This window comes from Acanthochromis polyacanthus, chromosome 16 (assembly GCF_021347895.1).
Source record: "Acanthochromis polyacanthus isolate Apoly-LR-REF ecotype Palm Island chromosome 16, KAUST_Apoly_ChrSc, whole genome shotgun sequence".
NCBI classification, from domain to species: Eukaryota; Metazoa; Chordata; class Actinopteri; family Pomacentridae; genus Acanthochromis; species Acanthochromis polyacanthus.
In genome coordinates, this window is record NC_067128.1 from 17084234 (window position 1) to 17156322 (window position 72089).

Sequence of the window (72089 nt, forward strand, 5' to 3'; positions counted from 1 at the left end):
GATTGACACGTCGAAACTTTGTTCGGGAAGATTTCTCAGTAGCTCAGAGGACAGGCTGCTTTTTACACAACCTCGTAAGAGAATGTGTGTCAGTGCTTTCAGCAGAATTTAGAAGCAGCTGTGAGGTTGAACATTTCAGAGTCTATCAGTGTGTTTGCTTGTGGTCTTTCTGTTTCTAGGTGGAAGCTGAATTAGTGAGGATGACTCCTGCTCCTGTCATCTCTAAGCTCCTCACACATCTTTACCTGCACGTGAGGAAAATCCCTCCTGTAGAATGCAGGTATGTTTGTCATTATTATAAAAAGATGTTGACTGGTGACCTGTCAGAAACCCATCATACAGAGTCGGTCAAAATAATGTTTAGACATATCAGGAAAAGTAAAACTTGCATAAATATTTCAATACCAAATTAATTCAGACATCTCAAGATTAATAAAGGTTATCTTTGGCCTCTACAATTACAAGAGGTGCTCAAAGTGGAGGCCACTGGCTTCCAGACATTTCTGTTGTGTTGTAGACCAGTGGTTCTCAACCTTGTTCCTCAGGACCCACTGTCCTGCATGTTTTAGATGCTTCCCTGCTCCAACACACCTGATTCAAATGATCAGCTCGTCATCAAGCCTCTGCAGAAGCCTGATGACGAGCTGATCATTTGAATCAGGTGTGTTGGAGCAGGGAAGCACCTAAAACATGCAGGACAGTGGGTCCTGAGGAACAGGGTTGAGAACCACTGTAGACGTCACCCGCTGATGCTCCATTCATGAGGGTAATGCCATCTGTTGGGAAAACATGGTACAACAGGACACAGAGTTATGGTGATTTGATGAAAGTACTGATACAAATGAAATATTTATTTAAAAAAAATCTTTTACTGGTGTGTGCATGCATTATTTTGGCTGACTGAAATTAATGAGAACAAAACTTTCATTTAATTGTTGCTCTGAAAGCTTCTTCAGTGAAAACCGGCTGGCGTTCTGCTTTGAAACAAACTGCTGTTGAGGTCTGTGTTTTGAGGTTTAACTATGGAGGTATTTCAGGTGCAAAATGTTTGAACACCTGCAACATCGAATTTGTAGTTGTGTACATTGAATTTGTATGTGTATCAGCAAATATGATTTCCCACACTATGAGTTGTGTACTTAAATAAAAATAATTTCTTGTATGTGTCGATTTTTTTTTTCTTCCCACAAACACAACACAAAAATACACATTCACAAAATCGTAATTACAGGTGCACAAATCCTTGTCTCCAAGTCGCATATTTCAACACTGACACGCTCACATTTTGCACCTATGCAGCACACTAAGTGCAAAACATACTTGTGCACCTGTATTGTACGAAGTGAAGCTGAGGTGAGAATTTGAATATGTGCAAATCTGAATGTGAACTTGTGCAATAGGTATGTGACATAATTTACCACGAAAATAGCTGTGTCCTCTAACACACGAACACACATTGCTACTTCCAACCACTCGAATCCTCCCCACGAGTCACACATTCGGTTTTCTACAGGTGCAAATCAGAAATCGTACTTCCGGTCCCGCTGAAATATTTGGTGCAAAGCTACAAAACGATCCGATCTGTGTATAAATTCTATGCTCTGAGATCGACAGACTTTTCGGCCAGTCAGAGAGACGCTTTGCCCGCCCAGCCAATCGGAGGTTTTTATTCCATCCGAGGTCGCTTTACCGACTTCCGGGTGTGGAATTTCACGATGGAGAGAGTGTCGGCTTTGATTTCAATGTACTAAGAGGAATGGATAAGTTGTTTGAGTCATTGGGAAATGCGCATTATAGAGATTAGAGCAGACCAGCCGTCCAAAACAAGAACTGCACACTCTCTCCATCGTGAAATTCCACACCGGGAAGTCGGTAAAGCGACCTCGGATTGAATAAAAACCTCTGATTGGCTGGGCGGGCAAAGCGTCTCTCTGACTGGCCGAAAAGTCTGTCGATCTCAGAGCGTAGAATTTATACACACATTTGCACATATTCAAATTCTCACTTCAACTTCACTTTGTACAATACAGGTGCACAAGTATGTTTTGCACTTAGTGTACTGCAACAATAGGTGCAAAATGTGAGCGTGTCAGTGTTGAAATATGTGACTTGTAGAGGAGGATTTGTGCACCTGTAAATATGATTTGTGCACCTGTAATTACGGTTTTGTGAATGTGTATTTTTGTGTTGTATTTGTGGGAAGAAAAAAATCGACACATACAAGAAATTATTTTACAAGTACACAACTCATAGAGTGTGGGAAATCATATTTGCTGATACACATACAAATTCAATGTACACAACTACAAATTCGATGTTACAGGTGCTCAAACACAGTGTTTCCCCTCCTATATGACCGACGAGGCGGGCCGCCTCGCTGGTGTAGGCCACCGCCTCATTACAATTTTGCCGACATTGCCGCCTCACTGGTCCGCACCAAAAAAAAAGTAATGCCAAATATTAGAAAGCATTGACACATGAGTCCGGTATATTCGCCGCTGAAATCAACAAGTCAGAATGGCAGCCTTTTCTCGCCGTGAGTGAAGACAGCAAGGCACATCCCCATTGGTCGGTAACACTCAGTTCTCGTATGACATCCCGCGAGTTCGTGTTTCAAATGTCGGTCGTTCCGATTGGCGAACAACGAGCATGGCCGTCAAGAAGCGGCAGCGCTCCATCGTTTCGTTTCTCGGGGCTAAAAGCAGGTGTGTATCACAGACATATGTCAAATTAAGTATCAAAACTATCGCATGTCATCAAAATAAAGTGAGCAACGCAGTGTAGGCATCGATCTCGCTTCCTTTACCGAGTTTGCTTACTGTTTTGTTGTCCGCGGCGATACGAATTGACAGTGACTGCAAAAATGGCTCCCGTTAAAACATTTAGGCACGACAAAACCAGTTCTCACGAACGAGACAAATGATTTCAACGGAATATAAAGTTCCTAGTTTCTTTTGATAAAATGATTTATAGAGTGCCCGAAATTATATCATTCAATGGCAAAACAAATTCTGTGTTCAAATTCTAGTTCTGTGTTCAAAAAGGTAACAGTTTTGAAAACAGACCTAACTCCTTCAGAAAACCAGTTGTTAACCCAGAGTTGAAGTTTTCTTTCACATTTTTAAGTAAAATGAAGGTCATGACAACCTTTTTATTATAAATAAAAATGAAGTGGGAATTTGGTACCTAACATGTAGTTGCTTTTAGAAAAAAAGTAAAAGTCACCACTTGATTCCAGATTCAAGTCCTTTGTCGTCTTTTTCAAATTTGTAATAAGAACTGATGTGGCATTTTGGAATGGCTTGTGGAAATCTGACCAGAATATAATAGACTGGACTAGTTGACATGTTTTGATCGCAAGGACAGGTGAGTTTATATTTGTCTATTTGTCTGTTTATATTTTCTCCCTATCACTAATTTTTAGAAAAGAAACATGAAAATTTTATTTAATTTAGTTTTTGGAAATGGCTACAGATGCAACAAAATGTGCTCCAAATTGTGCCAGAATGCCCCATTTTGCATCTTGATTTTCAAAATTTTGCCCCCGGACCCCCCCAGTTGCTTCGCGCCTCTGGCGCGACCCACCACCTCACAGGCGTTTCAACCCAGGGGAAACACTGAAACATTTTGCACCTGAAATACCTCCATATTTTACCCCACAGTTTCTGAGTGAACTGATAGTTTTTTGTTTGTTTTTTTCCTGATCAATGTGGCCCCGTGACCCTAGTGAGGATAAAGCGGTGTATAGAGGATGGATGGATGGATTGATGATCAATGTGAACGTTATAATTGATGGTAACGTTTACCGATCATATAATCTGCATGACAATATAACAGTATAACATTATGACCGCCTGTCTAATACTGTGTTGTTCCCTTTATGCTGCTAAAACTCCTCTGACCCAGTGGTTCATCAGGACCTCTGAGGATGTCCTGTGGGTTGCAGAGCGGGTCCTACCTAGATCAGGCTGATCCTGGACCATCTCATAGATGCTCAATCAGACTGAGGGGTTGTGTGTCCTGCAGTGTTTCGGTGGTGGTACGTGTCAAACATCCACATGAACGTCAAGGTTTCCCAGCAGAACGTTTCATTAGAACAAGATGATGGATGCTGTTGTCTTCAGCTGTCAATGGTCAGAATGTTGTGGCTGATCGGTGGATCTGTCTGCCTTTACTCTGACATCCAGAGTTACACAAAAGTGTAGTATGTGTGCAATGCAGAAGAGATTTACTTTACTGTATGCAGTTTTCGTGGTCCCATCGGAGAAAATCATATCCATGTACAGATTTGTATTAATTCCCAACACGGTCTCACAAGGATTCGTGAAACTGTCACGTAAATTAATCTATGGTTACGTGCGCACCAACACGGTTTCTCATATTTTACGTGTTGCTCACAACGAAATTCAAACCAATGTATTTCAAGCGGAGGACTTTTCATGCCACTCAGAACGTATTTCAAACGAATATTTTTTATGTAAAAGCGTTGCGAATCCAACGCTATATTTTGCATTACATCGTCCCATATATATAATGTGATGCCTTTATTTTTGCTGCAGGATTTGGGTATTTGAGATTAAAAAACGTTAGTGTTTGTTTGTTTGCAAAGGGGTTTGATTTTGTTTTCATATCTGAATCTTAATCACACCTGAATAGAACGTTTAATTAATCAAATATTCCTCGTGTGTCATGTTTCTCCTCGGTCAGATTTAAGCGAGTTACGTAGGGCATTTTGAATCGGTATATTATATTTTTAATGTAAAAGCATTGCGAATCCAACGCTATATTTTGCATTCGCAGGGGCCGGCAATTAGATGTGGCTTCGGGCCAAAATTTGTGTAAACATTATTCGGTCGTTTGACCGACGGGCCGGTGCGCTGGTATTTATTAAATAATTTTGATGAGTGGGTATCCGATACCTTTATAGCTCAGCACGTTAAGCAGGTGACTCATGTACAAGAGCTGGTCTCGGACGCGGGTTGATTCTGGTCTGCTTTATTATAATATTTTGGAAGTTTTTCATACACAAATGCAGATTTCTAAACGGACTGCTGTAAAACTTTTTAACATGATTGAAGATATCAAACTCATGGACAACTCCTAACCCATTGGACATTCATGCGGACAGACTTCTGTTTCAATTTAAAAAAACAAAACAAAACGTGCAGCACTTCAGCACCTTTCTTCTTCGGTGGTGTCTGTGTAAAACAATGTCCAACATGCAAACAGCACACCTAGCGCCATGAAGCACAAAATGCAGGTGTAAATCAATGGGGTGCTGAACATAGTAATATTCATAGCGGAAATAATAGATAATAATAATAATGATAGGTAATAGAATATTCTGAAATTAAGCTCGACTGTAGACAGGTATTTTGCAAACGCTGTAAACACACACACACACACACACACACACACACACTAATATATGTTAGAGAAGCAGATAATGGCAGTAAAGTCAATTATTTTAATAATTTGAAGAGACAATATATGATTACGCTATATATACATATATAAACAAAATACTGACTAATGAACACATATTTCTGTATAAAACTATATATATATATATATACATAATATCATTTTCTGACATATCTTTTTTAATATATATGTATGAATTATATTGATAGTCTATATGTGATTTATATAATAATTTTCTCTGATATATAACTTATCTATTACATATATATATATATATATATATATATATATGTATGTGTGTGTGTGTGTGTGAATGATGTTGATACTCCATCTATGATTTATATGTATTCATTTTCTCTGATATATAACTTCTATCTATTATTTTATAGAGAAATATGTGTTCATTAGTCAGTATTTTGTTTATATATGTGTATATAGCGTAATCATATTGTCTCTTCAAATTATTAAAATAATTGATTTTGCTGCCATTATCTGCTTCTCTAACATATATTAGTGTGTGTGTGTTTACAGTGTTTGCAAAATACCTGTCTACAGTCGAGCTTAATATCAGAATATTCTATTACTGTTAATCCCACTATGAATATTAAAATACGCCGAACCATTTGTCCTGTATCATAGCTACATGTATGACGTTTGCAGCAAAAAAAATTAAAAAACGCATGAAAATCAGTTTAATATTCAGAGTTAAGATGGATTAAATGCGCTGTCAAACAGCGCTGAGTGGAGCGGATGACCGGACCAAGATGGCGGCCCCACCACTCATCAGCCCCAATAGGCAGTAGCGGTGGATGCGGCGTCTACTCTTTATTATGTCTATGGTGCTGAATGCTCTGGGAGCAAGTCTGCAGTGAAAACACTTTTGAAGGGGTCAAGGGTCACTAAATCAAGGTTCAAAGGTTCAAGGGTTCACTTTATTGTCGTATCATTCCACATTCCACACCTGAAAAGGTATCTTAAATCTAGGCTCAACACTGACCAGCTGCTCTTTAAAAGCCTACGAAACAAAGTCACAGGACAGCTGAGAAAAGCACAAGCTGACTTTTTTCTAGAAATGATACAGCAGGCCAAAGGGAACAGTAAACTGATATGGAGATGTATTGATAAACTATCTGGGAAAGAGCAGACTAGAAAAGGAACCATTGAACTTGATGTAAACTCTCAAAATAGTGGAGCATCTGCTCCTGCTATACAAACAACTGTAAAGGACAGCTTGAAGGTTGCAAATATGTTTAATGAGTATTTTATCACCTCCATCTCAGAGCTATGTGATCCCTCTAACATCGAGGCACCAACAACATCACTATCAGCCTCTGTAGGGTCTGTAGCTTGTGGTTTTACTAGAGGGTCACTTCCCTCTCTGTTGGATGTTCTAAATTTAGAATATGTGAATGAAGAAAAGGTCAGCAAAGTTATTTTGTCACTCTCTAATTCCAGAGTTAAGGATTCATGGGGACTTGACCCGTTGTTTGTAAAGAAATATAAAGATGTTTTAGCAGCACCACTTGTGCATATAACAAATCAGTCTTTCAGCGAAGGTGTTTTTCCCTCCTCTCTTAAAACAGCAATTGTAACACCTATTTTCAAGTCAGGTAGCAGAAAGGATATTAAGAACTACAGACCCATTAGTATACTGCCTGCGGTCTCTAAAGTTATTGAAAAAATTGTTGCAGAACAGCTGATTGAGCACCTTGATAATAGCAATATTTTACGTCCCATGCAATTTGGTTTTCGTTCAAAACACTCTACCGACACCGCATGTTGTTATTTCCTCGAGGTGATCAAATCCAGTCTTGATAAGGGAGGGGTAGTTGGGGCCATTTTCCTGGATCTTCGTAAGGCATTCGATACAGTGAACCACTCTGTGCTGCTGAAAAAACTGCAAAATTTTAACCTTTCCGCAAACACTATCAGTTGGTTTCAGTCATATCTAGCAAATCGCCAACAGTGCGTAAGAATAAATGACAAAACTTCGCCGTTCACAACCTGTTTTACAGGTGTGCCCCAAGGGTCTATTCTGGGGCCGTTACTCTTCAGTCTGTACATCAATGACCTACCTTCCATCTGTGATGATGTGGAGGTCTTGATGTATGCTGATGACACGGTTTTCTTTGCACACGGCTCTGATGCAAATTCTGTCGCATCTAAGCTTTCAGTGACAATGGGAAAAGCACTTGAATGGCTTAACAAGTCATGCCTTACGTTGAACATAGATAAAACCGTTACAATGTATTTCTCCAACAAGCAAAATCTAAATGTCCCCCCAAATATCTATGCCGGTAGTCACATGATCAAAAACGTAGAGGAAGTAAAATACTTAGGTGTTATATTGGATCGTACGATTAATTTTAAAAAGCACGTCAAAAAGATCTGTCAGGTTCTAAAATTTAACATTGTGAACTTCCAGCACATTAGGAGCTCTTTGTCGCTGGAAGCTGCAAAAACTTATTTCAATGCTATAATTATATCCCATATGTTGTATTGTATGTCATCATGGTCTCAAGCTAAATTGACAGTTCTAAACCCTCTTAGGGCACTACATAATCAGGCCTTGAAAATTCTAGATAAATAGCCCCGGCGGTACCACCATTGCAACATATTGGAAAAATATAAAATTTTAAGCTTTGACAACCTGATCAGGTATATATCCGCCTGGTACATAAAATCTTGCATGACGCAGCACCACCCCCTCTAAAGACCTATGTACAGCTACGCTCTCAACTAACCAGTAGAGTGCTTAGGTCGGCGTCCAGGGGTGACTGCCACATTCCCAAAAGAAAGTCTGCCTTCTCTCAGTCAGCCTTTTCTTACAAAGCCATCAAGGAATGGAATGGGCTGCCTGATAATTTTAAGAACATGGCAGATTTCCACAGCTTTTCTCGGGCTGTTAAAAACTGGCTGTTTGATCATCAGTCCTGTTCGCATTAATAATACCAGACGGGTATTTGGCCATCAGATGATACCCTCGTGGATACCATCTGATGGCTGCCAGACTACCAGACTATCAGTGTAAAAATAGTACAGTGTGTATTTACAGTACCAATCTGGTATAGAGCTATCAGATGCTACCCTCGTCGGTACCATCTGATAGCTACCACTTTTAGGATCTACGAAACTATTGTTTCGCATACAACTCTGCACTTTAACTTTGTACTTTTGCACTCTGTTTTTGTCATTTAAATGCACTTTAAATATATTGTAATTGGTTTGAAAACAGTCTTCCTCGTTATACTTTTGCATTTTGATAATTGTTCTATAAACCAACAACGTTGCATACATATTTGTAAATATTTTAAGATTGATTTTGATTTTGTTTTGCATTAAGGTAATGCGTTTTATATGCGTTGTTTTAAATAATGAATGTTTTTTATTGACCAAGGACTACAGATGGAAATTAGCTTGAAGCTAAATCTGGTGCAACCATCTTTTTAATGTAACTGCACGCTGTCCTTTTACAAATAAACTTGAAACTAACTATTTGCACATGAAACAATATGAAATTTGACCCTGGTCCCAGTATCAGCCATCAAAAAAATATAAAAACACTCTCCTAAAGACAATATAAGTATAAAGAGACACACTAATATATACAAATCTGCAACATAGATATATGTGCAGTGAACCAACAGTTTGTGCAATATTTAGTAGGTAAATGAATAAAGAGCCTAGTCCAGTAGTGCAGTGTGTGTATGAATGTGTGTATGCTTGTGTGTGTATGTGGGGATGTGTGCATGCATGTGTATTTGCGGGGGAGAGGTGGTGGTGATATGAAAACAGAGTCTACACGGACCTGTTCAGTAGCCCGACAGCTTCGCGGAAGAAGACTTCAAATGAAGGAGACATTTTGTGCAACAAGTATCATAAAAGTCATTCCCAGTGGAATTCAAGTCTGATATTGTGTGGGACTGTTCAGAGCAGTCACATGAAGCACTGTATCTGTTTTCAAGGGTCTAGCCCCACGGGAACCCGCGTTTTTCAGCAGTGAGGCCTGCTAGCAGTGATGCAGCCTGAGGCCTTCAGACATGTAAAAAAAATTCCTGCTCGGTCATTTTTGGGTCTAGTGACACCAAATCGTACACGCTCCTAGTAGACCACCTCCTGACCTTGCATATTTTTTTTTCAGAGAGTTTACTCAAAAGGGGCTCGATCATGGCCCTGTTTCTTACTCTACGGTTAACCCTTTAATGTCCAAATGCTTCAAAATGGGCTAAAAAGGTCAAAATCTCGCACAATCCTAAACCAATTTGGACCAAACTGCACAGGTTCTATATACAGAGGCTAATGTGAACGCTCATGCACGTTTCAGACCTCCAGGGGCCCTGAAGAAGGAATGAGGGCCCAAAAAAACACGTTTTTTCATAAATGTCCCTCTTTTGCTCTCATTTCACTTCTGTTACACTCAGAGAGCTGAAACCTGGGATCTGGTACCTCTGAAACATCTAAAATCTAAATCCACTGGAACTGTTTTGCTAGCCCCTCCCAAACCGGAAGTAGCTCCAGGAACGACCTAGAGACTTGTGCTTCAAATCAATTGTTCACCAAGGTCACCTGAATCACCCCTAAAAGTTTCAGCTCATTTGATGCAAAAATGACCGATTTGTGGGGCTTCATAGTCCAAAAATGTCAAACTTTGACCCTGCGCCAGGGGTCACAGGAAGGTCACAGAGACACCAAACCAGCACAGTTCAGCTCCAAATATAGCCTAGTATAACATACTAAAAGATCAGCCCCAGGGTCCCAGTAGAAAAATCTGACCAAGTGTTCATGTTGGAAAATCAGGTCTTGTCAGATTTTTAAACCCTGAGAGCCTTCTGCCAGTGGAATTAGACCCTCACCCTCATTTTTTACCCAAACGGGACGAAATCTTAACCACAAGTACTAGGGCCCCCGGTGAGTCGGTATGTACAATTTCAGCCTCCTAGGTCAACAGGGGGCCAGATGGTACCATGTTGAAGTTTGGAGAATGGAGAACACACCTACTCAGTCAAATATTAGGTACCATCTGGCCCCCTGTTGACCTAGGAGGCTGAAATTGTACATACTGACTCACCGGGGGTGAGTGGTCCGCTCCACTCAGCGCTGTTTGACAGCGCATTTAATCCATCTTAACTCTGAATATTAAACTGATTTTCACGCGTTTTTTAATTTTTTTTGCTGCAAGCGTCATACATGTAGCTATGATACAGGACAAATGGTTCGGCGTATTTTAATATTCATAGTGGGATTAACAGTAATAGAATATTCTGATATTAAGCTCGACTGTAGACAGGTATTTTGCAAACACTGTAAACACACACACACTAATATATGTTAGAGAAGCGGATAATGGCAGCAAAATCAATTATTTTAATAATTTGAAGAGACAATATGATTACGCTATATACACATATATAAACAAAATACTGACTAATGAACACATATTTTTCTATAAAACAATAGATAGAAGTTGTATATCAGAGAAAATGAATATATATAAATCATAGATGGAGTATCAACATCATTCACACACACACACACACACACACACACACACACACACACATATATATATACACACGTGGACAAAATTGTTGGTACCCCTCAGTTAAAGAAGGAAAAACCCACAATTCTCACTGAAATCACTTGAAACTCACAAAAGTAACAATAAATAAAAATTTATTGAAAATTAAATAATCAAAATCAGCCATCACTTTTGAATTGTTGATTAACATAATTATTTAAAAAAACAAACTAATGAAATAGGGCTGGACAAAAATGATGGTACCCATAACTTAATATTTTGTTGCACAACCTTTTGAGACAATCACTGTAATTAAACGATTTCTGTATTTGTCAATGAGCGTTCTGCAGCTGTCAACAGGTATTTTGGCCCACTCCTCATGAGCAAACAGCTCCAGTTGTCTCAGGTTTGATGGGTGTCTTCTCCAAATGGCATGTTTCAGCTCCTTCCACATATGTTCAATGGGATTCAGATCTGGGCTCATAGAAGGCCACTTTAGAATAGTCCAACGCTTTTCTCTCAGCCATTCTTGGGTGTTTTTGGCTGTGTGTTTTGGATGGTTGTCCTGTTGGAAGACCCATGACCTGCGACTGAGACCAAGCTTTCTGACACTAGGCAGCACATTTCTCTCCAGAATGCCTTGATAGTCTTCAGATTTCATCGTACCTTGCACACTTTCAAGACACCCTGTGCCAGATGCAGCAAAGCAGCCCCAAAACATTACTGAGCCTCCTCCATGTTTCACCGTAGGGACAGTGTTCTTTTCTTCGTATGCTTGGTTTTTGAGTCTATGAACATAGAGTTGATGTGCCTTACCAAAAAGCTCCAGTTTGGTCTCATCTGTCCAAAGGACATTCTCCCAGAAGCTTTGTGGCTTGTCAACATGCATTTTTGCAAATTCCAGTCTGGCTTTTTTATGAGTTTTTTTCAGCAGTGGTGTCCTCCTTGGTCGTCTCCCATGAAGTCCACTTTGGCTCAAACAACGACGAATGGTGCGATCTGACACTGATGTACCTTGGCCTTGGAGTTCACCTTTAATTTCTTTGGAGGTTGCTCTGGGCTCTTTGGATACAATTCCAACGATCCGTCTCTTCAATTTGTCATCAATTTTCCTCTTGCGGCCACGTCCAGGGAGGTTGGCGACTGTCCCGTGGGTCTTGAACTTCTGAATAATATGAGCCACTGTTGTCACAGGAACTTCAAGCTGTTTAGAGATGGTCTTATAGCCTTTACCTTTAAGATGTTTGTCTATAATTTTTTTTCGGATGTCCTGGGACAATTCTCTCCTTCGCTTTCTGTTGTCCATGTTCAGTGTGGTACACACCTTTTCACCAAACAGCAGGGTGACTACTTGTCTCCCTTTAAATAGGCAGACTGACTGATTATGAGTTTGGAAACACCTGTGATGTCAATTAAATGACACACCTGAGTTAATCATGTCACTCTGGTCAAATAGTTTTCAATCTTTTATAGAGGTACCATCATTTTTGTCCAGGCCTGTTTCATTAGTTTGTTTTTTTAAATAATTATGTTAATCAACAATTCAAAAGTAATGGCTGTTTTTGATTATTTAATTTTCAGTAAATTTTTATTTATTGTTACTTTTGTGAGTTTCAAGTGATTTAAGTGAGAATTGTGGGTTTTTCCTTCTTTAACTGAGGGGTACCAACAATTTTGTCCACGTGTGTATATATATATATATGTAATAGATAAGTTATATATCAGAGAAAATTATTATATAAATCACATATAGACTATCAATATAATTCATACATATATATTAAAAAAGATATGTCAGAAAATGATATTATATATATATATATATATATATAGTTTTATACAGAAATGTGTGTTCATTAGTCAGTATTTTGTTTATATATGTATATATAGCGTAATCATATATTGTCTCTTCAAATTATTAAAATAATTGACTCTACTGCCATTATCTGCTTCTCTAACATATATTAGTGTGTGTGTGTGTGTTTACAGTGTTTGCAAAATACCTGTCTACAGTCGAGCTTAATTTCAGAATATTCTATTACCTATCATTATTATTATTATCTATTATTTCCGCTATGAATATTACTATGTTCAGCACCCCATTGATTTACACCTGCATTTTGTGCTTCATGGCGCTAGGTGTGCTGTTTGCATGTTGGACATTGTTTTACACAGACACCACCGAAGAAGAAAGGTGCCGAAGTGCTGCACGTTTTGTTTTGTTTTGTTTTTTTAAATTGAAACAGAAGTCTGTCCGCATGAATGTCCAATGGGTTAGGAGTTGTCCATGAGTTTGATATCTTCAATCATGTTAAAAAGTTTTACAGCAGTCCGTTTAAAAATCTGCATTTGTGTATGAAAAACTTCAAAATATTATAATAAAGCAGACTGTAATCGAACCCGCGTCCGAGACCAGCTCTTGTACATGAATCACCTGCTTAACGTGCTGAGCTATACAGGTATCGGATACCCACTCATCAAAATTATTTAATAAATACCAGCGCACCGGCCCGTCGGTCAAACGACCGAATAATGTTTACACAAATTTTGGCCCGAAGCCACATCTAATTGCCGGCCCCTGCGAATGCAAAATATAGCGTTGGATTCGCAATGCTTTTACATTAAAAATATAATATACCGATTCAAAATGCCCTACGTAACTCGCTTAAATCTGACCGAGGAGAAACATGACACACGAGGAATATTTGATTAATTAAACGTTCTATTCAGGTGTGATTAAGATTCAGATATGAAAACAAAATCAAACCCGTTTGCAAACAAACAAACACTAACGTTTTTTAATCTCAAATACCCAAATCCTGCAGCAAAAATAAAGGCATCACATTATATATATGGGACGATGTAATGCAAAATATAGCGTTGGATTCGCAACGCTTTTACATAAAAAATATTCGTTTGAAATACGTTCTGAGTGGCATGAAAAGTCCTCCGCTTGAAAAACATTGGTTTGAATTTCGTTGTGAGCAACACGTAAAATATGAGAAACCGTGTTGGTGCGCACGTAACCATAGATTAATTTATGTGACAGTTTCACGAATCCTTGTGAGACCGGGTTGCAATTCCAGGTCTGGTTCAGTAAAGATTCTAATAATGACTACATCAGATAATTCTTTGTCGCAGCTGGAATTTTGCAGACTGAGAGATGATTGAGAAGGTTTGCAGTTTTTTTAGCAAAATATGTTAGAATAGAAGATCTTGATTGTTATTGTACATGAAATTATCTGCAAACCAGCAAAGTGCATCAATCTGAGGTATCTAAAAATAAATAAGTCAAGAAAAATGCTTCTGAAGCCAATAACAAACAGAATATTTTGAGGGAATATTCTAAAAAGGAAAGAAAAGCTCCATTCTCACTCCTCTCAGGATGAACTGTCATTAAAATTGACTTTAAATTTCACTTCAACACGAGATAAAAACATTTACTGATGTTGTCCAGCTTTAATAAAGTTCATGCTACTTTTATAAAATGATGAAAGTGAATAAATTGTATTTCCGTGATCTGTGTTTGATTTCTGTCGTTTCTCCTGTCGTCCAGATGTTCAGAGGGAGATGATGCCACATCTGGTCCAGCCGATGGAAGGTCTTGAAGTTCTCTGTGGATGGTCCTCTCACTGGATTTAAGGTTCAGATGCTCAGGAACAAACTGAGCCGATTATTAAATGTTGCTACGAAGGTATCGCTGTTTTTCTTTGTGAATGCAAAGTGCTCCAACTGAAACTCGAATTAGAACTTAGAAGTAAATCCTTCCATCTGAAAGGATCTAGTTGCATTAATAACCTCAGAACGTTCTAATTTTTATTCCAGTCCTGGTTGGAAATAGAATCTCTGTATTGATTCAGGTAAAAACTGAACTTCACAGCATGTTGGAGCAAAACAAGCAGATGAAAAGTGTGATGGTGTTGGATTGTCAGACCGTAATGTTGCAGCTCAAAGCAGCTTTTCTATCTCACTTCATTCTGACATTCAGCTCTGAATCAACAGCAGATCCAGTTGATGGTGATCCATGCTGTGGAAGTCTCACGTCTCCTCATTTAAATACACTGTTTATTCACCAACACTTTATTTAATTAAAGTCCCATTTAGTTTTTTTGAGGAATGTGATGTTTTAATTTCTCTGTGAATAACTGCAGTCTGGTGGAACAGCTGGAGTTGTAACATCTGTCCTGATATTGATCATGAAGTATTGATCAGAATACTTGTGGTTAGCCGTCATCCCCGAAGTTTTACATTAAAAAATCTTTACTTGTGTTGTGAACTTTGGTAAGAAGCAGAAACTTTAGTGTTGCCAAGGATATGAGTGTTAAATTCTGTCCATGTTTCCATTTTGGAATGCAGTCCAGCAGATGAATTTGTTTTTACTGACAGCTACCATTCAGTCTGAGATATTAAGAATAAATAAATGGGCATGATGTGGAAATGAACAGATTTTATTTTTATTTATTCCTACAGCTGCTGCAGGTAAAGTTCCAGAATGTGAAGGAACTTAGTCTCACAATCAGAGACAATAAATATTATGTGAAAGTCGGGTACAATATGATGTTTTTTGGACGACATTCTAAACTATGACAATTTTTGGGCGACATGCTATACTATGACGTTTTTAGAGCGACATGCTATGCTATGATGTTTTTTGGGCGACATGCTAGTCTATCATCTTTTTTTGGACGGCATCCTAAACTATGACGATTTTTGGGCCACATGCTATACCATGATGTTTTTGGATGACATGCTAAACTATGATGTTTTTTGGGAGACATGCTATATTATGTTTTTTTAGACGACGTGCTATACTATGACTTTTTTTAGCGACATGCTATACTATGATGTTTTTCGGATAACTTTCTAAACTGACGTTTTTTGGATGACTTGCTAAATTATGACATTTTTTGGACGACATGCTATACTAGTTTTGGACGGCATGCTATACTATGACGTTTTTAGGATGACCTGCTGTGCTATGACAATTTTTGGACGACATGCAATCATCCTCATGCGCTGCTGTGCATGATTGTGAGTGTGGGCGGGAGTGGTAATCAAGAAACGGGGAGTGGACGGGTCCTGGAAAAGGACAAACTAGTGGGTTTCACTTTGTTGTGGAGAGCTGGGAGAGTATCGGGAGGAGTTCATGCAGACAGCAAAGCAAGCCCAAATACGTGACTACACTTTAGAAAACAAGCCCAAAAACTCACGACCATGAAAACCGCCGAAAAAAAATTCTGTACAGTCTACGCATCGTACTCTGAACGGCTCAACACTTGCTGATGACCACTTCTGGTCTCAGAAAATGAAAAAAACGGACGTTTTTTCGTTTCTGTGTCTTACTGATTTGATCTTTTTCTTATTCTGAATATAAAATGAAAATCAAAGCATTTTTAAAATTTCGTATATCCCTGTTTGATCATGAAAAGGAAAAACGCCTTGTATTTTAATTTGTGTATTCTAAAATGAAAATAAAAAAAAACACTCTTTTTGTTTTTCAATACCCGTTTCAGAACGGAAAATCCTGCAACTATATATATATATATATATATATATATATATATATATATATATGTCAGGGTAGAGACTGCGATTTGGTAGAATTGGAGTTTCTACCAGTGGAGATTGCGATTGTAATCTCTACCAGTAGAGCTGGAACTTTAAATCTGACCCCTAACCCTAACCTTAAAAGTCTAACCTTAACCCTGACAAATCTCTACTGGTAGAGACTCCAATCGCAATCTCTACTGGTAGAAACTCCAATTGTACCAAATCGCAGTCTCTACCATGATATATATATATATATATATATATATATATATATATTTTCACACAGGTGCACTTGATTTATTGCACTGGGACATTTCCAACAACTAGTCAATAGACGTCAACCAGCGCCGCTTGCGCTGGGACTGGGTGAGCAATAAATTACACCTGAAATTCCACACGTTCTTGTGATTGGCTGAAAAACTTTAAACTGGATTTACAGTGGTTACCATTGACACATACAGATTTTAAATAAAAACGGGGAGAAGTACTACAAAACAATCAATTTTTTGTCAAAGTAATAATGCAAGGAAAACAACCTCTTTGATTAAAGGAGACAGGGACACTGAAGAAGGGTTACCACAGAAAATCAGAAACTAACTAATACTACTATAACTATTTTAGGCCTCTGTGGGAAAATCTTTTAGGTGATGTGTTTTGATGTTGAGTTCCATTCGGAGTGTTTGCTCGTGACCTCCTGTCTGTTCTTAGAGCTTTGTATTCTGGATGTTTCAGTGTTTCAATTAAAGTAAAAAGTTTACCATATTTTCAAGTGTTATTAATTCCTACTCATTCCACTTGCCTACAGTAAAACATTCATATGTTTTTATTTGTTTGTGTTTTAACTTTGCTATTTAAAAATGCATGAAGTTAGAGCGAGACGAGGGTTTTGGTAATAGTACCGGCAAGAATTTAAAACTACTTTTACCCCTGACTAGAAGTAACCCTGCAGTCTGAGAATGAAGTGTTTTATTGGGACAATGTACTCCAATAAGGTCCGTAAGGTAGAGTTTTGGTCATTGAGATCTTTTTATCTAAACTGAGACACAAGTTTCTCCCAAAAAGTGTTTGCAACACTTGGAGCTCCAGTTGTGTTAAAAGAGAACTCTTTAATAATTTAATAATGCAATTCCATAACGGGAAACATATCAAGTTAATCGAAACAGAAAATTCTTCAAGAAAAGGCTCTTAGACAAACATAGAAAACTTTTGATACAGCTGGCTACGCAGTCAAAAACTAAAATTATGGATTTAATTAATATATATGCAAAAGCAACACTGTTCAACACCATAAATAAATAATTTCTTCTCTGAGGGAGATTACACAGTTGCTGGATCTTTGTTGGACGAAACGTCGTCGTTGAGCAGCAGGTTGGTCAACTGCTGGTTCTTCAGTGCAGCTTTCTCCTTCACTCTGAACACACAAAGAGTTACATTATTTACATGAAACTTGAGTTTAATACACAGCTGCAGCAATTAACCACCAACTATTCTGATACCTGATTATTAGTTTCAGTCATTTTGTGGTCAAATGCAACACTTTTGGTCATATATAGTAGTAAACTTTATATCTTTGGTTGGTCAAAGAAGATACTGAAAACATTATTCTGGGCTATGAGAAACTTTATTATGAGCTTGCATTTGCAATACGATATTTTAAAGACTAAGACGAAAAATCTGATTGCTGATTATTTGATTAAAAAAAAGCTTTGCTGCATCATTAAGGTAAATATAGCAGGATCTGCAAACAAAAACTGCATAAAACATGTACAGTACTCAGAGTAGGTGCAAATACACACATGCCTCATGCTCTCTGTTCTCACTGCATGGACTCCTCAGTGAATACTCACTTTTCTGGGAACTCGATGTCGTCGATGGTGTCAGGCAGCGGCACTCCTCTGGTCTCAGGGAGCAGCAGCACCAAACCACCAGCCAGGAAAGCCAGAGACCCTGCAGAGCATCATGGTCTTAACTTAAATGCTTTTTAACGACTGCTGTTGATTTTTACCTGACGTCATCATATCTCACAGCGAAATTTGAATTCTTTTCTCGATTGCTGTTCCCCTCTGATCCATATGATAAGTGTTTTTTATGAAGCATGTAGTATTAAATGAAAATGGATGAGCGCAATTACATGCAGCAAACGGACAATTTTTATAACTTGTCACTTTTAGAATGTGGCTAAACTGGCACATAAGGACCACTCCATGATATTATAAAACCCACCGAAGATGATGAGTGGCAGCTCCAGCCAGATGACAGCCAGTCTGTAGAGCAGGAAAGGAGCCACGATGCCTCCAACATCACACAGAGTGGAACACACCGCCACTTCCAGGTTCCTACACACACAACAACTTGAGTTAGCTTCTGTAATTAGATATGTGACGATCGGCATACATTTGTCCTTTCGTCTGTTAATCTGTCCGTCCATCTGTGCGCAACGTTATTTAAAAATCAGATACCAAATTGTGTGGTCTATATATGTAGCGGGCAGTGGGAATTGATGGGACTCGGATCCGGATGAAATTTTCAGGGAAGGTCAGAAATGACACAAGGACCAAAGGTTAGATTTTAGCAGTGCTACAGCTTCTAGTCCGGATCCACGGATTTGTGAAAGATTTCTGTATCATTGTGAGACAGCAGCATGGCGTCACTGTTACCATGACAACAAGTGAACGCTACATCAGCTGCCTGCTGTTGATCACATGGTTACGATCCTACTACAAATTGACCACTGCAGGCTTATCAGGACTTATCCATCAGAAATGATACGACTGAGCAGCCTCGATGGAGTACTGCGCTCTCCGAGTGCTTTTCTTGTTTAATATAATGCAGAGTTTAATTATTCAAACACTGTCAGACATCTTTTCGGACACAAAAAGTTATATATTTTTTAAAAAAGATAAACATGTCTGAAGGTATTGCGTCAAAACCTCAGGCAGCAGGAAGTTGCTGTCTGGTGGCACAGACTGGTTGTAAGAACACACGTCTAATTGTAGTATTTCTGGACTTGGAGAAGGTTTCCTTCTAATTTGTTCATTCTGTCTTCTTCGTACTTTTCTTCGTGTTGTAATATAAATAATAGATTTGTTATTATTATTACTATTGTTATTATCATTATATATATTCTGTTATTATTTATATATTATTATTACAGTATTATTATTATTAATGTTACCATATTAATACTATTGCTTTCAATATAATTATATTAACATATTTGATTATTTATCAACCTAATCATTACCATTATTATTTTAATTGATGTTATTATTATTATTACTATTATTATTATTATTATTATTGATATGATTACTAGTGCTACTGTTCTCATTAAGATCAGATCACACTCAAGAGCATTTTGTTCAACCGATGTGTGTAGACACAGTGCAAAGGCTGAAAATAAAATGAAATAAAGTGCAAGACAAAAACCAAACTGAACAAAACAAAAATAATGAAACAAAGCACTATTAGGACACCCTACCACCATTGTAACTCTGCACACGTGAAATAAAATATAGCCAAACAAAAAACACAAACTCAAGAGGTAAGAGCGTTGGCTCAAAAATAATATGCATAATAAATAATGATAAATAATAATACATACACACAATAAAACTACAAAAGAAAACCTTTAGGGAGATGGAGGATTGTCATTCCCCGTCTTTTTTCTCCCATAACCACGAGCCTCCAACACAGCCCTCCATTCTGCATACGACTGGCTCTCAGACTCCTCGCAGTACCAGTTCCCGAAGTACTGCAGGTGGGATGGTGGCTTACTCTCTTCGTTGCACTTTTTACAAAGGATCACATCTGTCTTCTTGACATATTTCCTTGTGACAATGCCAGTGCGCTCCCTTTCCAGTTTCCTCTTTCTATATTGCTGAGTGGTGGAACTGGAGTTGATGGTGGAAAAGCTGGAGGTAGGAAAATCGCCTGTGAGGTTCCAGGCACAGTCATCATCTGTGAGGATCCAGACACTGTAGGATGCTGCAGAGATGGTACAGTGAAGGGGAGAGTGGTGGAAGGTGCCGGTGCAATCATAGGAAGTGCCTGCTGTAGTGGAGGAGCCTGGGAGATGGCCTGAGGCTGGAATCTCCCCTTGAGCTTAGCCTCCCCAGCCGTGTTTGGAGGCAGAATGAAGAGGAGAGGCTGAGCTGAACTGCCAGGATACAGAGCTGGGCTTTTCTACATCGCTGCAGGAAGCCTCTCGGGTCCTGCCATGGGTGCGTCTGGAGCTTTGATACCCTGTTTTAAAATTGCTTGCTCGTGTGACCGGGAACGCCCGCTGAACCTGGGACAACAAATAATAACCAACATTAACACACTTTTACTTCAGCAATTGTATACAAAAGGACTGATTATATGCTATTTGATGATAACTACGATGGAGCTGCATGACACAGTAATGGTCAAACAGCGATTTAGTATACCCTCTCATGCATTATTTCTTTTGTAAAATGGCTCTTTAAAATTGACATTACATTTGCACAGCCAGCTGTCGTGTTATGAAAACTGATTGGAGCTGGAATGCGGTGCTGACTGATAGAGACCATACGTACAACTAAAATATCATGTAAAGCATGTGCAGATATACAGAAAGCATACTAATTCACTCACCATCGTGTGATGGTCGCAGCATTCACTTGTGGAAGCTGTAATGTGGTCTCATTCATCACCTTTGCATTGGCGAAGATGCACTCACGGATATGCAGGCCAGCTGAGGTCAGACGACCACTGCAGTTTGAATGAGGACATGTCAGTTGCACCTGCCGCAGCTTGCGTGGCATCCAGAGCAGCAGGGGGTGGCCAAAGTAGTTCTCCAGTGGTGGAAGAGTACCGGTCCGCAGCGGCACCTGTGGTGGATACCACCAAAGCCCGTTAACTCTGCTGAAGTCCAGCTCCGGGTGCCCCTGTGCTGTCAACCTGAACAGCGCTTTGGAAATCCACTTCTGGTTTAAATCAATGTGAACATACGTGCCAACTGTGCCTCCTCAAACTTCATTGCCTCTGAACAATGTGCTGTCATCCAGCTCAGTGGACACAGAGGGTTGAGTGGATGAGCACGAGGGTTCTGGAGCCTCAGTGGTGGACTGCCGTGCACGTGCCTGGGTCAAAGCTAAAAAACAACAAAAAGCAGGACAAACATAGATGAGTACTGAACAACAGTAAATACTAAACATAGAAAATGCATAATATAAATACATGCTTGCTTACAAGGTTTGGCTTTGACAGGGGAAACCAGCCTTTTAATAGCTTTGGACAAACTTTGCTGGTTCGGCAGCTTTCCGACCAACAAGGAGCAGAGACAGGAGGTGGCAACGTTCTGGGTGGAAGTGGCAACATGCTGGAGGGTGGTGGTGGTGGTGGCAGCGGGCTGAGAGGAGGTGGCAGCGGGCTGCCGTGTTTTTCCAGCATACTGCTCTTCCTTCACGGCAATAGCAATTCTGCCAGAAGGAAACAACTCAATGTAGTCCCTAAAAAACACCTCGTTCTGGGCATGCTCTCGGGAGTCTTTGCTGCCTCCTGTGGGGTCCCTCTTCATAGCTGCCACCAGGTAAGCAGCATACCCCAGCGCGTTTTCAGCCACCCACCTAAATGACTGGCCACGAAACACACCAAACTGAATTTCAAGGAAACCCAGGAGGCGTACTCGATTTTGTGTGTCTCCGCGGGCCTGGACCAATTCTTTTTTGGCCCTCTCCAGCACTGCTTCTCGGGACAAGGGGCGCTGCCGTGGCTTGTCTCGGTTTTGCGCTTTAACTTTGGCTGCTTCAGGTGAGTCTGAGAGGTTGAGACTGCCGGCAGCTCGCCTCCGGAAGCGAGGTTCCATCTAGGTTTTAAGAAAATAAAATATAAGGAAACTGAAAAAATGTAAATATCACAGCAAGGAAAGATGATATTGACAAGACATTTGGTAACACATTGCTTAACCCTCAAGCGACCAAGCTATTTTAGCGACTAAAATGACCGACTGGGGTCATTTATGACCCCGCTATATTTTACACAGGAATGTCTACTTTAGTGCCTCTTTTTGTGCTTTCTTACCTATTCCACTCCACTGCCTTTTAAGATGGATATTCTAAAGTAACCTTCTGTAATTATTCATGTATTTTAATCATTTTTGACTCAGAGATAAAGTAAAACCATATGAACAATATGATGCATTGTAAGAACGCAATAAGATTTATTTAGACACGCTTTGTCTGCCACTTCTTTTAAAAGTTTATTCCTTTTGTTTCCTCAATAGTAAATCAAAAGTACATAAAAACAAAATCCACACAAACATCTTGTCTGTATGTGTGCAATGTAACATGCAGAGAAGTATTTAGATTGGGGGCGGCCGTGGCTCAGGTGGCAGAGCCGTTCGTCCAATGTAAGACACTTTACCCACCTTAGCTCCAGTGCTGCCACTTACACTGGTGTATGAATGTGTGTGCTGTGTAATGTTGGTGGTGGTCAGAGGGGTTGTAGGAGTGGATCTGCAGCCAGTCAGTCTGCCCCAGGGCAGCTGTGGCTAAAAATGTAGGTCTGCCAGCTACAGTGCACTGCAAAACACTGAAATATAGCGATTAGAGGTAAAAATAAATAAATAAAACTAAGGCCTACAATAGTGGAAAAACCTATACATCTTTCTGGGGTCATACGTGACCCCAGACAAGTTTCCATTGTCCTTGTCACACCGGTTGGCCGATCTCTACAAAAAACTATGAGCAGCTGTAGGACAAGTAGATTGACAAATTCATGGTAGGAAACATTTTTTGGATAAAAGATATAAAAACGGCAAATATAATTATATGGCTGGGGTCATAAATGACCCCACTGGGTCGCTTGAGGGTTAAGGCAGCTGTGTACATTATCTTACTCCCCGTTTTATTCAGTCAAGAATCATCTCTTAAGCTTTGTCTGACAGTATATTATGCTCAGTCTATGTATGCTACTGTAACATTCACATCAATCTGCAGAGTAACTGCCAACACTAACTAAAGCTACTAAGTCAATGTAGCTGAGGAAAAAAAGGTTTTCCCTCTAAAGCACAACACTGATATCGCAAAATGCAATAAATGCGTGCCTAATATGTACTTTCCACTAATCCGATATCTTATTTGCTCACTCACTCCTTCGTAATAAACTCAGTAACCGTAGCGTTATTAGGCAGTCACCGATGTCACATCGGCCACAAGCTGTTCATTCCAAACACGTGAAGGTTAAATAGACTGTACATCAGCAACAATGTGACAAACCGTGCATTATCCAAAACGCCTTACAAGACCAGACCCGACAGGTAACAGGACGAAGTAAACCTAGCGTTATAAAGCCGTCGGTAACGTCACACCGGCCACCAAAAGTGTCAGGTTAAATTGACTTTTCAGCAAGACCACTGTGACAAACGTTCATATTCGCACGGAGTATCCAAAACGATAAAAAAGAAAATCCGAAGTTTATACGGCGACGACGGAACCTGACAAAAACACGTACCCGCACACATCACATCGCTAGCTCTTTTAATTCTGTAGTTTAATATCACATTTTTAAAACAACAACTTACTTAGCTAATGAGCTCGACCCTCGGGCGGCAGGGAGAGCCGAGCCTCGCAGCAGGTCACAGACTACAGTCGTCTCTATCTAAAACTGAACGCGACGGGATTCGATCGGCCGACCTTAAAGTCTTAAGCGGGCAGTTTTAAACACTCGGCCACCGACAAGATGAAGTTGTGAGTGGACACAAATGGACTGCGTGAGCGATTACGTCACAGTCTGTGTCTGTCACTTGACTTCATGTTTCCACGTTTCGACCTGCATTTATTCCACAGGTTTACTTTTGTTCCAGTGAAAATTATCCATCAGCAGATAATTTGCACTGTAACAAAAGTAAGTCTGCACCCAGTTAATGGCAAACGTGAGTGGAGCTGTTGAAGGCAGGACAAGTGACTGTGACTGTGGAAGATGCTGGACGCTGGTTTCAGGTGGAGCTGAAGTGTCAGTGTGTGATCCACCGTCACCTAGAGAATCAGCAAAATTCATGTGCTTCCAAAAGCGTGATTAGTTTACGTGACTGATGTGTGATGAGATCCATAAAAGTGTAGAAATAGAAAAAGCTCTTATTGTGGTAATAGCTGCAATCGTGATTTCATGAAGCATTTTCAACAAGTGATTGAGCTCCATTTCAGAAACAGTCAGAACCGCTGGATGTTTCCGGATAAGTAAATATTGATTTTAAAAAAGAATAAATAAAATAAAGAACAAATAAAATGATTAATTAAAAAAAAAAAAAAAAAGATGTTTAGAGGGGGTGAGGGGGGAGGTGCCTCTACCTCACAGGTGTGATCTATTACAACTGAAAGTTCCCCGTTTCCACCAGCCACCTACTCCTCCCTACGGCCGGGGATTCGCCAATCCACCTTCGGTCCGCCGTCGGTCCACCTTCCTCTCCCTGCGAGCGGGAGTTCGCTTGACATCTTCAATCCGCCGTCCACTCCCTGCGACCGGGAGTTCGCCAATCCGCCTTCTTTTCCCTGCGGCCGGGAGTTGGCCAGTTTTCATCCACTTCAAGCGAGAAGTGTCCCTCTGGCACTTTATTTCAGTGATAATGTATGCTGGTGTGGTACAGAACTTCACTTGCTATAGGTCACACCAACCTCTAAATTCTCATAAAACAGTCCAGTGGTATATATAGTCAACTGACCGGATGTTCATCTCACTCATGGTTTTCACCAATTTTATGGAGGCATTTCCATGTGTGACACAATCTCCCAGGGAAACCTGACCACCCCACGGTGGTTTGACATTTTTATTTGCTTTAGTTTTCGTGTGAGCGGCTGGATTAGTTTAGTCTGAGGCTGCCCCTTGGAATTGTGGGTAACGCATATCTAATCTTCTGTATATATCTATGGTCAGCTTGTCTGGTAGCATCTCTGGCTGCTGTTGACCTTGTTTTTGGAGTAAGACACGGTAAGAAGATAAATACTTGTAACCAGTAGCGTTTTTGTTGTACGTTAAGTCAGCGACTTGTGAAGAGTTGTGTTTTGTCTTGTTTGAGCAGGTGATCCAGACGCGTTAGCTCGCTAAGCGGCTAAGTTAGCTAGCGGGCTAATTTACACTGGTGGCTAACTTACCGTTGAACACCCGTGTAAGTTGCTGCCTCAGCTCTCTCTCATGATTAGAATGAACTTCTCAATCTGTATTTCTCTGCTGTGTATTTTAGCTTTGAAAAAAGTTATTTCACTTTAAGGTTAGCTAAAACCCGTTCAGCTGCACTGAAGTTTAACATTCAGCTGGTTTGAATTAAACTGCCCTGAACTTAACATTGTGCAACATTACCTCTCTGAATCTCCATAATTTCATTTCAGCCATTGTATTTAATAATTATTGCATATATTTGTAGTAAAACATGAGTTAAATCATCTTACTTTTGGATCTGGAACTGCACACGCCGTTCATATTCAGGCACCTAACGAGTTCAACTTCCCTTTTTATGTGAGGATGAAGCAAAAATCTGAGTTCACAAAGAAAATTGTTTATAATTTGCGATACCTGTTATCTCTGACTGAGGCTTTAGTTTTCGTTGAGCCGATTGACACGTCGAAACTTTGTTCGGGAAGATTTCTCAGTAGCTCAGAGGACAGGCTGCTTTTTACACAACCTCGTAAGAGAATGTGTGTCAGTGCTTTCAGCAGAATTTAGAAGCAGCTGTGAGGTTGAACATTTCAGAGTCTATCAGTGTGTTTGTTTGTGGTCTTTCTGTTTCTAGGTGGAAGCTGAATTAGTGAGGATGACTCCTGCTCCTGCCATCTCTAAGCTCCTCACACATCTTTACCTGCACGTGAGGAAAATCCCGCCTGTAGAATGCAGGTATGTTTGTCATTATTATAAAAAGATGTTGACTGGTGACCTGTCAGAAACCCATCATACAGAGTCGGTCAAAATAATGTTTACACATGTCAGGAAAAGTAAAACTTGCATAAATATTTCAATACCAAATTAATTCAGACATCTCAAGATTAATAAAGGTTATCTTTGGCCTCTACAATTACAAGAGGTGCTCAAAGTGGAGGCCACCGGCTTCCAGACATTTCTGTTGTGTTGTAGACCAGTGGTTCTCAACCTTGTTCCTCAGGACCCACTGTCCTGCATGTTTTAGATGCTTCCCTGCTCCAACACACCTGATTCAAATGATCAGCTCGTCATCAAGCCTCTGCAGAAGCCTGATGACGAGATGATCATTTGAATCAGGTGTGTTGGAGCAGGGAAGCATCTAAAACATGCAGGACAGTGGGTCCTGAGGAACAGGGTTGAGAACCACTGTTGTAGACGTCACCCGCTGATGCTCCATTCATGAAGGTAATGCCATCTGTTGGGAAAACATGGTACAACAGGACACAGAGTTATGGTGATTTGATGAAAGTACCGATACAAATGAAATATTTATTTTAAAAAAATCTTTTACTGGTGTGTGCATGCATTATTTTGGCTGACTGAAATTAATGAGAACAAAACTTTCATTTAATTGTTGCTCTGAAAGCTTCTTCAGTGAAAACCGGCTGGCGTTCTGCTTTGAAACAAACTGCTGTTGAGGTCTGTGTTTTGAGGTTTAACTATGGAGGTATTTCAGGTGCAAAATGTTTGAACACCTGCAACATCGAATTTGTAGTTGTGTACATTGAATTTGTATGTGTATCAGCAAATATGATTTCCCACACTATGAGTTGTGTACTTGTAAAATAATTTCTTGTCGATTTTTTTTCTTCCCACAAACACAACACAAAAATACACATTCACAAAATCGTAATTACAGGTGCACAAATCCTTCTCTCCAAGTCACATATTTCAACACTGACATGCTCACATTTTGCACCTATTGTTGCAGCACACTAAGTGCAAAACATACTTGTGCACCTGTATTGTACGAAGTGACGTTGAGGTGAGAATTTGAATATGTGCAAATCTGAATGTGAACTTATGCAATAAGTATGTGAAATAATTTACCACGAAAATAGCTGTGTCCTCTAACACACGAACACACATTGCTACTTGCAACCACTCGAATCCTCCCCACGAGTCACACATTCTCTGTTTTCTACAGGTGCAAATCAGAAATCGTACTTCCGGTCCTGCTGAGATATTTGGTGCAAAGCTACAAAACGATCCGATCTGTGTATAAATTCTATGCTCTGAGATCGACAGACTTTTCGGCCAGTCAGAGAGACGCTTTGCCCGCCCAGCCAATCAGAGGTTTTTATTCCATCTGAGGTCGCTTTACCGACTTCCGGGTGTGGAATTTTACGATGGAGAGAGTGTCGGCTTTGATTTCAATGTACTAAGAGGAATGGATAAGTTGTTTGAGTCATTGGGAAATGCGCATTATAGAGATTAGAGCAGACCAGCCGTCCAAAACAAGAACTGCCTACACTCTCTCGTGTTCCAGGGCGGTGGTGACTCCGATGACCACTTCCGGTCTCAGAAAATGAAAAAACGGACCTTTTTTCATTTCTGTCTCTTACTGATTTTATTTTTTGTTTTTCTAAATATAAAATAAAAATCAAAGCTTTTTAAAACATTTCGTATATCCCTTTTTGATCATGAAAATGAAAAACACCTGGTATTTCAATTTTTTTGAAATCACGACTCATTTTTTGTTTTTCAGTTTCAGAGCAGAAAAATCCAATTGCCAAAAAATATGCACAGACCGACCTCCTATCATACTGTTGAACTAGTAAAGAAATTTGCATGTTTTTTTCTCAAGAAATATAACAGAAGGAAATTTACAGCAGAGATTTAAAAAAAGAAAAGAAAGCCTTCAGCATGACAGGTTCCTCTCACTAAATCTTTCATTTGCTGAGATAGTCAATGTCATGCCCCGGCCTCTCATTGGGAACGACTCAGATCAAAACATCAGTATTGTTGTTACCATTGGAGTTAATTACAAACCACTTTCATGAACAAATTTACTTTCTTGCGTACGTCTGCAACAGCTTAAATTTACTTCTGTGGCAGGCCTCAATTGAGAATTAAACTCTGGTGCTAGTCAGAAAAAGCTTATTTGAAAAAAAGAAATCCTGGTGCACTGTAGCTTATCACAGTGATTGTTTTGCACAGAAAGCATTGTAGCATTATTTAGACTACCATTCAAAACTTTGTGGTCACTCAGGCAATTCCATGTTTTCCATGAAAATGTATTCATGTGCTAACATAACCACACAGGGAGTTTCTAATCATCAATGAGCCTTTCAACACCATTAGCTAACACAATGCAGCATTAGAACACAGGAGTGATGGTTGCTGGAAATGTTCCTCTGTACCCCCATGGAGATATTCTATTAAATATCTGCCGTTTCCAGCTAGAAAAGTCATTTACCACATTAACAATGTCTAGACTGTATTTCTGACTAATTTATCGTTATCTTCACTGAAAAAAAGCTTTTTCTTCAAAAATAATGACATTTCTAGGCGACTCCAAATTTTAGAACAGTAGTGTGTTTGTGATTATTAATTCTAAAAAGTTGAAGACTATCAGTGATTTGATGAACACCTTTGCTACAGACACCTTCTAGTGTCATTCCTTCATTCCATTACCCACTATTGTTCACAGTTCTTTCATCTTTCGTTATTTGCGACTGCCCGTCGATTCAGTCACCTTTTATTCTTTGTTGTCCTCCTCTCGATCACTGATTAGCAACTAGGCACAAGTTAACCACTATTCACCCTTGTATTTACATACAGCCCCGTCCTTACCCTCTGATCCATTCTCTGATCATCGCTGTTGGGTCACTTTAAGCAGTTTGTTTAGGTTTATTCAGTGATTGCATAATACCTCTATCTGACTCCATTAAACAGTAACATGCTTTTGCCTCTGGTGCAGCTTTAAGCTTTATTTTCGCCAGGGCCCTTTTGGACTTTAGCTCTTGATCGACCTGGCTAGTGAGGCAACACATAAAAACTCTAAATATCTGGAAGCGGACTGACATTTTGCACTAATCAATGGTGTGCTGAACAGTGCAACACTTGGCTCATTTTGATAACTTAAGCTTCACTGTGGTGATGGCTAGCTTTGATGACATTCTGGAGGAGGCCGGGGCTTTTGGCCGCTGCCAGAAGCGTATCTTCGCTCTGCTCTGCCTCTTGTCATTGCCTTTTGCAGGGGTATATGTTGGCATCGTGTTCCAGGGCTTCACCCCCGATCACTGGTGTCGGGACTCTGCGGTGGTGGAGAGGAGGCAGGCGTGTGGATGGGGTCTGGCAGAGAGTCGAATGCTGATGGTGCCTGTGGTCAACAGCTCTGGAGTCCTGCAGCCGAGCACCTGTGAGCAGTTCCAGGTGGACTGGAACACCACAGATCTCACCTGTGACTCCAAGGAGCTGAACCTGAGTGGAGTTCCATTTACAACATGCAAGGTCAGTTCTCCAGGACTGTCTTTAGTTCTTACTGAAGCTTCATTTGGGTGAGTGGATTTTTAGTTGAACACACTTTTTTTTTTTTTTTTTTTTCATTTTTGTGAATTAAGGGACAAATGCAGTGCTGGGATTAAAGACACTGACAGTAAAGTTGGAGTGTTTTTTTTTTTAAAGCATTTGTTCATAACTAACCCATTACAAAGAGCAGTAAAAAATAAATAAAAACACTTAAATCAATATTTTACATAATCCCCCCTCCCCCGTACCATAAAAAAACAGTTCTCTCTGGTACACTTGCACACAGTGTTCCCTAGGCACTTCACATTCAGGCATGTAGTTTTTCAGTGGATTCAGTTGCTTCATTTAATCAGTGACCAACTCCTTGATGTTGACGTCAGGGTTCTGCCTCAAGGTTACCTGTTGCTGAACACAATTTTATTAAGGCTCTGAGTGTACATTTGGACTCGTTATTCTTCTGCAGAATGATTTTGGGAACAGTCAGACGCCTCCACAATGGATAACAATCTGAACATCTAAAGTGCATGACACCTTTGAACAGTACTAGTATCACAATTTGCATTTCCTGTGTTACTTTGGATGTGATTGCAGCTTCCAGAATTGTCCTGAAGTCTCTGAAAACCTGACTGTGCTTTGTGCCGGCTCTTTCTCTGTGTTACCTTACAGGACTGTGGCCGGTAGAGTTTTATGAGAAGCATTTTGTTTCGGTCTGCTGCCTCTCTCCATTCTTCTGGCTACATATCCTTATTTGTTTTGCCTTCAGCCTCTTTAATTTAGGTTTTACATTATACTACACCTTCCACTCGTCATTCAAACATTCATCCATCTGCTGACACTGACTAAGCCTGCAGTGAGGAGATTTTATCTCTGTCCTCTTTGCCAAAACTGGGCCTATGTATGGTCTTCCGGGTCTTTGGCATTGCTGAGCTCACCAGTGTGTTCTTTAATTTTAAGAATGTACCAGTTATAACAGTTGTTGCCACACCTAATGTTTTTGCGATTGCTCTGACGGGTTTGTTTTGATTTTTCAGCCAGTTGACGATTTGCTTCACTGATAGTGATGCTCTTTGGAATTCGTACTGACAGTTGACCTCACCAGATTCCAAACACAAATCCCACCCTTGTAATGAACTCTAGACCTTTTATCTGCTCTTTGTAAATGAAATAATGAGGGGATAACACACACCTGGCCATGGAAGAGCTGAGCAGCCAATTGTCTAATTACTTTGGGTCTGTTAAAAAGTTTATAAAATGTGTTGTAATTGCTATAGCGTTCACCTGATTTGGGTGTAAATGCCTTTCAAATTAAAGCTGAAAGTCTGCACTCAAAGCGCACCATGATTGTGTCATTTCAGATCCATTGTGGTGGTGTACAGAGCCGAAATGCTGAAAACTTGTCAGTTTCCAAATATTTATGGACCTGACTGTACTATTATAGGTGATGCCAACCTTGCATCCTCCACCTCTATTGTAGAGAAAATGAGTCACAAAAACATTGAAGCAAGAAAGCATGAGCTCCCTGCAACTCTCCAAAATGAAAGGCATTTTACTTGGATCCTTGTGTATTTGAGTGTGACCACAGGAAAACAGAAATTAACTGCCTTGAGCAGACAGGTTATCATCATTAGGGATCTCCATGAAGGTACATTTGCCAGCTCAATTAATTACCCGTATATTAATCTGTGCTGTGTTCATGGACTTATGTTGTGTTTGCCACCTCAGGCAGGTGACTATTTAATCAATGTTGTATTTTTGTCTTTAAGGACGGCTGGGAGTATGACTATGAAGGCAGGAAGTCCTTTGTCACAGAGGTGAGACTGTTTCTCAGTTAAATCAATGATAAAATTGTGCAGATGTGTAGGTGAAATCACAGTTTAGCAGTCTGTAGTTGCTAATATTTCACTGTACAAATGTGGAGGTTTCATACAGAAATGTCCTCTTTTCTGGTTCTCAGTTCGACCTGGTGTGTTCAGATGGATGGCTTGTGGACATGTATCAGGCCACGCTCAATCTGGGCTTCCTGGTTGGCAGCTTTGCTTTTGGCTACTTTGCTGACAGGTGAGGTCAGGAATTACCGTCCACGAGTACACCTGTTATTACAACTGTACTTTACTCTGTACTGACTTGAAGGGCTTTTTCACACTTGAAAATTCTGATGGTGCAGATTATGTGAGCAAAGAACTTTACAGAACCTACATACAGTACATGCTGTCATCATGACTAACTATGCGTCACATTGGTTTGTAGATAAAAGCACAGAATGCTGTCCAAGTTATCGTTAAAAGGAGATTTGTTTCTCATGTACTAGATTGCTCATTGTTCTTTTGTCGTTTTGTATCTCATTTTTGTAATATTTTATCTTGTTTTGTTTCTTGTCAGATTTTTCATTGGTCTCATGTTTTTGTCATTTTGTGTTTGCTTTTGTCTTGCTTGTGTTTTTTGTCTTATTTTGTCATTTTATGTTTTACTTTATTCGATGTTCGTATTGTTTTTGTTGTTTTGTGTTTTTTGTCTCACTTGTGTTCTTAGTCTACTTTTTTTGGTTTTGTTTCTTGCTTTTGTCATTTTTGGTCTTATTTGTGTCCTTTGTGTATTTTTTGTGTTGTTCTCTTTTGCCATTTTGCGTCTGATTTTTGTAATATTTTGTCTTGTTTTTTATTGTTTTTTTGTCTGACTTTTGTCATTTTAATCATCACGTACAATACTATATCGTTCAGCTCCAGATACCTGTGACTGAATGTTCTGTTCCTTTGTGGAAACACTGTGATCTGGAAGTTGTAATGTGTAAATGATAAGGCATAATGTTGCTTATTTTTCTTAAGAAATTTCAGGTTGTTCATGATGTCTTGTAAAAAGAAAATTCCTTAAATGTGAACCTTTACAGAATGAACTTTTTAGCACCAAAACAAAGGAAACATTTGGAGTTGTTGTTATTTATAGGTTATTTTGTTACGATTTTGCTGGTCTGGCACACTTCTGATCAAATTGGGCTGAATGTGGCCCCTGAACTAAAATGAGTTTGACACCCCAGATCTATCACATGCCTCTGGTTCTGTTCAATACATTTATCAACACAACTGGTCTTTCCCGTCAGCACTGACTTCACTAAGACTGGTACCACATGCTGTAAGAATGATGCAATGTTACCAAATCCACTTCCTCACCTGCTGTATTTTCTTTCTTTCTTTCTGCAGGTTTGGCAGGAAGATCAGTTTCCTCATGTCCAACATTTTGAATGCAGTAGCGGGGATCATACTGGCTTTGGCTCCTAACTACATCTCCATCCTGGTGATGAGGACCATCTTGGGCTTGGGAGTCAAAGGAAACTGGATGACTGCATATGTGCTACGTAATGACGACTTTCCAAACTGATTTTGTTCTGTGGCGTCCGTCTAACAAGATATTCTGTAATTAAGTAGCTAAAGGCCGAGTTTTCGTGCTGTTCCTGTCCTTTTTTCAGTCACAGAGATCGTTGGAGTGGAATACAGACGGACGGTGGGCATCTTGTTCCAGATGTTCTTCAGTGTTGGCGTCCTCATCCTCCCTCTGCTCGCCTATTTCGTCACTGATTGGCGATGGCTGCAGGTCATCATCACTGCACCCTACATCTTCTTCCTCGTCTACTACTGGTGAGAAACATCATATTTTTGCTTTTAAATATAGTGATGTGCTCCTGATATAAAGCTTTTACTCCTCTCTTGTATTTTTGTTTATGCTTTGATTAAAAAAATTGGACCAAGCATTGTTCTAGCAACACCTTACTGCCACTTGGATGGACCTCCTTTTACTCTCAAATAAGATCAGTTGTTGATGGTGCGGTGGAAGAAACAGTATGTCCAACATGGGAAATCAACAGTAAACAGAGAGGTTCCAGACTAATTTATATTTGTTGAAAACTGGTAGTTTCTAGAAGGCACTGAGATTTAACCTTATTCTGATGGTTGAGGTGAACATTAACTGAAGCTCCAAAGCTTTATTTGCAAAATTTCACTCACTGTATGCTGCCACATGATTTGGCTGATTAGATAATTGCAGAAAAAAGCACATACAGTAGTCATGAAGCCAGAGTTACAGTATGTCCAGTACAATCTGGTGCCTCCTTCTCTTATTTAAACTAACATTACATTTTCCTCAAAATTCCAGCAAAAGCAAAAACAACAAAAGCACTCAGAGTGCAGTGCTCTGCCAAGGCTGCTCAGTCATTGTGTGATTTCCGACGGATAAATCCTGATAAGTCGATAGTGGTTGATTTTTAGTAGGATTGCAATCTTGTAAATCGTCAGCAGGCAGCTGACGTACCGTTCACTTGTAGTCATAGTTACAGTGACGCCGTGCCGCTATCTCGCAATGATACAGAAATCTTCAACAAATCCGTGGATCCACACTATAATTTTCATCACTGCTAAAATCTAATCTCTTGGTCCTTGTGTCATTTCTGACCTTCCCTGAAAATGTCATCCAAATTTGTTAGTTGGTTTTGGAGTAATGTTGCTAACGGACAGACAGAAGGACAAACATATGCCGATTGTCACAAAACTCCACCGCGTTCCTTGGTGGAGTAATAATTATGTGGAGGTCGGGGGGGTTGTATGTGCTTGTACCGCCTCTTCTTCTTATACTGCTGTTTTGTTAACAGTAGCTATGTCATTTATCAATCCCAAACATGAGCTTCAGTTGCTTAACCCAGTCTGCTGAGACCTTTGCATCCCTGAAAACAAAAGATGTCCCTGTGGTTTGGTCTGTCAGGTTCGTCCCAGAGTCTCCGAGGTGGCTCCTCTCACAGAACAGGCCAGCCCAGGCTCAAGAGATCACTGGAGCTATGGCCAAGGAGAACAAGAAGACACTGTCCAGTGACTTTGAGGTAGATCACTTTAACAGTAACACAACGAATCCAATGAAATGACCAGAACAAGCATGAACATATCTTGCTTTGTCTTAGTTTGACACCCTGGTGAAGGCTTTTAGTAGAAATACGTTGATTTCTACCAAGTACTGTTTAAAGCTTTTCATCACGAACCTGAACACTTAGTGCAGTATCAGCGTTTTGAGTCTTGATCTCCTTTGTCAAAGTTCCTACTTCAACATCAAAATCCTCAACTGCTTCTTGTTGCAGACACTGATTAATGATGAAGGCGATTCCACCTCTGCCTCTTTGCTGGACCTGATCAGAACTCCAAATATGAGAAAGCACACTCTTATCCTCATGTTTAACTGGTGAGACTCAACTGAAATGACAAATTTATATTTCAAACCATGTAGGAGATGTTGAATGTTGGTGTTTGTGCTACACAGGTTCACCAGTGCTGTGGTTTATCAGGGCCTCATCATGAGGGTGGGGATAGCAGGAGGAAACGTCTACCTGGACTTCTTCATCTCTGGCCTGGTGGAGTTCCCTGCTGCCTTCCTCATCCTCTTCACCATTGAACGCGTCGGCCGACGCCTACCTTTTGCCACTGCTAACATCATAGCCGGAGCTTCCTGCATCATTACTGCTTTCATTCCTGAAAGTGAGTGTTAGCTAAGGTTAAGATGAAGTGTTAAGATAACATAAATGGCTCATGCTGGATTTCTTCCTCCTCAGACATTCATTGGTTAAAAACGGTGGTGGCCTGCATCGGTCGGCTGGGGAGCACCATGGCCTTTGAGCTCTTGGTGTTTGTTAACACTGAGCTCTACCCAACGTTTGTCAGGTGAGTATCAGAGTGAATAGTCTAGACATGGCTAATCAGCAGCAGGTATACTGAGCACACTGGAGCTGATATACTGTTGTACTGTATGTATGCAAGTCCACTGACCAGCTCAAATTAAATTTAAACTCAAATGTTGTGACTGGATGCAGGAACCTGGCAGTGTCAGTGTGTTCCACTCTGTGTGATGTTGGAGGCATCGTATCTCCCTTCATGCTCTACAGACTGGCTGCCGTCTGGCTGGAGCTGCCACTCATCATCTTTGGTGGGTTTTTGCAGGCTACTAAAATAGCTTGAATCTCTACTATAATGTCTACAAATGAGCATTTAACGACGAGTTTAATAACTAGCAGATAAGTTGTTCAGAGAACGTCAGAAAATAGTGATTATTATTCAAACAGCTGCTCATGTTGTCTTTTGGTACAGGAGCTGTGGCGGTCATAGCTGGAGGTTTGGTGTTGCTGCTGCCTGAAACCCGAGGAGTTCCTCTCCCAGAGACCATTGATGATATTGAGTTCCCTAATCAGTAAGATGTTTCCCCACTCTTTGAGGCTTTTCTTTTTATTATTCATTTTATGTCATCCTTTTTTGATGGCCTCAAAAGGCTTCATTTATCCTTTTAGTTATTTAATGAGGTGACATTTTGAAGTAATATTTCCCAGAAAATATCAAAATTTATTGGTGTTTTTAAATGATATGCAACATATCAATATTTGAAATTATTTGACTAGCATAAGTAAGTCTCACTTTATATAACGCACTGTAAATTACATTCCTTATTCCGAGGTGTAATTGCACGATGTTTTTTTTTCCTTAGGAAGAAGGCGAATCAAGAACTGAAGAAACCTTTAAAATCAGACCTGACAAACGACAAGGAAACAACTGTTTGATTGTTTTATTTTAGTTTTCAAACAAGGAAATTACTCTTTACACGTTCTCTATAAAGTATGACTTTCGTCAGTTTTTTTGAACTAAGTTTTTTTTTTTTTAAATTCTTACAGAGAACAGACCTTAAATGCCAAAACCAGCGATATGCTCTGCGCATTGTGCTTCCACAACAGGAAACCAAACACTACAACATACAAGCCTACCAACATAAGTCATGTTGTACATGACATGTAGACATCCTCCAAAAGCACAATGTATATTAGATTTCTGCAACCACTCACATCTGCAGTGAATCATTTTTAATTGGCTGTAATTGTTCTGTCAATCCAATCGACAAACTTAGAGACTCGAGCGTAGACGCCTGGTTTCATAGCGTTGGCGCAGCCCAAACCCCATGATGTGACGCCCTGCAGGACAAACCTGTTCTGGGCGTTACACACTAGAGGTCCTCCGCTGTCACCCTGCAGGGACACAACACACACAGCAGCAGGCTTTTTACAACTGAACATACAATAATATGACCTTTCTTTAAAAAAAAACCTACAGTATATCACATGGTATTTATACTATGACAATTTTACCAACATACACATGATGATGTGTTATTTGATGTGTTATAATACTTTCTTTACTGAAGTTTTATGAAAAACTATGCGCTATGACACTTTACTGACATATTATACTGGCATTTTTGAGGATATATTATACGATGACATTTTTATAACACTATTGTAGGACATTTCATATGACGTACAGTGGCAGGTTCTCTTATACACCGATCAGCCACAACATTATGACCACTGACAGGTGAAATGAATAACATCGATCATCTTGTTTTAATGCAACGTTCTGTTTGAAAACCTTGAGTCCTGACATTCATGTGGATGTCTGACATGTACCACCCACCTAAACATTGCATGTCAAGCATCCCCCAACCCCTCATGTCAACAGCAGTCCTCGATGCCAGTTGTCACCCTCAGCCCGACAAACTGCAAAAACTGCCCAGGGGGACACAACAGAGCTAAGGCGTTCACCCAGGTTCCACACTCCCCAGATCCAAATCCTAAAGAGCATATGTGTGGGAAGTGTTCTTTAGGATTTAGGTAGGTCGCACCCTGCAACCCACAGAATTCACTGCCGCCATCCCCGTGCCTCAGGACATCCCCAGAGGTCCTGTGTCCAAGCCCCACTGTGTCAGAAGAGTTTTAGCAGCATAAAGGAGACCAACACAGTATTAGACAGGTGGTCATAAAATTAAGCCTGATCGGTGTAAGATGCTATACCATCGTATCATATGCTATTATTAGTGCTGGGCAATGATTAAAATGTTTAATTGCGATTAATCGCATTGTTAGGTGTAATTTTAAATAATGAATTTAAAAGTACTATTATAACAGCTTCTACTGCTGTTGTAGAAAAACAAGTTGCTCTCAGAGTCCAGAGGAACCTTACAACAGGAACCTTCCTAGCAACAGCAAGTTAACATTTATACTTCTATCCATCATCTATACACTGCTTGATCCTCATTAGGGTCGGAGGGTAGGGACGACATCAAGCTGTCTCAGCTAACATGTTTAGAAATTACCGACTTGTTTCTATGGTCAGAAAAGCACTTGAAAGAGTTCAACAAGACAGCAGACAACCCAGATGCAAGGTTCACCTGTCAGAGGAAAGGTAACCAAAAGCCCGTGGACACAGTAAGAACTTTCCCAAGTCGAGACCACCGTAGTTTGGGAATAAATGAGACAATTACAAGATTTAAAAAGAAGACGCAAAAGAGGTTCCTCTCTGACACAATGCAAAATTTGTGTAAGAAACTTATGCTGGAGATGAAAAAAAATTTGATCATTATACATTATTGTCATTCTAATAAAAATTTCATACGGAAGATGAAACCACTGTTATTTGTTTAACGATGAATTAATATGCTTCACTGCTTATAATATATGTTAAAAGCTAAAATATAGCAAAAAGAGTTAAGTGATAACAGTGCCCCTTCAAACAAAGTACTACTGTACAGCAGCAGTACTGCAGCAACAGTATGTTCACGACCCAAACAATGCACTCACTACAGAAACAGCTGTTTTAACAAAAATAAAACGGAATGAATCATCAACCAACATTTTATGATAATGATTGGTTAAGTCTATGTGTACTTTAAGCAATGATGACTTATGAAGTCAATACAATCAACTTTACACATTTCACAAGGAAAGATAGCATTTCAATTTTGATACATTTAGAAAAAAATAAACATTTAATTCTGTTAAAAATAATTTGGATTGATTTTGATGCAGAAATATGAATAGATTAATATAATTATTTATACTCTAATGGAATTCTGAAATACTCAGCAGCTCCATGTCTTTCACACAGCACACTTGTTAGCGTTTCCAGCTATCAAGTGTATTGAAAAATTTGTTATGAAAAGTGGCAGGTATACTGCTTTGCACACATCAGAATCAGAGAATTTTTGTAAAATACTATGAAGCATTTTCTAAAAGCACTAAAGGCTGTTGTGAGAGTGATTCTTAAATCCTCAAAACCTCCTCTGACCATACGGGCAGAAAATATTCTTTCTACTCAATGAAATAAGCTATTTTAAACAGTTCCAGGATACAAAATAAACATGGTTGTGTGAAAGTTAACACAACAGAAAAGAGTTTGAATGAGTCAAACAGATTAAAACTCGGGGTTTTCAAAAAGTATTGTTGCTTTAACATTAACACAAACCGATGAATAGCATGACAACATGAATATAATCTAATACCTGAGCTGCACCGAGCTGCATGTTTGTAACGACTGGTAACAAGCTGCACCAGGAAGCATTTCTGGGAGAGCTTTTTTGCAAAAATTTCTCTCTATGTCTTATGTTGTACAAACTGATTTTACTACAATGAAGAAGACATTACTGATTTTAACTATAAGGCCTCAGATATGTCCGATCATCTGTGAAATGAATTTAAAAATTCTGCTCCATTCTTCCTGGGATTGTTTGAACCTTCAGAACCTATGACTCGACTGGGAACGACGTATAAACAAATCAAAAACAATAAATAAAATAAAGCAGGTTAGCCTGTCAGAATATAACATACTGTCATTACTATGACTTTTTTGTGACACGTCTTAGTAGGACATTTTTTCAACATGTTATACCATCGCTGTTTATGATATGTACTATTTTATCTGAACTATTTTTTTATGACATACAATACTATGACACTTTAAGTGGAATACTATATTTTTTGACATACACTAATTTTCTTTAGAGAAAAATGTTTTGATGACATACTGTTTTGATCATTTTTTTGTTTGCCAAAATAGTGACAACATATTGTAGAATGACATTTTTATGAAACTCTAAGAAACTTTTTTTTTTTTTCACAAATTATACTACATTTCCACTGTAGCGTCCACCTGATAAACAACCTGAATGTCTAAGAAGCTTCACACACTTCAAGAGTCAATGTTAAAAAGCATTACAAAATGTAATTCTCTCATGGGAGTGTATCCAAAAAATTTGATTTTGATCATTTGGTATGATTATTTTACCAGTCTGTAGTTTTATAATGGGAAGAAATTTCAAACATTGAGTTCCACACAGCTGCCAAGCTGTTTATTGACCAATACACTGTTACGCAGCAATTAATTTAAATTCCTGTCACCATTTGCTATAATTAGTGTCAAATTACAGATTTCTTTCTCACAAATTTTTAGAAAATTATTCAAACATGACAGATAACTAAAATAGAGCAACAAAAACACTACAGCGGACAGCAAAGCACTAACACTATAGCCTTTTGTGTTTTCCATACCTGGCAGCTGTCGGTTCCTCCCTCGATATTTCCTGCACACATCTCATGGTCCTTCACTCTGCCGTTCAGGTAGGAGGGACGATTGCAGATCTTGTTCTCAATCACAGGGAAACCAGTTTCCTTCAGGATGCCTTCACCTCCCGTTCCTGCAACAGATCCATCCATTATCTATACATCGCTTTATCCTCTGTACGGTATCGGGGTGCTGGAGTCTACTCCAGCTGACTTAGGGTGAAGGCAGAGCTCATCCTGGACAGGTCACCAGTCTATCACAGGGCTACACATAGAGGCAATCAAGTACACTCACAGTCACACCTATGGACAATTTAGAATCATCAATTAACCTCAGCATGTTTTTGGACTGTGGGAGGAAGCCGGAGAACCCATCGAGAACCCACACAGGCACAGGGAGAACATGGAAACTCTAGCCAGAAAAATCCCAGGCTGAAACCCAGGACCTTCTAGCTCTGAGGTGACTGTACTACCACCGCCCTCTTGCAGTTATTCTCCTCATAGTTGTAGGATTTCTTTCAGTTGGGGAATTTTAATGAGTTGCAGTACAGTTTGGGAGCTTGCAGAAAATTTGCTGGCTTCTTTGGAGGATATGTGTCTGAAGATTAATATGTTTACCAGCTTCATTTGAATTTTAAAGTCAGTATATTGGAACTAGTGTGCTGGTTTAAAAAGATGAAAACATTTCTGAAAATGAGCTTAAGAAGCAGATTTTTTTTGTACTTGTTGGTCACCTCTGGAAGCCCAAACTGCTAAATCAACCAAGAAATGTCTGGACAAAATGAGCTAACTCTAGAACTTAAAGCCTGTAGAGAAATCCACGCCCACTCTCAAACTGAGATTGGTCCTCACAAACCGACAGCAGAACACATAAACATGTGACGTACCTTGAGTCTCCCCCCATCCAGTAACGTAGCACTCAGTCCCACTGGGGACAATGTAGTCCTTATCTGGCAAACAAGCTGGCAGCACTTTATCATTTATTAGTGCCGGTCTAAAAACACAAATGAAACAAACACACATACAAACATCAGTGCCCAGGAATTAGAAGGAATGCAGCTAATGATGACTAGTAATTTATTCTAATGAGCATCACATCACATTATTTTTTAACAACCAAAAAGATAAATATTTCATTTATAGTTACATACAAGCAAGTGAACGCCATTTGAAAACATTTTATATTTAAAATGATTGGTTTAATCAGTGGTTAATAGATTCTGTTCATTGCACATTTTTTAGTTTACAGTAAGAACAGTGTCATGTAAAAACAGCAAACCTCACGATTTCTGACCAGATCTGATAACCTGTAGCTAATTTAAAAGCGAATTTCAGATAGTTGGTTAGTTAAAAAGCTGTCCAGTGTACTTAATGTTTTTAGATAATTGTCTTCAAAATGAGAATCTTGTAAAATGTGTCTTAAATATGCATTTAACATCTATATAGCTTATTTGTCAGATATTCCATGTAGAACACAGAGAAATAAAGAAACGGCTTTACTGTACAGTAGTTTAAAGATAATTAAATGTCATTGGTATATTAAAGAAACTACTCTCTGATACGAGGTAATGTTGTCTGGAGTTTCTTCTAGGGTGTAATAGTCATCAAATTCAAGAACAATCAGGACAGAATTACTGAAGTTAACCGAGACTTTACTGTGCTTCAGTTTAATTGTAAAACACTGAAATGACATTTGCTTTTGACAGTCTTGAGTCATCAGTCATTGCATGACATTTTGATCATTATCATCCAATGTCCGCACTTCTGTTATTTTAGATCCCTTTAAACTGTGTATGGGAGGTGAGTTTCAGCGTCTCAGGTTCTTGCTCACAAATGATGAGAAAATGGAACATGAGGTTCCATCAGATGCAGCGTTAGCAGTAATGTTGGTGTTGCACTCTATGTGGTAAAGATCTAAGCCGGAAGGGAAACTCTTGATTTATTAGTAGATCCAAGTTCCAACCCTCACTCATGGTTATGAAGTTCAGGAGTGTGTGAAAGAATGTGATAATGGTTACAAGTGGCTGAAATAGGGGCCGTAGGCTGGCTGGGTTCAGTTTGAGAGATAGGGTGAGGAGCTCGGATATCTACTGATTCTTTCCATCAAAGGAGCCAGTTAAGGCGGTTTGGGCTTCTGATCAGAATGCTTTCAGGCCAACTGTGGAGTTTTCAGAGAGGAGACTTCCAGGTAGAGCCAGAACTCACTGGAGGTACTACATATCCCATCAGGCCTGGGAACGCATTTGGGATCCTCCAGGAAGAGCTGAAAAACACTGCTGGGGAGAGGAACGTGTGACTGATGGTAGCCTGCTGCAACTATGACCTGAAAATGGATGGATAGTTGGGATGCTGACTCCTTTCAGCTGGAATTTAGTTGGAATGGGCTAAAAAAGGAGCCTTTAGGAAATGACGACCCAGACACCCAGATTGAATGTGAGCTCACTACGTGTCCTTCCATGGTTTGTCACACCCCCCCATCAGGTAACAAAGATATTACCCTGGATTACTTTCTTTATCAGTTTCACCAAGTTGTTATTTCTCTGTAGCATTTTCTACAAGTGCATTTATGATAATGTGAAATGTGTTTATAGGGGTGTCGGTACGGATGAAGAATATTTCTGGCATGGTGCGAGAACACGCAACTGGAATGACACCATATTAACTAAAGTACTAAAGTTTCTGCCAGAAGATCTTCACATTTCAGAGACTGTTTTTATAACAAACCTGGTAGCTGAATCTTCTTGCAGATACTTAAATCTTTCAGCACATCATTGATATCTGCACAAAGTTACCAATTTATAATGCCACTGGTAGAGGTTGTAGGATAATTAGACATGTACTGACCTCTCTAGTTTGAGCAAAGCAATGTCAGCCCTGTTGGGTCCCAGCACCAGTTTCTCCAGGTTCCTCTCTTGTTTTGACAGCTCATTGGCTCTCTCTGTGTGGACACCCAGGAGGACCTTATAGGCTGCAGGCCGCTTGGACCTACATCACAGAACATGCATAAACAGGCATACCAGTTATCCAGGGTTTGTGGTATTGCAGGAATTGGTCTTTACATGTTATTAACAGTCATTGTGCTCTGACCTCTCCAGGCAATGTGCAGCAGTGACAACCCACTGAGGGTGAATCAAAGTGCCTCCACAGAAATGGACTCCTGTACTGGTACACAGAAAGACATGTGTTCTTAAGTTGAACAGAACAAGCGTCCAGTTGAGGTTTTAGTGTCAGACATTTATTTCATTTAGAAGCAGCATCTTGTCTTTAAGGAGGATGCAAAGCACTGATATCAAAGAGAACAAGGCAAATAAATAAAAGGAAATAGAAACAGATACCAAAATAAAATGCTGTAACATATCAGCTGCTACTAATATGAGGTTACTCCATTTCCACAACTAAAAAAAATATTCATGTTGATAATAAAATGTTGTCATTATTAATTTCATTTCTTCAGTATCTTAACGTCATAATTTCATAATCACAGTGAAAATACTGCCTATTGCTTGCTTCAGGAAAAACAGAGCATGTTCCATCGAAACAGACCACTTAGACCTTTGCATCATATTTTATAACTTCATAAGTCTCCTTTAGTATTTACTCACTTGGTCCGAAGGCTGATCTGCCAAGGCCACGAGTGAGGTTTAGACACACAGCCGCCAACAATACGACCAAAGCAGCGCTTCGGTTTAGTGACTGGAGACCCACAGTTCAGTCCAGCTACAGAGCAAGTTCACAGTCATGAAGAGAGGCACACAAAACATCACCTTTGGTATCGGTTAACAAAACAGGGTTTAAAAGCAGCGTCATTAGATATGAGAAAACTGAGCTGTTAGCCGGATGAAAAAAGATCCTGTTATTAGATTCTTATCGTTAGTCGAGGAGAAACTGTAAGGCTAGGACAGTGGGATGTTACCAGAAACAGTTTATCTCTGTACAGTGGTTTAGCACACATCCTGTGATTATTTCCATAATTTACTGTCTCTTGATCGCATTATTCTCTCAATTAATTGATCAGTGATTCAGTTTATAAGGTGAAAAAGATATAAAACAAGGGACTGCATTTACCGAGGATGTCTTCAAATTGTTTATAGAGCCACGAAAAGCCAAAAGAGAATCTATTATCATCAAAGTTTCACCATCAGTACAGCTCCATCACTCAGCCTTGTTATGTCCGAAAAGACCACCATTATAAAAGACATCTGCAGAACTGCTGACAGGATGTCCAACAGCAATTAAGGTAGGATTTTATTTACTGAATTAAGATAAATATTAATTCATCAAAGTTCAAAAACTATGGCCATCTATTTTTAAAAAAAAAGATAGCTAAAGTATTTGTCCATCCATTATCTATACACCGCTTAATCCTCTGTAGGGTTGAGGGAGGATGGAGTCTATCCCAGCTCACTTAGGATGAAGACAGGATTCATCCAATTTAGACAATTTAGAGTCACTAGTTAACCTCAGCGTGTTTGTGACTGTGGAAGGAAGCTGGAGAATGTGAAAACATGCAAACTCCATGCAGGATCTTCCAGCTGACAGTGTTAACTACTGATCCACCATGCAGCCCAAAACATCTAATATGGTATACAGAGTGTAATAAAGTCCACAATCTTTCCCTCATCTCAATAAAATACACGTGTCACGGCAATGTAGCTGGGACAACAATTTGGATATATAAACTGAAATTTCTGGACACAGGATTTATTCGTTTTGATAGTAAAATGCTAGTATTTAGGTAAGAAAACAGCTCAGGGATTAAAGTCAGCATTAAGAATTTGGTATCCAGTGTAACAGTTCAGGAGTGACTGATTAATGCAAATAGGTTAACTATAAAATACAATCATAAACTAATGTTCTACTGACAAGTCACGCTCACATACCACAGTCGGGGATCTGGCAGTAGTCCCATTTCTTGTTCCTGTCTGTAGTGTAGCACCACGGTCCGTTCACATCATTGTCTGGGTTTCTGCAGCTCTAACAGTTACAGACAAAAAGAGAATTAATCAAACAGGAAAGAAATGTTTTACCCAGAATGGTTCATACAGGAAGACAGACACTGACATTGCCCTCCAGACCCTTGGTGGGGTGACTCTGCGGGGTGAAGCTGTTGTGTTGGTGAGGGCTCTGAGCACTCCACGCCTGACAGGTCACACCCAGTATTGTGATTGAAGTTGGACCGCGGTATGTTTCTCCATTTCCAATTTTACAATCTGAAGCAGCAGAAGAAAAACAAGAGGGTAAAAAATAGGTACAAAACACAAAATGACAAACACACATTTAAAAAGTCGCCTGACCTCTCTCCGCTGGGGTCTGAGTGGGTTTGGCTGGTTTAGGAGTGGTGCGTGGCGCTACTGATGCACATTTCTCCAACTTGCAGTATTCCCAGCGGACTCTGGGGTCTGTAGTGTAACACCAGGGAGCTCTGTCTCCGTCAGGGTTCCTGCACAGATTCCTCCTGAGGTCTCTGTAGAATAAGAAGATGCGTATCTTGAGGACAGCAGATATCATTTTACTTTTGAGAACAAACCAAGAGAGCAACTACTGAGGTGGCTTGTTTCTCATTGGAACTCTGGACCATCTCTGCATGGATTAAAATGGGCAGAGTACTGGAAAGTCAAAAATAAAGGCTTACAGAAAAGCTCAGCATTGGGAGAGACAACAATAGATTTTGCTGATAGCAGTGAGATAAGCCTAATGTTGCTTCACATCATAACTGTATCTTAATTTACTGTCACAAAAACTAAAATACTCAATAATCTGCTCAGCTTTACGAAACACATCACAAGTAATTTGTGGTTTGAAAGGCATCCCGACAACAGCTCAGAGCAAGAGTGAAGCTCTAATGATTACAACTTATCCAGGATGACATATTTGTCACTGAAGATGTTTCTGTAGAGCCTCATAAAAACACGAACCTTATCTAATAAGACCATCATCGTAGAACCAGCGGATAAGGTTGGAGATGAGGAGATTTAGCATGACTTATGTTCTTAAGATCATATCTCTGCATACAAAAATTACATCAAAAGAGCTTTATTTATAAATTATGAGTACGTTTAAACTGTAGACTGTGCTTCTAAAGCAAGTTTCTTGATTTTTTTGACTGGTGAACATCGCTGCGTTCCTATGACTACAAAAATACACATACCTCTGGTAAATCTTTTTCATGGGACAATGCCAGTGCTAAAACCAGGTTGCTTCTCTCCTGTTCTCTGTGTTTACATCTTCGGTGTTGTAATACAGTCAAATTCCAAATAAAGCTGTTCTTATTTACATGTTTTTCTGTTTTTTTTTCAGCTCCCGTATACCAAGTATGAAATCTTGACTGAAATGCGGCCCATGTGACCCAAGCTTTTGTTCAGCACCTCTTGATTTAACACTGCAGCTTTGTTTGACAAAATCATTTATGTTAACCAACTAATTGGCGTAATAGTCAATAGATTAAAAGAAAAAAAATAGCTATTTGTTCAAGCTCTAACTCACATTTTAAATGCTTTGCTCTCTTCCATACACTGTGTTTCAAATGTAGTGAAAATAGCATTGATAGAAACCATTTAAATTATGTGCACATGTATGAGGCCTAATAAACCATATCTTTGTTAAATTAACAACTGCAATGCATTATTGAAAGTCTACTGAATCTGAGAGCCTTGAAAGTCATTCTGTGGCAGTTTGGCTGAAGCCATAGAAAGGGTCACCCACATCCTGAAAATGAGAAGTGCCTGTCATTCTGTGGGTAGAGTCTGCTTGATAATTACTTTGAGGAAAAAATGAATTGATTTGTCACCTTAAAAATACACTCTGAAACGTATCCGTTAAGAGTATTTGATGCTCACGCTGTGGGGAAGAGTCTGGGAGTTTTGTTGTGGTTGTGAGGAACCATGGAGCTCCAGGCTTGACATTTCTTTCCACTGATGGTCTCCGATGTGATGCCCCGATAGCTGGACCCATTTCCCACATAACAGTCGTCCTCATCTGGGGGGATCACTGGCTCGTCTGCAGCAAGAGACAACAGTAATAGTTAGGGTGACCATACGTCCTCTTTTGCCCGGACATGTCCTCTTTTGAGAGGCTGTCCGGGCTGTCCGGCCGGGGTTTATAAAGTCCTTCAAATGTCCGGGTTTTTGATCTTGCCTAGCTTGAGCGCGTCACAGACCAGTGTATTTATCATCATGGTTAGTGTCTACAGATACGGACCCGTACCCGTAGCCCGTGGCCTACGGATACGGCACCTTCCCTTATCATAAATATTAATGAGCCGTACATAAATATTAATGAGCCGGCTGATGAACGCGCTTCGTGATTGGCTGGTAATCCGACGGACATAAATATTAATGAGTCGGTTACCATTTACGTTGAATGGTTCTTTTGGAAACACGCTCTGAGAGGCGGAGTTTGAGCCGAACCCCGGAACGCTCCACACTCACTCCTCGCAGGCTGACAGGCAGGTAGGCACACTGCGAGAGAACACTCGAACCGAAAGAAAATACCGAAACGCAAATGTCATTTCACTGATGAAATGCGAAAAAAGTACCCCTGTTTTCGTCCGGGTCGTGTCAAATGGGAGGCAGAATGTACAGTCTGCAAAGCTGGGACTTCTCTGTAGCTAATAAGAAAAGGAAAAAGAAGGAAAAAAGGACTGTTGACTTGAGGCATTATTTCTATATTTTTTAATTTGCCATTAGACACATTATTTTGAAGAATGGGCTAACTGAACATTGAAGAATAGGCTACCTCTCTTTTTTCTTTTTGTTTAATATTTTGAGGCATTATTTCTATTTTTACATAATTGATAATTGGGAGGTTATTTTGAAGAATGGTACTCTACCTCACTTTTCCTAACTAAGGTGTAAGTGTCAGACTTAAGAGAGATGATTATTTCTTATTTTGTTAAACATCTGAATACATGTGTTCCTACACAACTTGAGTCAATAACTATTAAAGACTAGAGCATGTCATATTTGTATGTGACTGATTATATTGTTAAGGAGAATTGCTTTAAATTAATAAATATATTATTTATAAAGCAACTGTTTGTGAGTGTTTTGGGCTATTTTCTGTATATCCAGGTAAAGTGTTCTTTTCTGGGGAATTCAGAATATCTGTTTAACTGAGTTTGAAGCACAGAAAGCCCCCTGACCCACGGAAAACCCCTAAAAATTGGGGGGGGGGGGGGACTGAAAATTTTTCGCGCGCGAGCTGGAAGTGTGTCCTCTTTTCAGAGAAACAGAATATGGTCACCCTAGTAATAGTAAATAAATAAAAAGAATAATTAAGTGAATTAATAAAGGGAGAGTGAAATAAACAATCAACATGAATAAAATGCTTAAAAAATTGCAGATTCTGCAGTGCATTTCCACATGAAATGAAGACAGAGATTTAGAGCTCTATACATGGCTGACCCTATTAAGACTGAAATGTAGTTTTTCATTTGCTTATTCTGTTAATCATTGTGGGTGCTTTAACTTTCCTTTCCAAATTTCAAATCACATCACTGTGAAGATAATTACGGTCCAACTTTCCTATGTTTATCTCAGTTTTTCTGAATTTTCTGAATCAAGTGCTGCTGTTTTTAAAATGAACATCAGCATCATTGACCAGTGCTGTACCTGGTCCTGGTGCATCTTCACATTGCTGAACCTTGCAGTACTCCCAGCGAGTGTCTGAGTCAGTGGTGTAGCACCAAGTCTTCCTCTCGTTGTCAGGGTTACGGCAGTAGTTATTTTCTAGGCCCCTGGCAAAGAAGATCACAGACAAACCAAATATGAAGTTATGAAAACTTACTGTATTTCTTTATGTTTCTGGGCTTCCTCTAAGTTGTTTTTTTCATTTGCACCTCTTTATTTTCTGTTGAGAAGTCTTACTAATATTTTTTTTGTTGACTCATTTGTATCACTGAGGGAAGACTTTTTTGTGGCTACAGCTCTTACTTGCAGGGATAGTTTTCTGGGGTGCGGTTGTGTTTATGTGGCGTCTGAGCCGACCAGCTCTGGCATGTTTTGCCACTCTCAGTTACAGCAATTGTGCCTCGATACGCTGCGCCTTCACCGCTGGCACAAGTTAGCTCTGGGGTGATGGTGGGAGCCGGAGATGCTGAGGAAAGAAGAAGATTAAAATGTGTCACGAGACCAAGCCAAGCATGCACTCTGTATTAAAGGTACATCATCTTCTTTTGCCTTGTATAATTTTTCTTTTTCTGTTATCTTCATTCCTAGAAATTTTACCGTCCTTGATGTAGTTGATGATGGCCTGTGTTGAAATGCTCACCCAACATTTAATCATTATTAGTTTTATTAATGAGGTTCTCTCAGTGGCTGAAAGCAGCAGGTAGCTTCATCAAAATAAGTACCTCGATGCTAAATCATGTTTGCATTCTTTCATATAATATATTGATTTTTAAAAATGAGAATTTATCTTATTTCACACAGGCTATGATGCTGGGTCAGTTTGCCAGTTCAGAATCCTGTAGAAGAGGGAGGTTTAGCAGCTAGTTTCCTAAAATCTGTAACTAGCTGAAAATCTATACAAAATTATGTGCCTGACTTAAAGTAATGGATTCATGTGCAGCTATGAAGATAGACAGTTAAAAAAAAACTGTGAAAGAAAACATTTTAAAATGGGAGGACTCACTGCAGCGGGGTATGGAACAGAAGTCCCATCGTTTGGACGGGTTGGTGGTGAAACACCACGGGCGGGGATCTCCGTCTGGGTTTCTGCAGTAGTTCTCCTCAAGATACTTTTCTGGAAGACTGTAGGAAACGTAGATTGGAGAATTTTAGCTATATTTGACCTTTCAGAAAAATGGTTTTTCCTTCCAGTTTCTTAAATTTTATGAAATACTGAATTTTAGCTTATGTGGTCTTACGCGCTGGGATTGTAGCCGTGGTTGTGAGGTTTCTGAGAGTCCCAGCGTTGGCAGGTGAAGCCGTTCTCAGTGGTGGAGCTTTTTCCTCTGTAGTCCTCTCCGCTACAGTACATACAGTCCTCTGTGAAGGAACAGGTACAGACACATCACACTGCAATACAATGCTGTGCTGTTGCTGTATGTTTCTACAGTGTTTACCAATGCACGTGTTTTGCATACAGTACATGTGCTGCATAATACATAAAGAGAAGTACTGCAATATGCTCATTACTGTGCTTTGCAACAAATATAACAACACTGCAAACTACAACTTAAGTTTTAGTTGACCTATTGTCCATAAAGTATTTCCCTATGCATCAGTCTTTTACGTTACAGGATTTTTCTGGTATAATAGAAAATATATTAGTTTCTTTTTTATCTAATGTGTCTTTCAGCTATATACTGCAATTTAAAGGTCTACAGTAAGAATGTTTCACACAAAACAAAGGGAATGAGAACATGAGCACGAGAAAAACAGAAGAAATTTCACGAAGACGTTAAAAGAGAGATCCATCCCCAGCAGGGATATTTTTCTCCATTCATTGAGTAAACTTTTGAGGATACTGCAACTTATAGTGCCTACAATTTACCAGTTCCAACAATCAAAATAATTTGGACTCTCAAATAAGTGAAATCAAGCCAAACAGAAGAATAGAGCATCGTTTCAGGCACACATATAGTGCATGAGCTTTGGAATTAGTACAAACACACACAGAAAAATGAGTGTTACCAGTGCAGCTGGAAACATTGCAGTGCTCCCAGCGGGTATTAGGGTCTATGGTGTAACACCAAGGTCCCCCGCTGTCCCCATCAGGGTTTCTGCAGAAGTTAGACTCCAGGTCTGCTTGAGGATGAGTCTGTGGTGTGATGCTACGTAAACACATTTACAAAACTTAAAGACTGATCTGAAAGGACATGAAGTGACATGCAAAATGAAATGATCACATGTGAATACGTACTTGGGCCTGTGTGGATATTTAGCTTCCCATCTCTGACACATCTTGCCTGATTTTGTTCTGGTCTTTGTTCCTCTGTAATCTGTTCCTATTCCATTTACACACTCCAGAAGAAACTCTAGACAAGACAAAAAAGTAAGCATTGTACGTTTGTGTATTCAGTGAAACCTGCCTGCCTTTTAGGGTGACACATTCACTGTGTAGTGAGGCAGGAATCACAGAGTAACTCACACTGGTCTCTTAATATGCTGTCTACAAATGCTACTGCAAGACAGAATTATTTGATACACTGAAAGACAATCATCGTGATACATCACAAAATCTGTGTAAAGAAGAAAAATACTCATCAAAAGTCAAAACGTAGAAATGATGCATGTATTTACTGCACTATAGTGTCTGTGTGTGTCATTTATCACTATTATTCAATTTTAATACTGTGTCTATATAGATAATTAATACTCAGATTTACCTTACCCTGCTTTCACTGTGACTGTTAGCTTCTGCTGGCTTCACCCTGATTCATTTCATGAGCACCTCCACATAGAGTCATGAAGTAGCTCCTCTGAATCAAGTAGGTTGTACGAACATGTTTTGAGTGCGTGCATGTTTAAGACATATACCAATATTTGACGTCGGTGTAGTGATAATGCATTGCTGAAGGAAGCAATAGAATACGAGGTATGAATAGAAAAATGTGACCGTTTATGGTGTGTGTGCATGGAGCTCATCACACTCAAGTCAACATGTGCATGTAGCAACTGTCAGGAGTCAGGATATCATGCGATACTCCGCTATCGATATCAGGACCTGTGTGATAAACATTGTTGTGACCACTAGTAGGCGCAAATTAGCAGTTCTTCAGAGCAAACAGCAAACATTGGGATGATCTGACTTTCATGTGGAGAATCATCACTCGTGATGGGAGGAGTGCCTGTGGCTACCATCAAGAGAAAAAAACAGCAGTTTTCACAGTGGAAGAGACTGCAGTTACTAAAACTAGGCAAGCAGCATCAGGTCCATCAGGAGCATGTTTGTTGTCCCCTCATGGCCCGACAGTCAAAGCAGGGTTCTATTGTAATCCTGAGGCGAACATTTGCTGAAAGTGACCTAAACTGTGGTGCAGTGATATATGGGTGTTCCAATGTGTTGTGCAGCTGGTGACAGGATGATGATTATGCACCTTTTTTTGTCCACAACACGGCCTTTGCTCTCCAACCATCCCACTTGCTAGACTTGGCTCCCTGTGACTACTTTATCTTCCTCAAAAAGAAACTCAAGTTCAATGGTCACTGTTTGGACACAGTTGAGGACAATCAGCACCCACTGCAGATGGTGCATGTTTTGTTTACATAACAGAGTTCCCAGTGGACATTAGAAGCATTGCAGAAGCACTGTGATTGCTGTGTCTCTGCACAGGAGACCAGCAAATTTAAATCAGGTATGGACTGAGATTTTTTGATTGTACCTTGTGTATTGCAGTATCAATGTTTTATCATAGCCGTATTGTAAACTGCTCTGCAGAGTGCAATAATAAACAAATTCATCAGACAGTAATGTGAGTGAGTCATTTATCTGATTCCAGTAACATAGGCTAAAATGAACCACAGTGCAATAAAAACAAAAAACATCCTGTGAATTTGAATCTATAGAGGAAAATTCTATGGGGACAAAGAAAGGATACCAAAAAAAAATTTAAAAAAAGCTTCAGTCAACTTATATTACGTTAAAGAACAATAGAGGATTTACCATTTTTTTCATATAAAGCTGTGCTGGTTCTACGCAGAATGAGCTCTGTTTTAGAGTTTGAGGCTGCTGTCCAGCAATCTTGATCCTTTTCAATGTATATGAAAGATCTGTGAAGATAAAACTGGTGTCAGACTTCGATTCTTTTGATTGAAAAAAGTCGAGTGTAAAGTGTGAACTTACTTGCATGTGAAGGCTGTTTCAGTGTTACATTTGGTTGCACACTCAGCCACAGTGTTGACTGAATACTGTCTTTTACGAAGTGAGATGATCGATGCCCCTTCAGTTTTGGAGTAGCCGTCCACGTCAGTACCATCAACTGGAATCAGAGAAAAGAGTTATTGTTATAGATGCAAGACAGTATTTGTGGTTGGTGTATGACTGAATGCCATCTAGGCACAAATCTGGGTTGAAGTGTGATTTAAAGCAGCTGAAAATGTTTTCATGGTCATGACTGCAAAAATGAATTAAACCACCCAGTAAAGGATTAAATTATTATAAGTAAATATGTTTAAAAAACAAAAACCTAACACTTGTAAAATATGTCATATATAATATATCATGTGTCACCAGAGGCTACGTGTCAGAGAACACAGTTACTGACAGGACAGCTAACATTTTACAACTACATTAACATTTAAAAAAAAGAAATATTTAGCTGCAGACAGAACCCTACCTATGGATAGTATACATCTATAATTTGGAAGTAAATAAATAAAGCACTAAAAAAACTGTCTATATTAAAGTAATGGCCTGTTCTGTCTGTTGTGAATTGCAAGATGAGAAACGCTATGTCTCTTCTAAAGTCTAAGGAGTGATAAGAAAGTCATTGTGATTACATCACTCTTTGCAACACGGGAACAAAAAACATTAAGATGGAGAGTTCAGCTTAAAGCTTGTCCAACACTACTTCCAGCTACTTCACAATGTCTGGCACATGCCAGGTTATTAACATTCAGCTTCATAGGTAGGTAGGTAAAACTGTGCATCATCGGCATAATATTTATCAATACATTGTGTATTTTCTTATAGTGACACAAAGCAATGGCAAAGAACAATACTATAGGACCAAGAACTCTGACTGAAAACTGCAGTACACCATGGATGATACAGCAATTGTATTTTGACCAAGGAAGTTAGATTTGAGATGCCAGATTTAGTTACAGCAGGAAGTTCTATAAAGCAGAGTAGACAATGGTATTAAAAAGGTTGAGGAACTGTCTGCAGCTGATGCTTTTGTAAGACAGAAAGGACAAGGATGGTTTTTCAAAGGATTATATATACATCGATCAGGCATAACATGATAGCCACTGACAGGTGAAGTGATAACACTGATTATCTTTTCATCATGTCGGATATATTCGGCAGCAAGTGAATATTTTGTCCTCAAAGTTGATGTGTTAGAAGCAGGAAAAATAGGCAAGCGTAAGGATTTCAGCGAGTTTAACAGGGGTCAAATTGTGATTGCCAGATGACTGGGTCAGAACATCTTCAAAACTGCAGCTCTTGTGGGGTGTTTCTGGTCTGCAGTGGTCAGTAAATATCAGAAGTGGTCCAAGGAGGGAACAGTGGTGAACTGGTGACAGGGTCATATGCGGCCAAGGCTCATTGATGCATGTGTGGCGCGACGGCTAGTCTGTGTGGTATGATCCAACAGACAGAAGAAGTTAAAGCCGGTTCTGATAGAAACTTGTCAGAATACACAGTGCATCTCAGTTGGTTGCATGTGGGGCTACATAGCTGTGGACCAGTCAGAGTGCCCATGCTGACCCCCGTGTACTGTCGAAAGTGCCAACAATGGGCACGGGAGCATCAGAACTGGACCACAGGAGCATCGGAGAGTGCCCTGGTCTGATGAACATTTTCTTTTACATCACATGGATGACCGGGTGTGTGTTCATCACTTACCTGGGAACACATGGCACCAGGATGCATTATGGGAAGAAGGCAAGCCGGTGGAGGCAGTGTGATGATTTGAGCAAGAGTCTGCTGGGAAGCCTTGGGTTCTGCCATCCATGTGGATGTTACTTTGACAGGTACCACCTGCTTAAGCTTTGTTGTAGACATGTACATCCTGTATTGGAAACAGTATTCCCTAATGGCTGTGGCCTCTTTCAGCAGGTTAATGCACCATGCCACAAAGCAAAAATGGTTCAAGAATGGTTTGAAGAGCACAACAACAAGTTTGAGGTGTTGCCTTGGCCTCCAAATTACCCAGATCGAACAATCAAGCATCTCTGGGATGTGCTGGACAAACAAGTTTGATCTATGGAGGCCCCACCTTACAACTTAAAGGACATAAAAGATCTGCTGGCAACATCTTGGTGCCAGACACCACAGCATATCTTCAGAGTCTAGTGGAGTCCATGCTTCGATGGGTCAGGGCTGTTTTGGCTGCACAAGGGGAACCAATCAGTATTAGGCAGGCGGTCCTAATGATATGTCTGATCGGTGTATTCTGGGTCAGTGAGTGGAATTTGTCCAAACAGTCAAGGCTGCAATGCTAAGAAGGGGGTTAACAAGAATTTGTGTAGACAAACAATCGGATTTACGTCATCACAATGACAGGGACAAATATTGACCAATTGTATTATAATTTATTCCTTGAATTTTATCAATATTTACCATTTGAACAAAAAAGAAGTGTCTGCAAAACTTAAGAGACAATATCTGAAACAGAAATACATTCCATTGCACAAACTTACATTAAGCAACTCAAGGAATGAAAGTGAAGAAAATTTGTTACAGACACGTGCAGACTTGGCTCAGAATTGCTTTTGTTGTCTCTCAACATCTTGGCTTGACTGTATCATAAAATGACACTGAAAGACCTTTAGAGTCTCGAGGAGGTGCTCTCAAAATTAATCTAATCACTGTCTCTTATTTTTCTATGACAAGTATATAATTACAGATCTGTTCCTAATTTTACCCCCAAGATGTTGTAGTATCTTACCAGTGCAGATCAAGGCTCCCAGGAGCAAAGCTGCTTTGTACAGGTCCATGGTGAGGCCCTTACACTAGCAGCTCATAGTCAACTAACTCACAGAGGAACCTCCAAGTAGATTACTGGGGTCCTTTCAGCACGTCAGTAGGACAAATAGGAGAGTTCAATTATTAGTCAATCATTTGCGCAACGAGGACAGCAAAAGAGCAACAGGTCCAAATTCTTGTCTTGGGGAGATTTTGGAACAAGCAAAAGAGCAGCACAACATTGTATATTCTATTAAGTGTTGATTAATATTGAAAATTTAAGGTGTAGTCCTGTACTGTACCATGTGCTATTTAATAATTACCATATTCTAATCATGAAACCCTATTGCTTAGAGAGTAGGGAGAGTACAGAGATTCACCGACAGGCTCCTTGAGGCAGTTAACCTTCAGCTGTATCACACCTTCCACATTAAATTATGGAGACTGCCCCTGAGTTTTGTGACCCTTCGAGTTTTCTTATCAACATACCAGTTGTGGCTCACTGCTTACATGCTGTGTTGAATTAAACATTTTTGCCAAAAATTAAATGATAAGAGGCTGTAATTAGCATTATATATCAGTATTGATAATGCATGTGTTAATGGTACAACATTGCAGATCAAATTTTCAATCTGCTGTTGAAGACTATGCGATCTAGATAAAACCAGATCAATATCTATAGTTAATCTTCAGCTAAAAGGGATCAATGCCCTCCATTGCAAACATATGATTTCAAAACAGCTTACTTTAGACTGTTCAGTGCATCAAAGGAACAAGTAACCAGTGTTTTCAGTGTACTACTGCCTTTACAAAAACACTTACATTTAAAGGCCTTATTCAGTCAAATGTTGTAAAATTATGATGACACCTTTCTGTGTGTATATACAGGAGAGATCATTGGGATTTCTGTTTAGTATTAAATTAACACTCTTGCTCTTGCTGTGTAATAAACAGTGAAAAGGTAAGGGCAGTTAAAATGTGCTTTTACGGCCCACATATTTGTTATCATATACAAATTTATATTTTAGAAAACACATATACAAAATCAAGAAATCATTTCAGTGACAGAACTCAAGTATCTTGGGGTTGTATTAGACCCTCAATTTAAATTTAATCTCCACGTAAAGAAGATTTCAAAAACACTTAAAAAAACAAACATCTGAACTGCTTTAAGTTAAGCAGACATTATATTCCTAACCAGGCAGCCCTACTGTGCTCTGATCTTCTCCCATATTTCATACTATCTGACAGTTTGGGCTCAAGCAGCTCCATCTACAATAAAACACATAGGTTCATTACACAATCAAGCCCTGGCATTATGGATGAAAAACCAATTTGGTGGCATGACAGTCTTATTTTTTTGAAAAAAACTACTTTTTTGAGTTTTGAAAGCATCATAGATCTTTGCGTCATCAAATTATTCTTTAAATGTCTCAATAAATCCGTGCCACAGCCACTCTGTGGATTCATCCAAAGACAGGATGGCAGCAGGGTCACCAGAAGCTTCACCAACAACAACTGCAAAACAGCTTCCCACAGAAGTACATCTAGACAGACAGCCTTTTCAATCGAAGGCTGTCACTTCTAGAACACATTGCCAAGCAAAATTAATAGGATAGCAGATTTACAGCAAAAGTCAAATACTGGCTGAAAGAAAAACAAGAAAGTACCCACCTATGGCATCTATAAGGTCCGACTGACTGTGGATTTTGTAATTGTGTGTGTGTGTGGGTTATAGGTTTATAATGTTGTCTGTGCTGCTTTTATGGGTGTTGTAAGTCCTCTGACTACTTTTACTGAAAAGCCCAACCAGGGACAGAAATTGAAAATTAGCTTAATGCTATACACTCTATTCATAATACATCAGATGTGTTCTATGGTAATTGCATGGTCCTTGATCAAATAAATTCATGAATAAATAGTATAAATAAACATATAAATGCAAAGTAAATTTGAAGAGAACTTTGTTAAAAATGTTTTTTAAAAAAAAGAAAGAAAGGAAAATGTGAGGCTTGTCCCCATGAACCGCTTTTAAATGAATAAACTGGGCCGCATAGTGTCAGAAAGTGGCATTATAGGCTACATTTTGAAGGCTGTAATAAACAATAGAGATTTGTTCATCTACAAAACAAAAATGGAGAGAATCATTTACAGTTGGGACAGTTAGAATAATTCTTGCAGGTTTGCTGGTATTGGTCATGTACACACGTGGACAAAATTGTTGGTACCCCTCAGTTAAAGAACGAAAAACCCACAATTCTCACTGAAATCACTTGAAACTCACAAAAGTAACAATAAATAAAAATTTATTGAAAATTAAATAATCAAAAACAGCCATTACTTTTGAATTGTTGATTAACATAATTATTTAAAAAAACAAACTAATGAAACAGGGCTGGACAAAAATGATGGTACCTCTATAAAAGATTGAAAACTATTTGACCAGAGTGACATGATTAACTCAGGTGTGTCATTTAATTGACATCACAGGTGTTTCCAAACTCATAATCAGTCAGTCTGCCTATTTAAAGGGAGACAAGTAGTCACCCTGCTGTTTGGTGAAAAGGTGTGTACCACACTGAACATGGACAACAGAAAGCGAAGGAGAGAATTGTCCCAGGACATCCGAAAAAAAATTATAGACAAACATCTTAAAGGTAAAGGCTATAAGACCATCTCTAAACAGCTTGAAGTTCCTGTGACAACAGTGGCTCATATTATTCAGAAGTTCAAGACCCACGGGACAGTAGCCAACCTCCCTGGACGTGGCCGCAAGAGGAAAATTGATGACAAATTGAAGAGACGGATCGTTGGAATTGTATCCAAAGAGCCCAGAGCAACCTCCAAAGAAATTAAAGGTGAACTCCAAGGCCAAGGTACATCAGTGTCAGATCGCACCATTCGTGGTTGTTTGAGCCAAAGTGGACTTCATGGGAGACGACCAAGGAGGACACCACTGCTGAAAAAAACTCATAAAAAAGCCAGACTGGAATTTGCAAAAATGCATGTTGACAAGCCACAAAGCTTCTGGGAGAATGTCCTTTGGACAGATGAGACCAAACTGGAGCTTTTTGGTAAGGCACATCAACTCTATGTTCATAGACTCAAAAACCAAGCATACGAAGAAAAGAACACTGTCCCTACGGTGAAACATGGAGGAGGCTCAGTAATGTTTTGGGGCTGCTTTGCTGCATCTGGCACAGGATGTCTTGAAAGTGTGCAAGGTACGATGAAATCTGAAGACTATCAAGGCATTCTGGAGAGAAATGTGCTGCCTAGTGTCAGAAAGCTTGGTCTCAGTCGCAGGTCATGGGTCTTCCAACAGGACAACGATCCAAAACACACAGCCAAAAACACCCAAGAATGGCTGAGAGAAAAGCGTTGGACTATTCTAAAGTGGCCTTCTATGAGCCCAGATCTGAATCCCATTCAACATATGTGGAAGGAGCTGAAACATGCCATTTGGAGAAGACACCCATCAAACCTGAGACAACTGGAGCTGTTTGCTCATGAGGAGTGGGCCAAAATACCTGTTGACAGCTGCAGAACGCTCATTGACAAATACAGAAATCGTTTAATTGCAGTGATTGCCTCAAAAGGTTGTGCAACAAAATATTAAGTTATGGGTACCATCATTTTTGTCCAGCCCTATTTCATTAGTTTGTTTTTTTTAAATAATTATGTTAATCAACAATTCAAAAGTGATGGCTGTTTTTGATTATTTAATTTTCAATAAATTTTTATTTATTGTTACTTTTGTGAGTTTCAAGTGATTTCAGTGAGAATTGTGGGTTTTTCCTTCTTTAACTGAGGGGTACCAACAATTTTGTCCACGTGTGTACATGCAACAAAAATATAAACGCAACACTTTTGTTTTTGCTCCCATTTTTTTTATGAGATGAACTCAAAGATCAAAATTTTTTTCCACATACACAATATCACCATTTCTCTCAAATATTGTTCACAAATCAGTCTAAATCTGTGATAGTGAGCACTTCTCCTTTGCTGAGATAATCCATCCCACCTCACAGGTGTGCCATATCAAGATGCTGATTAGACACCATGATTAGTGCACAGGTGTGCCTTAGACTGCCCACAATAAAAGGCCACTCTGAAAGGTGCAGTTTTATTACATGAGATAAATGTGGCAAGATTTGAGGAAGCGTGCAATTGGCATGCTGACAGCAGGGATCTCTACCAGAGCTGTAGCTCGTGTATTGAATGCTCATTTCTCTACCATAAGCCATCTCCAAAGGCGTTTCAGAAAATTTGGCAGTACATCCAACCAGCCTCACAGCCGCAGACCACGTGTAACCACACCAGCCCAGGACCTCCACATCCAGTATGTTCACCTCCAAGATCGTTTGAGACCAGCCACTCGGACAGCTGCTGAAACAATCGGTTTGCATAACCAAAGAATTTCTGCACAAACTGTCAGAAACCGTCTCAGGGAATCTCATCTGCATGCTTGTCGTCCTCATCGGGGTCTCGACCTGACTCCAGTTCGTCGTCGTAACCGACTTGAGTGGACAAATGCTCACATTCGATGGCGTCTGGCACGTTGGAGAGGTGTTCTCTTCACGGATGAATCCCTGTTTACACTGTTCAGGGCAGATGGCAGACAGCGTGTGTGGCGTCGTGTGGGTGAGCGGTTTTCTGATGTCAGTATTGTGGATGGAGTGGCCCATGGTGGCAGTGGGGTTATGGTATGGGCAGGCTTCTGTTATGGATGAAGAACACAGGTGCATTTTATTGATGTCATTTTGAATGCACAGAGATACCGTGACGAGATCCTGAGGCCCATTGTTGTGTCATACATCCAAGAACATCACCTCATGTTGCAGCAGGATAATGCACGGCCCCATGTTGCAAGGATCTGTACACAATTCTTGGAAGCTGAAAACGTCCCAGTTCTTGCATGGCCAGCATACTCACCGGACATGTCACCCATTGAGCATGTTTGGGATGCTGTGGATCAGAGTATATGACAGCGTGTACCAGTCTCCGCCAATATCCAGCAACTTTGCACAGCCATTGAAGAGGAGTGAAGAGGAGCTTTTCCAAATTCACCATTTTCATTAATTTTGTCTAAGGCACATGAAAATACGTTATGGAAACATGGCTATTATCTTCTACTTTCTTGTACAATTTGTAACAATACAATTAACAGGTGGGGCAGGACAGCAGCAGATAATGCACACTGTAAATTATAACTTGCTCCAAACTAAACATATAAGACTGTCTTAAAATTTGATGTCAAATAAAAACATACAATGTTTCTACCACCAAATGCTTTCCCGATTAAAAACTTCAGCAAACCCTTTGTCTTAATTTGGTCATTTAGATCTGCTAATTTATTGACTAACTGCTGAATTAAAAAGTTTTGTTGTCTTGCCAAATTGCACTCACACCATCTTCTCTGGTGGTGGAACGTGACTGAGTACATTTAGCGTACAGCTTTGAATTTTTCAGAATTTCCATTTCATGGTGTTTTGTAGTTTGACTTCATTACACTTAGGAGGGATGTAATGTATCATTAAACCCACCTGCCAAATGTTATGTAGGTCCCCTCATGCTGCCAAAACAGGCCTGACTTGTCCAGCCATAGACATAGGACCTTATGGGATGTCCTGTGGTGTCTGGGATCAGGACATCAGCAGTGGATCCTTTGAGTTCTGCGGGTTGCATGGTGGGACTCAATATGTAGAACTTGTTCAAGTACATCCCCTGGAGGGCAGGTCCATGTCCAACATCTTAGTTCTTTGTTGCTTTTCTTGAGTCGTTCCTGGGCAGTTTTTGAAGTGTATTGTCCTGTTGGGCGAGGCCACTGGCGTTGGGGGCTGTCATTGACAGCTGGGTGGGGCATGTTAAAGTACCATCCACATAAACACCAGAACCCGAGGCTTCCCAGCAGAACACTGCATTGGAACAACATAATCAGTATTATTCTCTTTACTTGTCAGAGGTTTCAATGTGTACAATGTTCTTATATAACACAGCTTTAAACTTATTGTCCTACCTCGTAGCAACTGTCTTAAGCCACACTATTTGAATAACCATGTTTAACTGTCATACGATAAAAATACATTTTGAAAGAAGCATAGTCATGTCTTTTATTTTTGATTCATGAAATAATTTGCTTATAATTTTAAATCCAGGACTTGCATGTAATGGTGCATTTCAAATTATTCTATTTTTACTTTTCCACAAGTAAAGGATCTGAATTGTTTTATTAGGTTTTTCTTATGTAGACCTTGTTTCACTGCGTGTATGCTGTCTTTTCTATGTTTAGTCAAACATTTTGCTTTGCTTCAGTAATAATCTTACAGAAATTGGTTCATTGACCTAATCTGAACAAATGAGAATCCATGTAATACTTCTTAATGGCCTGTAGAGGATGCTATTGATTACCAACCTTGAGGAGTTTTTCCCCTATAACAAATTCCCTCACCTCCCCAACCTCACCTGAGCCAACAAACGGAAAGAGGTGGTGGATCATGCTGACAAAAGACACCTCATTGCTGCTGCTTGTGAAAAGAAAGTGAGGACAAATGGATGAACTGTTGGAGTCGATAAGGTAGTGTCAAGGATGGAAAGTAAAATAGAGCTATTGATGATGATATCCACAATTATAATGAACTGTTCAGAGAATTCATTTTCAGTAGGCCATAGTAATGAATGGCTATCATACAACATGATACAATTTAAGTGATTCTGACGGGGCAGACGGTTCAAGGGATTCAGGAGTACCTCTACAATTTTCAATGCTACTATTGTAAAGGCAAAATCATGTTTTATACTTACATCTGTTCTGCCTTCTTCAAAGGTCAGGTACTAATGATCTATTGAAAATGAAAATCATGATTTGATTTAATGCACATACACACACACACATGCACACACAAAGGAGAAGAAAACTGTTTTGTATGCGTGATAGAGTTTGACATTGGCCTAAAACATTCAGAGAATTTGCATAGTTGTCCTTGGTGGGAGATAAAATGATACAGCCCACTCAAAAAAGCTCCTCGGACTTATAAGCACTAGCTGGTACTTTGAGATACTTTAACTGTAAAATGCAAAATGAGCTTCTCTTCTTGTCATTATTGATAGTGCTTGTAGTAGCTATATAAGTTGTAAATTTAAACACACATAGTTGTGATATAGATGCATCTTTTAAATGATCCAATAGTCTGTTTCAAACATTTAATTTTGGAAGGGAAATATTAATTTCTGCGCATGCTTTAGATAGTAACTTCAGATTTTGAGTGTTAAAAAGCATTAAACTAACAGACATGTAGTTGTATCTCTTTGTTGATACTCCGCCAAGGAACGTGGTGAAGTTATGTGACAATCAGCTTATTTTTGCCCTTCTGTGAATCTGTCTATAAGCAACATTACTCAAAAACGGACTAACAAATTTGGATGAAATGTTCAGGGGAGGTCAGAAATGGCACAAGGACCACCTCATTAGATTTTGGCAGTGATACAGCTTTTAGTCTGGATCCACGGATTTGTAATAAATTTCTGTGCCATTGAGAGATAGTGGGGCAGCCTCTCTGTAACCATGACTACGAGTGAACACTACATCAGCTGCCTGCTGACGATCACATGATTGTGATCCTACTACAAATCCACCACTGCAGACTTATTGGGACTTATCTGTCGGAAATTATAGAACGATTGAGCAGCCTTGGCAGGGTACTGTGCTCTCTGAGTGCTTTTCTTGTGTAAAAAACATTAAACTAAGCTTGACGAGAACCAGTCAGCTAAATGTCAAAATCAGCTGCAACATTAACACTACTAAAAGATTAACTAAATTACATGATTATCCCATGGATGTTACTGACACAACCACCCACCTAAACACTGTCGTAAAAGCAAGCACACCTCACCGTGCTCAGCGGCCTCTTCCAGCAGGACATTGTGCAGCGCCACACTGCAAAACCTGCTCAAGAACAGTTCAAAGAACACGACAAAGAGCCCAAGGGGTTGATCTGGTCTCCAAACTCCCCACGATTCAAATCCACTGTGCATCCACGGGATGCGCTGGAACAAGCTTGGCTCAGACACACCACAGCACACCTCCAGGGGTCAAGTGTCCATGAATCAGAGGTGTTTTGTCAGCATATGGGGGCTCTACACAATAACAGAGGGATGGTTTAATGTTACAAAAATAAAGAAGACAACAAACCTTTCGTCACTGAAACAGAATATGTCTGTGACACCTGCACACACTGTGATGCATATTACAGCGACGCTACAAAATTATTTCACTCAGAACTACAGCTTTACTGTGTAAATCCACTTGCTTCAATTTGTGGCCAACCTTGGCCACCCTGTTCAAGATGTCTGTTGAATTAGTTCAAAATGGCATTTAAACTCACATTAGACCATGTTACTGAATGTAAAACCCTTTGAATGTACTATTAGCAGACTCTCTCTTTTCCTTTTCTAAACAAAAGCAGAGACATTCTGAGAATAAAAGGGCCCATTTATCCTGGGAAGCTCCTATTTTCAGCTATGATAACACATCATATCGTTTCACCATCGGTTTTGTTATATGTTCATGCAAGTTGAAGGTCTGTCTCCTCTATAGAGTGGGACCACAACAATACTTCACAGAGGAGATGGTGAGCAAGAGGTGTGGGCTCCAAGGTTTGATGCTCAATCAATATCAGACTATCAGAGCTCAATCTAGAAATGTCCCTCTCACCTTAGAAAGAGAAGAATGGCTTCTTTCTACTGCTGCATCACTCAGGGTTTCATTTCAATTGAGTTTATGTGACCAAACAAAAAACATCCTTAATTTATGTTGTACACACATTACCACGGCCATGTATGTTTTTAAACTGTTTCAGTGTTTTTTGTGTTTTTTATTATCATGTACATCCTTTGCTAGTTTGTGTAATTATGCTGCAATTTGGTCAGAATTCCCTTGAAAAACAGATTGATTTCACAGCAAACACTCCCCACACTCAATGTATTATGAGCTGTAATGTCACACACTGCAGATTGACAAAATTAACCAACTACCAAACCTGCATTCTGATTGTTTTCACTCATTAGCAGTGAAGAACGTTTGTAGATCCCTTGCTCTCATTTCACATCTTTCCTTGTCATTTGAAGATGAGGAACAGCAGCACACAGTAAGATTGCCAACACCCATTTTGAGCCTCAACATGTTTTATTGGCAAGACATGTTAATCAGTGCACCTGTGTGTAATAGGAATGTCATGATATGCAGGCATTATGCATGACTGTGATGAAATATTGACATTATCTTAACAACAGGGCTACACAGTGGCTCAGCGGTCAGCACCGTTACCTTGCTGCTAGAAGATCCCTGGTTCGTGTCTTGGCTTAGGCCTGGGATCTTTATGCAAGGAGTTTGTATGTTCTCCCTGTGCATACATGGGCTTTCTCTGGCTTTCTCCTACAGTCCAAAAACACACTGAAGTTCACTGGTGAATCTGAATTGTCCATAGGTGTGAATATGAGTGTGATGAGGATTAAGCTGTGTATAGATAATGGATGGATGTTAATACACTGGGACAAAATTTTTACATCAGTTACACTCGTACACCAAACATTTTCATTTAGGTTCACCAGCACATAATGTAGTGGTATCCATTTTTTTCAGCCACGCATTTGGGTGCTGACTAAAACATAAACCTCATCTTTCTTGATAGCTCCCATACACTTCAATCATTTCTTAAGACACTATTTGAAAAAGGAAAAAAAGGTGCATATAAACGTTTATTTCTTTTACATGAGGGTGATCTGGGATTTAAAGTCAGTTGTACTCCAGCTATATTACAAGCAGTTTTATATGACCATAAAATGTGCCACCATTTCATATAAAATATAAAATCTGACTCCTCATTGCTTCAAGTTTGCCAAAATGAATACAGAAAAATAAACAAGGCTAAAGGCAGCATCTCATTATCACAAATTATTTTGTACAGGATGAAGCGAAACTCTGATATTGTGACGGCTTGTTTTTATGTGCTGCCCATGAGTTCTCAAATTGGTGAAAGTCAGTTCGCTAGTGCCTTGCCAAGCTGCTATGTGATACTGCAGCAGTAACAGTAGTAAGAGTACTTTATCTGCCTTTCCACAACCAAGAATTCCCATCTGGCTGCAAAATCAATTTTTCCTGACCGACAACCTCATCAAACTTCAGAAACATATCATTGTCGTTTCTTATTTTTTGTATTATGGACATGAAAAAACTAATTTATTGCTCCTTCAAAATATCAACTCTTTGTGTGTTTTCAATTACAGCCTCATTGGACAGAAGGTCCCTGCGGATGGACGCACAATGGCAGTACATTAAAACCGACTATGTTTTTTTAGTCATTGTTCCTTAAAATTGAGTGCATTTTTCCTTTGATTAAAGCATTGCTTAAGTGACTTGCCCTTGACTGGACCATTGTACAGCCCTGTGGTTTTGAAGGATGTGTGATTAAACACTGCACGCCTCTAAAAACTACACACAGTACGGGTATTTCATGCTCTGTGTGCCCATGGTTTTTACAACTATTGCACATGGATGTGAAAAATAGAGCGTCCTTTCTACCCTCTACATCCCATGTCTGGTTTACATCTTCCCTGCTTTTGTCTGCTGGATAAAAAACTTGGATTGGTGGATAAAATGCTAAACAGGTTAGCATCACTAAGTCCAGCGCTTGTTGTTATTAGATTGGAGAGGCAACCCTCAGCCCGCTTGACTAAAAAAGAAAATATTTCCTCTTAGGATGAGTGCTTGTTATAGGAACCTCTATGTCCACGTTTTAAGATGTCAGTTGTCACTGTCTATCCAGGGAATTAAGATTTTTTTTTCATCCATTGCTTTCTATGGTTTAGAAATAACTTTATACTAAAATGCAAACATGCTTTGACAAAAAATAAAGCTGAAGCTCATAATTTTCAGATTTTAATTTGAAACACAAGGATTTAAAAATTGAGTACTTCAAATGTAGGTTTATGAAGGGTGTGTGTAAGATTCAAATACAGAAAAGGAAATAGCAAACTAAAGACCTTTTCCAAAGATAAACCCAGTCAGCTATTGAGCTGGATAAATATGCACATTTTAGATTTCACACTATTTTAATCTTAGTATGTAAAACCAGAAAATGCTGACAATCCAATGCAACATTATGCTACAAAAATACACACAACACTGTGTTTTTTTCTAAGCTAATAATTTCATCAATAGAGTACCCGAGGTCCTAAAAGAAAATCCAGATCTGGATCAGTTTAATTATTGTGTGAGCCTTAAGAGGGTCCACAATTTTATCATTTACCTTTTTTTTTTAATTTACTGTAAGTCAGTACAGTTAATCCAAAGATTAATCAGCCAGTACAGCACATTATTGCATAGCAAAACACATCTTCTCTTAACCGTAAATAGAGTAGTATTTTATCCTCTCTGCTAAAAGGAAATTATGGTTGCAACATGCTGTGTTTTTGTATTTCTTTTAAAACTTTTTGTTTAAATTACTGTTTCATGTAGTCATGCAGTCAACATTTATATACCTTAATACTATCAGGTGTTGCAACAGTGCATACTAAACATTACCACGAAACAACTCAAGAGGTCACCAAAGTCATCAAGTTTCAAAATCTTTTTGCAGAAAGTAAAATGTATGAGGCATTTGATAAGTCTTGGAAAAACAACAAAGCTTTTGTGGACTAGTGTACACAGCACATGAGACATCTGTGTGCAGTTAAGGTTTGTTTTTTTCTTTTGGAAGTTGTCAGGATGAAGAACGTTGCCAAAAAAATGCAACAATTTGAATAAATGTTTAATATTTAGGCTTTTATTAGACATTATTATCATCAGTCTACTATGTTTTATTCTGTGTCTGCTTTCTTAATTTCCAGGAGCCTCACAATCACCTCACGACTTCTGTTGTTTCAGAAAGAACACAATGCATTTCCATGCAGACGAGCACATATACAGTGCTGCACAAATATGCACACATGCACACACAGAGTCCAATGTACTGAGTCCAGCTGTCTCTGTCTCTGCCATTACTGTAAGAGAATATCCCCGGCCAACACTCTAACCCACTCCATCAATCTCTCTCTGTTTGACAGAAACTATGCCCACCTGTTCTCCCACAGTCCACACGCTGAGACTCTGAGGCTGAAGCTCAACATGCGACTTCAGACTTCAGGTTTGGGCCGATTGTGGCCAGTTTGTCATAATATCCTAGAAGATAAAAGCAAGGGTTTAAGGCTCTTTTAATACACAGATGCTGTGGTTTTACATGTACTTTTTTCAAGTAGTGGTTCTTAAAATCCATATTCCTTTATACTATGCCAAGACATTTCAGAGGCAAGTATTATACATTTTACTCATCTACATCTGAAAGATATACACTACTGTTCAAAGGTTTGGGGTCATCCAGGCAATTCCATGTTATCCATGAAAACTCACACTTTTATTCATGTGCTAACATAATTGTACAAAGATTTACTTATCATCAATTAGCCTTTCAACACCATTAACTAACACAATGTAGCATTAGAACACAGGAGTGATGGTTGCTGGAAATGTTCCTTTGTACCCCTATGGAGATATTCCATTAAAAATCTGCCATTTCCAGCTAGAATAGTCATTTACCACATTACCACATTTTAACAATGTGTAGACTGTATTTCTGATTCATTTAATGTTATCTTCATTGAAAAAAAATGCTTTTCTTTCAAAAATAAGGACATTTCTCAGTGACATCACAACTTTGGAACGGTAGTGTAATTAATGAGATTTTTCATAAAATTGTCAAAGAGAGTAAAGTTTACAACAGGATAAATTTTTCTTCTACAAAATGTCTAGCCGTCTCCCAGCCAGTTGCAGGTTGCCATTTTCTTGGTTTGGCGTGGTTTTGGATCCCAGGTTTAACAAGAAAAGCACTCTCAGAGGGCAGTACTCTGCCAAGGATGCTCAGTCGTATCATTCCTGACAGCTGAAATCCTGAAAAAATATGCGGTAGAAATCACGACACCAAATAATGTGGCCATTTAACATAGATGTACCCACAAACAAAATGACCTTGGGCTGAGCTCAGGCATGTACTATGCATGTGTACATTATGTACGGACACCAAATCACGGGACCTAAATATGTAACAGGAATTGATGGGAAACACCTCCACAATTTAATCAACTGTTTCTTGTATGATTTCTAACGAATAAGTCCTGATAAGCCCGCAACAGTCGATTTGTAGTAGAATCGCAATCTGTTATCGACAGCAGGGAGTGTTCACTGGTTGCCACAGCTACAGTGACACCCTGCCGCTATCTCGCAATGATACAGAAATCTAAAACAAATCCGTGGATCCAGACTATATTCCGCATCACTACCAAAACCTAATCAGTTGGTCCTTGTGCCATTTCTGACCTTCCCTGAAAATTTTATCCAAATTTGTTTTTTCTGTTTTTGAATAATGTTGCTAACAGACAGACAGACGGACAAACCAATGGCGATCACATACCTCCTTTCTTTCTGGGTACTACGTTTACAGGTATTTATGGGTTAAGGCACACATTTTTGGACCTGTGGAGACCCTAAGATACTATACTAAAATGTATCAAAATGTGTAAAATCAATTAAAAGTATGTACAACTATTTATGTGTCTTTCAATTAATGATATCTTGGTAAGCGGAAACAAGCTGTAAACACAACACTTACCATTACATCACCTGAAGTTAATGATTGATAATGTGCACATAAACACTATTAACTCATCTTGAAGAACATGAAACAACATTAGCATTCATTTTAAATCCTGTTTTTGTAAGGTAACTCCAATATTCACTCTCCTCTGCTGTGTTGTATATAGTTTATCAGAGAGAAAGGGTTGGTAAAATGTATTCTTGCCGTGATCACGCCACTGCACAGTAGCACAGGTATTATTAAAATCATTAGTAACAGCTCTGACCAGTAAGCTATGACAGTAAACCAGCAGATACGATTCCAGGACTCTATAGCTGAAGTAGCTGAATTGAATTATTTATATTATTTACATACAGCTGTGATTTTTTTATTGCTGTGTTGACATCACAAAACCAGGATTTTTCTTTTGCACATGGAGGCAAATATTCAACAATTTAAGGAAAATGTTTAATAGTCAGACACCTTACCAATCAACTGATTAATCATTGAAGCAAATTAAGTAGCGGCCTTTGTTTTCCATGTGCTGAGGGACTCAATCATTTACATCTATAATGTCTTGGGCTTGTTTTTCACACACTAGCCAGAAGCAGTTAACCACTACAAAAGTCTTTGTCATGGTGGCCCAGTGCAAGTTAATCCCTCAAAATTGCTCTTGCCACACAAACAGTGAAAATCACCCTCACACATCCACAACAATCAAAAACACATCTATGATAATAATAACTTCATTTATATAGCACCCTTAAGAACAGCATTCACAAAGTGCTTTGACAGTCAAAAATGCAACACAAACAGTCAATCAAGATATAGGAGACAAGTCAGAGCAGTCATAAAAATAAATAACAAAAATGACAATAGATTAATTGAATAATTAGCCACATTAGCATGCAAATCAAACAAAGGAACTAGGCAGTTTGAAAATTAAAGAATAAGATTGAGGGTTAAAATTATAAGTCAAAAATTAAAAAATTATAGAGACAACATCACACCAATGAACCAGACAGCTAAAATTAGAATAAGACAAGAGAGAACGTCTAAAAAACAGGACATAACACAAAATGGAACACTAAAACTAAATAAAGCTAAAAGTAAACTTCATATGAATCCAAGTCTATAAAAATGGGTTGGATGAAGAGATTTAACACAAGTTACTGACTCTGCAAGCCTCATCTCCTCTGGCATGTTGTTCATCTGAACAAACAATCACAAAACTACTAATTTAACAATGTGGATTTGAACCATTTCCATAGGTCTTTGTAATAAGCATACAATGGTCTGTATATAGTATGAGCAACACCTCCTCAGTTTAGTATTTAACAAAGCAAACAAGCTGCAATCTCATTTAACAGTGACAGGATCCACACAACTATGTACTACAGTTAATCTACAGTGTAGTTTCTGTAATAAATGTCCCTCATTTAAAGTATACAAAATGATGAATCAATTAGGAAACTACCACCTCTGCTTTAGTGATACTCACAAACAGGTGGAGGATTACACTTCTGATTTATACCTCAAACTGATAAATAATGTCTTGTCCAAGGACATTCGTGTCTGTGGGTTCAATTTTTGTTTGTGTGAGGCTTAGAAAGTGGTGGTCTGTCCAGAATGTACTTTCCTTTTGTTCAACATGAGCTGGGATTCTGACACTATGTAGCATAAGTGGTAAAGGCTAAAGGAAGAATGGATGGGAGTGAAGTTTGGTTAGGGATAAACAAAAAAACAAATTCAAGGTGGACAAGATAACTGTGATGATTATTTAATAGCAATACATAGAGGTATTTTAGTTACACATAAAAAATACAAAGACGGCTTTCAAGTTGCAATGGGGTTTAGAAAGTAAAGGAGAATATCTCTAATCTTTATTTTACCTTAAAAGACGAATCTATTTTTGCATATAAATATGCTTGTGCATGTTAAAAATTTCCACAGCTGTGATTTCTTAAAAGCTTAAGGTTCTTTAATTCAAGCTCAAACATTCCCTGCAGGTTGTGGGATTGAACCAATGATCCCCTGATCACTAACCTTTAGGCTACTGCTGCCCCCATCTGAGTTAAAAATACTTCAGACAAAAGGGACCAAATCCTTTTAAACTCCCTCTTTGGCTGAACTTTTTTTTCTCCTTTTCACCATGGCCATAGATCACCTGTCCAGCCAGATTTTCTCGTCTTCACACCTCACCAATCACTCTTCATCCCCTCCTCTTTCCCTCTCCTCTACCTGTTTGGTCCTCAGCTCCATTAAGAACACTCACCCTGAGGCCCAGAGCTGCTTCCTAATGCTTGTGGGACTCAGGCAGGAAATGGGGTGGTGGAGGAGGTTTAGGGAGGAAGGGGGTTCAAGGTGAGTATCCTCTCAGGTTACCTGTCCAGGTAAGTCTGTTTGCTTAGTGGTACCTCCCAGTAGTGTGGAGGGCCAGGCTGAGACACAGGGAGCTCGCTTTTTAAGAGTGTGTACGTCGATTTAGTGTGTGAGGTTCTGTTGACATTTGAAAGAGGTGATACCTAACCCAACTATTGTGGAAGACCCT

General features: G+C 39.4%; 3 protein-coding genes across 3 annotated transcripts; 1 reads left to right on the forward strand and 2 right to left on the reverse strand.

The window, feature by feature from the left end:
- Positions 1-17578: 17578 nt before the first annotated feature.
- LOC127537732 (solute carrier family 22 member 3-like) lies at positions 17579-18935 on the reverse strand. Its single transcript, XM_051960853.1, has 3 exons — positions 18716-18935; positions 18340-18439; positions 17579-17903 (listed from the first exon to the last, which is right to left on the reverse strand). The coding sequence occupies exons 1-3, from the start codon at positions 18918-18920 to the stop codon at positions 17810-17812; spliced, it is 399 nt and encodes a 132-aa protein (XP_051816813.1). The 5' UTR covers positions 18921-18935; the 3' UTR covers positions 17579-17809.
- Positions 18936-29375: 10440 nt separating this feature from the next.
- LOC110960670 (solute carrier family 22 member 2-like) lies at positions 29376-36557 on the forward strand. Its single transcript, XM_022208013.2, has 12 exons — positions 29376-29881; positions 31663-31710; positions 31854-31957; positions 33094-33248; positions 33360-33528; positions 34646-34760; positions 35013-35113; positions 35192-35406; positions 35481-35589; positions 35739-35851; positions 36013-36112; positions 36404-36557. Exons 1-12 carry the CDS (start codon positions 29528-29530, stop codon positions 36474-36476), a joined length of 1656 nt encoding a protein of 551 aa, XP_022063705.1. The 5' UTR covers positions 29376-29527; the 3' UTR covers positions 36477-36557.
- plg (plasminogen) lies at positions 36467-56016 on the reverse strand. The gene is made up of 19 exons (XM_051936627.1): positions 55858-56016; positions 53088-53223; positions 52908-53014; positions 51165-51279; positions 50936-51075; positions 50167-50287; positions 49932-50050; positions 49232-49394; positions 48911-49035; positions 47138-47297; positions 45596-45765; positions 45363-45511; positions 45182-45275; positions 43904-44018; positions 43389-43463; positions 43146-43286; positions 41189-41295; positions 40290-40435; positions 36467-36935 (listed from the first exon to the last, which is right to left on the reverse strand). Exons 1-19 carry the CDS (start codon positions 55904-55906, stop codon positions 36774-36776), a joined length of 2394 nt encoding a protein of 797 aa, XP_051792587.1. The 5' UTR covers positions 55907-56016; the 3' UTR covers positions 36467-36773.
- Positions 56017-72089: the final 16073 nt, after the last annotated feature.

Coding starts and splice junctions, on each gene's coding strand:
- plg (XM_051936627.1), bottom strand. CDS start 55,906: ATGGACCTGTACAAAGCAGCTTTGCTCCTGGGAGCCTTGATCTGCACT. Junction 49,395..49,931: donor CTGTTCCATACCCCGCTGCA/GTGAGTCCTCCC, acceptor TTCTTTCCTCAG/CATCTCCGGCTCCCACCATC. Junction 47,298..48,910: donor TGAAGATGCACCAGGACCAG/GTACAGCACTGG, acceptor CTCTTGCTGCAG/ACGAGCCAGTGATCCCCCCA.
- LOC127537732 (XM_051960853.1), bottom strand. CDS start 18,920: ATGGACGGACAGATTAACAGACGAAAGGACAAATGTATGCCGATCGTC. Junction 18,440..18,715: donor GCTGCCACTCATCATCTTCG/GTGGGTTTTATA, acceptor GATGCTCTGCAG/GGTCTCTGGCTTTCCTGGCT. Junction 17,904..18,339: donor GACATCGAGTTCCCAGAAAA/GTGAGTATTCAC, acceptor TTGTGTGTTCAG/AGTGAAGGAGAAAGCTGCAC.
- LOC110960670 (XM_022208013.2), top strand. CDS start 29,528: ATGGCTAGCTTTGATGACATTCTGGAGGAGGCCGGGGCTTTTGGCCGC. Junction 33,529..34,645: donor TTCTTCCTCGTCTACTACTG/GTGAGAAACATC, acceptor TTGGTCTGTCAG/GTTCGTCCCAGAGTCTCCGA. Junction 35,114..35,191: donor CTTATCCTCATGTTTAACTG/GTGAGACTCAAC, acceptor TGTGCTACACAG/GTTCACCAGTGCTGTGGTTT.